Below are 72089 nucleotides of genomic sequence, written 5' to 3'. Positions count from 1 at the left end.
AGCCACGAGGACCAAATTGGATACTTAGAAAAAGTTTATGTTCAGAACGAGGGAGCCGAGGTACTCTAGATTCTTTGGAGAAACCAAAAAAAAAAATGACTTGTCCGGCTTCAACCTGACTGCAACATCATTTGCAGCTGAATATAGGTCAGAGGCGGCAGAGGCTGCGTTATCCTCGTCCAGCTGACGTGCAACCGGGCTTGTGCGCTGGACGATACCAAGAAGTGTTTGACTTGCCAGTCTATTTTTAGATTTTTTCCCCAGAAATTCACTGTGTTCACAAACGTCTGCACAATATACTGCTAATGATCTTGATAGAGACCCCTCGGTCTACACCGCGCTTTACTGATTATGAAACGGCCCTACTTTGCTCTAACTATATTATGTTTTTCTTTTTTCGCGCGAAAGGTTAAGTTGTAAATCAGATATTCTTACACGCCCGGATCACGGGTGATTGGTTCCTGTGAATACATGGCTTTTATTATTGTTTGGTCGGGAAAAGAGAACCCAAACTGGCGGACAGTATTGGTTTCGCTTTGTCGCTTTCTGTTGTTAAAAATGGTTGTAATTTGTAAATTCACAGATATGGTTTCAAAACCGTCGAGCGAAGTGCCGTCGTCAGGAAGGCTTGGATAAACGCGGCTTTGTTGTCCCAGCAGCAGAAACTTACAAACCTCCCAATCAGGTGACTCAACTACAGGCGCCATTTACCCAGAATTCATATGGTGCAGGATGCGTGGAACGCCTATGCATGTGCAGCCAAGCCAGTTTCCTAGGAAACGACTATCACGTGAACTATGGTCGTCAGTTTCATCAACAAACAAGCATTGAGGACTTGAGGCGCAAAGCTCGTTATCACCTTTGGAGTGGACAAAATTAACTTTTCACAATGAAATCTGGGAAAAACCCATTTTTTGTTCCCTGAAAAACACGCGCTTGCATCTACAGAATAATCTTTGATTATTTTACATTCGGCGCTGTCATTTAATTTACCCTTAGAATTGCATGCAAGCGAGTACGAATTTGGCCACACTATTGAGTTTACTTCTGTAATCGGAATCCGAATTCAGGGAGAGATCTCCCGGAGTGTATGGGGGTACTTCGAGGTTGTGATGACGGTGAGGAACGCGACGACCATGCGAATGGGGTCATGATTAAGACGAAAATAATCCCTCGAACTGGAGGCGAAACCGAAAACAAATCTTCGGAAGCAAAATTTATCCCAACAAATTCCATGCTAAATTTTTGAACCGTTAAGCCGGGCCGGGATTGAAGAATGAAAGCAATGTAACACTATGTAACACGGTGTAATATTAAAACAATATTTATTGGTGTACGATAGACTCTCGCAACCTTTTTGTGCGGTTATTAGACTGCGGCGACTGCGGGTAGTCTCTTATTATTATTTTGAGTCACAGTAGATCCTCCCTTTTACCATAAACTTGCATAATTTTTCTTTTTTGCTCGCCGCGCGTTGGTCTGAGGAAGGAAGGCCGACCGCTCTCTGTCTAGTTATTCTTTGTCCAGGGAACCAATTAGCCTCCCCGCAGACGTAGGCTAGGGAACCAATTGGATCGGCTCCACCTGATGACCCCACAATTCGGCACATTTTTCCAAAAATAATACTAATAACAATAATGAACTCATTAAGGAAAAGAATAAATTCTTAACAGGTTTCCAGCTCAAGACGCCTCGTTTTAAAGTTCTTGTCATAGACTATTTACCCATGGGGTGAAACTGCATGGAGAGTTTCTTCTCTTGCGTGCGCAGGTACAAAAAGGGGAGTCGGGGGTGGGGGAAGGGGGGTGAAGAGCAAAAGGGAACAGGGAAAGGGAGAGCCGTCCCTTTCCTTCAATACTCTCCCCAATTCCCTCTCCTTTCCCCCTCTTTTCTCCGTGCCACGAAGGGTAAGGGTTTTCTCGCCTTCCTTAAAAGAAGTGTGTTAAATTGTTCGAGAATGCCCAGTGCATCTGTTAGGATAGATTCTGTTCCTTCTTGGTTATTGCCGAAGTCATGTCGGTTGTTAGTAAGCTCTCTCTTATACTGAGGTGGCTATTAAATATCTCTTCCTCAGTGGTCACCTCAGTTCCCGGAAATTGGAGAACCGCGGTTGTCATCCCGCTATTGAGCACGCCAAGACTTGATCTGGTTTACAACAATCAGCTCAGCAGCTCTCTCTTAAATTGGCTCACTCAATTAGGGAAATCAGCTCGCGCGCACTCCTTCCCCGAAGCCAGTAAAAAGTCCGTGCGCGGTTCCCAGCCAACATCTCGCATTGTGTGGAGCTGGTGCGCTTAAAGAGTGCTTTTCAACCGCTTAGGCAGTTGGCAGAGATGTTCAGAGAGATAGTCTGCTATTACATTCTGTGGCGATGCATTCGCTTAAAGCATATTAGTTTCGTGGAGTTTGTTACAGTCATGACAATCTGTTAAAAGACGCTCTTTCCAATGCTGTTGACGGATTTCCCCTAACTGGTCCATCTCAAAAATGGAAAAAAAGAACAAACAAACAAACAAACAAACCGTGGAAAGGTCTAATAGCAACGGCTTGTCTTCGTCCACTAAAATCCTGCGTCATAGCGTTGCGAAAAACAGTCTTTTCCATTTTAAACACATTTTGGGGGTATGGGGAGTTGATTGGACCATTAAACCCCCTACCCTTTTCCTGAAATTCCCTTCTCTATCTTCTCTCTTCCAAGAAGAATTAACTGTCGCGTCCCTATGGGCTCCTTTCGCGTCCAATTTACGACGCGCCAGTCTGAGACAGGCAATGTGCATGTTTAACCGTCTCTGATAAAGACTCGGGAAACACAAATAACAACTGATTATTCTATTAGCTAATACAGCTTTTGGGTTCCCTTCCTGGCGGGGTACTCGACCAATATTTTGGTATAGGTGAGAGGCTGAAGGTTTGAAACCCTAACCCTGTTTAGGACAAAGAAAATCCTAAAATAATACCCTGTTTAGGACAACACCCACAATTTTATTACCCTGTTTAGGGGAAATGACAAAATGCACGCCGTCTTGTTATTAAGGGTCCCCGGGGTCTTTTAATAGCCGAGGTGCTGCCTTTGAACTGTCATCTGCAGTAAGAGTTTCTAGTCTTCTCGAATAAGGATGAAAAATCCATAGACTCCGTCTCACAGCCCTTGTTCATGTAATATTATGTAGGACGTTAAATAACCCACACACTTTTTGTAAAGGGAAGGGGCAGGTCCCCGGTGAACAGCCCCCAGGGGTAAAGAGTAATGTGGTAGTGTATGACTCAAGATTTAGTCTTTCTGAATACACAACGTAACGCAAACAGAAGCAAAAAATGTAAGGCAGAGACCTACGAAAGCTGGGAAACTGTGAAATTTGCCTGGGCTGTCGTGACCAGCGAGTTTTGCAAATCTTTCTTCCCCAATCACTCTCTATCCTTCCTATCAGCAATTGAGAGAAGTCTGGGCCTAGAAAGGTGCCAAGATGGCGGCTATTTTCTCTTGTTAAAATGTGTGGACGAAAGCATAGTCAGCAGAGATAAGATGGGATTGTTATGTATTTTTGTTGATGACCAGTAGAGTCCTGCAACACATTTCTCAACGCCTGGATCAATAAAAATATTTGAAAAGTGGCTACTTTCTACTCATTTGAGAAGTGGAGATTTTGGTGAGTATTATTATATTTAACTTTTTAGCTCACATGTCAATTCTGAGCATTGATCTCTTGTTCTTTATAGAAGAAATACAGTTGAACATTATGGTGGCTATAATTAATTGATCCCAAATATATAAATGGTGGTGGACCCTCATGGACTACCAGGGCTCTCAACCTCCAACGTATTCAAATATTGAGAATTGATAGGGAAGGGATAGTAGATAACGTCATAATGCATGGCACATGACATCATTTTTGCAGAAAATGCTCCCCAATCGTGACAAATTTGCGATGACAGACGCTCGTAAAAAGAGGTTTTGCCTTGTAACACATCACCTCATATTGGTTTACTTCCCACTCATCATATTACTATAATGGCAAACCTGAGGCGTTTATTAGGAAACGTTCGATGTTAACATTAGTTGAAATTTTAGGGTCAGAAAGTTGAGTCTACTTAAGAAATGGCAAACTTTGGCGATTATCTGGGAGGTTTCGTACTCTAATCTGGAGATAGGGAGATACATTCCCAAATCTGGAAACTCCTGGATTATCCGGGAGACTTGACAGCACTGACTACCCATGTGGGACTATGCCACTGAAGTTAAGTGATTAGGGTTAGGGAACAGAGTGAATCAGGTTCCTTCTAGGGTCCTTGTACTGGGAAAATTGACCTCAAATTTGATTCACTCAGTTTCCTAACCCTGATCACTAAACTTCAGCGGCGTAGTCCATTTTAGGGTAGTCCATATGGCTAGTTCATGGACTGGGGGTCAGTGTTTTATCCAACACCCAAATACATAACATAACATTTTATAAGCATTCCCATATACTATATTTGAAAGCCGTTCAAATCCTACTGATTGACAGATGTCAACCGTTTGGCGCCATTTGTTTTGCTTGAACTGACTGACCCACTAGTCAAGAGACAAATATGGCAGAATATATGGAAAGCAATGTCACTTTAATAAGGAATCTCATTGAAGACAATAAAACATAGTTTAAATATCATGGCCAAGTTTGTCACTGAAACTGTGGCATGCCGAAGTTTTAAAACCCTTTCCTGGTGTTTGACTTTCACATAAGTGTGAGCCATCTTGATGTCTAAGTGGCGTTGGAAGCGTTGTCACTGGTTCAGTGGGCGGCGCGTGATATTTGAACGTGGTTGTCAACAGATGACAGGTGTCAGTTATAAGTAACTTGAAGAGAAAGGCAGGGCTTTTGTACCTTATTCTTTTGTTTTCCCACTAAAATGTTCCACCTTAATCAATAATGCTCCATTTTTCCACTAAAATGTTCGCTTCTCCCCGAAAAAGTCACCAAAAATGCTCACTAATGCTCATTATACAGAGTCTTTTTTATTAATTAAAACGTATTAAGTGGTATATCAACAACGTATATGTTGCAGTTAATGATTTTAATACAACAACCGATAATCCCTTATTATAAACGGTTGTATTAGGGTTGCATTTGAATTTTCTTCTTTTTTAAGTATCGACTTTAAGTGTTCATTTTCTCTTTAAAAGTTTTCATTGTCATTTTCTCTGAAAAAAAAATGATAATAAATTTCTTGGAAAATTCCACTAAAATGCTCCAAAAAATGCTAGCATTATTAATGTAAAAAGGCCTAAGAAGGGAAAATAAAAGCTTTTCAGGCTCACTTTAGTGTAAGTAAGGGGGTCTCAAAAGGATTGTGGCATTTACGGTTAATGGCTTTACTTCGGCTTGATAACCCGCTCAGTTTAGACTTAAAGGAAAAAAAACACTTCTCTGCTGTCTGTCGTAGATTGACGTAGAATCTGATATATATTTTTTTCACAGATTAAAATGGTTCGACTTTTCGTATAGGATTTTTTAAGTCTTCACTCCAGGCTTAAAAATGGGCCGGCTTGCTTAGGTCCTACACATGCATCTAGTTTGAAAGAACCAGTAGCTATTTCATCCATTTGGATGGTAGCCAGTATTTTCGGATCTCTTCAGTTTTTTTTAGTCCAATGATTCCCCATAGTAGACCCTCGTCCACGTACGAAGGTTGTAAAATATGCCAATGATGCATGACGCGATAATTATGATTTACAGTAACAATATCCTAATTCCAAGTCTTCTTTGAATTTCTTGCTTGCCTTCAGCAATTTATGATATTATTACGAGATGGGGTCTTAAAGTGCCCCTAACCCTTCATTGCATTGTGTTGTTTGATTGGAGCTTGCCTTGACCAAATCTTTACCATAAACTGCTGCTACAACCAGTTGCAAGTACTAGAGACACTGTACCGTATTTTGGCTCAAATGGCCAGCACATGATCTTGTGCTTCTGACCCCCCTTCCACCCCTTATCAAAGTTGCTAGCAATACAAGGCCATGCTCAAACCTTGGAGGAACAACTTTGAATGGGAGTGAGGGAGGTCAGTATTATATCCCACGGATCTGTGACTAGCAGTGATTTGAAGCATAAAAGGTTGTTTTTCCGTGAGAGTGTCTCAACATTTTTGCAACTAGTTGTAGCTTATAATCCCTGGGCTAAAACATCTTCTTAAGAGGTTTTATTTAAAACAGGAATAGAAAAGGTGCCTTTGCCTGGGAAACTGCCCACCTACTCCTCCCCTAAGGTAATGTTAACACGTACTTCTCACTTGGGACAAAACGTTAGGTTAGGGGAGGGTTAGGTGGTCAGGTTCCCAGAAACCTAAGTTGTTCCGAAGAAGCTATAGAAGTTTCAATCAAAACATGTTTTGCACTTACTGGATTTAATTAAGCCTCAAAATGTCATAATAAATCAAATTCATGTTAAGACGTTTGGAGGGGGTCTTATATCTGGAGGCTTATAATCAAATGTATTTTTTGTTTACAAGTAGTTGGGCCTGCAACCAGTGGGAGCTTTATAAAACAACACTTTACAGTATATTATTCAATCTCAATCATTCACACTATTTATTAAAAAACATTATCATTCAATGCAAATGTTTCTTCCTTTTGATTGGTCGAGAGTCCACCACGTGACCTGCAATAACTGCCTAATAATAATGATCTGCTCATGCGCAATGTCGTCTACCTGTGTCTGGCTGCAAATAATATCCTGCTCATGTGTAAATGAAACCACACTTTTCTCCCTCTTGGGGATTGCTCTTGCATGAAAATGGCAGATTGCTTTACAAATAATTAAAAAACAAACTCGGTGATCGAATGATAAAACAATTTTTATTATTGATCCTGGTTATCATTTAAAATATTGTGATTTTTTATTATTATTATTTGCTTCAGCCTTTGATCTGCTTGCCACTGACAAATCATGATATTTTGCTAAACCTCATCCAGTAATTGTTAAATATTAAATGGTTCCTGGAAAATGCATCTGTCATGTATTATAAATTAAAGAGGGATTGTTAGTGGTTATTTTGAAGCATTTTTCACAGCTGGTTTCCACCCCAGTTCTAAATCTCTTGTTTGTTGACTCTGAAACTATTTTTAACCAGGATGGTGCCATTAAAATGTTTTGAAAACTTATGAATTATAATATTAATTTTGTTTTATACAGTGGATAAAAGGGACAGTAAATGAGCATTGTTCCAAGTAGAGAAGCTAGACTAGAGGGCAACGGCATTGATCACAAGATGATGGACAGCAGTCTGAAGCTCTTGGTATGGTATGGTATGGTATGGCTCCTGGAATAGGAAAATGACCACAGGCAGGACTGCAGGAGTAGAAGGCATCATCTTTAGCAACAAGTTAATGGAATGCTTCTCCTTTTGTGGTTTGGTATGGCATGGCACTTGGTGAGGTAAACAAAGCATGGAGAGGCTGGACTAAAGGACTGCAGTATAAGCATCAAAGTGATGGATGCAACATCATTCTCCCAGTATAATAGACTGAATGTGGATTGATGGGACCTGATAGCAAAGCACTGTGGCAATGGTAACAAAGGTAATGGATGCAGGCATCTATCAGACCCTTGGAATGGTACTTATAGCATTGAGATACTAAACTAAATAATAATTAATTATTACTTTATGGCAGGTAAAATTAATATAATGATACTTTAGTAACCTGGACAATGGTCATGCTATAGCCTGGTTGTTTAACATGTGTTCCAGACAACCAAGTAACGAAACTTAGTTTTTTATCCCAAAATGAAATGTTCTTATCCTCGCTTCAGCAAAAAAGAGGAGTTTCCAGGAGTCTGAAATAAAATGGATTTCCATTTTCATCCATTCTTTATTTGTGCATTCACTAGTTTTTGTTTTTTTAACATTTGTTTTCTGAGAACACATGTCAAACATTGCGGGATGGCTTTTTCCTTTAAGAAAATAATTCATATCATTATTAAATTAGGTTATGAAGTTATTATTCAGCTATCAATAAGTTTTACAATAGATTTTATCTAGTGTTATTATTATTATTATCATTAATATTATTATTATAATTAGTAGTAGTAGTAGTATTCTTTTCATGAAGCATTTCAAAAATGATTTTCAATCTTTGACCCAGCCCGGGAGGTCTGAATGCGGGGTACAGCTGGCCCGGGGTTTTCCTCCTAGGAGCAAGTGGACGTACGGGGAGGTTTTTCACCCAGCTGTTGTTCCACAACCCCCATTCATTAAGTGTTTGGCTTTTCACTCAATACTTCTTTACACAAGACAGTATTAACTTAATTGACCATTATTTATCACATTGTATTACTACCAATCATTCAATTACCCAGTTGTCACATGACTGAGAAAAAAATCTTTTTTATCTCTAGGGGTTCCTTTAACCCTGTAAGAGATCGTACAAAATCGTTAGGGTGTCTCGGAGAATCTACAGCTGTACAGGGCATTCTGAAGTTTTTTTGGAAGGGTTTCCAAAATCTTTAGTTCTTAGGCACGAGGTCCATGGGGTATTGGAAGAAACTTCTGGGAAAAGTAGAAGATCTTCAGAAATCATGATCATGTTGTTCCTGGAAAATTTTTGGAGATGCTCAGAAGTCTGCCCCTTAGCAATCCTCAGAAATAATATTTGGCTTTAGGTGTTGGAAAACATTTAAGGGGTCCCCAGCCTGAGGTGATCGGGTGAGGTGAAAAATTTTCAGCCTTTGACAACTGGAAGTACAGCATGATTGATTGATTGCTTATAATTAATTTAGAATTAAAATATTCCAGTGTGTGTACCACCATTGTACAAACAAAAGGTCATTGAGGAATGTGAATTAGCATTTACTTAAGCACCAGGAAATAAAAGTCCATAAGAATTTTTAGCTTTTTATTGCCAGATCATTCCCTGATCACATTTGTTTGTACAACCACTACTTAAGATTTAAAATTTTCATTACAAGATTCCATTGAGCAGGGGATTTGTTTACTGTCAAACCAAGTCAAGCGTACCCCCCAAGATTCTATTTATAATGAATTGATTATTTGAAAAATGAATCCGTTAGTCATTCCCGTAACTGGCGTCAAATTCAAAGTGGCATTTCTGTATGCCTAATGAGCAGTGAATGTTTTACGAGAACTTCTCTGTATTTGGTCAGATTGGAAATCTTTGAATGGATTAAGCTTCTTAGAAGACATTTACATCAATTTCAGGAAAATGGAGCTGGTAGAAATTTCATAACTGCCTTGCGTGTGAATGCACGGCTCATTACACATGCAAGAATGTAGAGATCAATCTGAAATCTACAACTAGCAACGGATTCAACTTTTGAATAATAAATTCATTAATGTATTCTTAGGGGGTACGCTTGACCTGGTTTGACTGTAACTTCTGTACAAGCATATTTAACAATGTTAATATACAGCAAGTTACAGTTTTTCTTAAAGGTTTTTCTGAACAGGCACAAATTTATCAAAATCATTATAATCATCATCACTGCTATCATTGTCATAATCATCATTGGTTTCATCATCATCATCATCATCATCATCATCATCATCATCATCATCATCATCATCATCATCAGTATCATCAACATCGTCATCATCAGTATCATCATTATCATCGTCACCATCAGTATCATCATCACCAACATCATTATAATCATCAGTATGGTCATCATCAGTATCATTAAAATCATCTTTAACATCATCATTAACATCATCATCATCAGTATCATCATCATCATCATCATCATCATCATCATCATCATCATCATCATCAGTATCATCAGTATCATCATCATCAACATCATCGTCATCATCACCATCGTTACTATCAGCTGACTACACTGCCTATTAATTAAGACATAAGGAATCAATTATTTAACCAGTTTTAATTTTTTATCATAATCTTTGCCTGTCCATACAGAATTAGCCTGATATTCATCTAATGCTCTTTAAATTTTGGTAATGAAAGTTTGAATGGACTTCCTCTTGAGGTTTTACACATTTTTGGTTTAGCCCATACGTTGTGGTTAGATTTTATCCTTGGTTTAAATTCTATTTTCTTTTGTTTAAAAATCATTATCATACATTACCATACCCAAAAACTACAGAATTACAGAAGCAACAAAAAGTGGCCCTTTCCTGCTGGGTTTTGAAACACAAAGGAAAAACTTTGCATCTTCTAGTTTTGCTACTATACAAACTGGTTACAGTATAGTACAAGTCAAACAATCTTATAATAGTTAGCGAAATTTTAGATTAGTGTCTTCTCAAGTCCCCCTTATTTTTCATTTTCTGTCTTATTGGCATCTTTTAGGCATTCACGGCCCCTTCTAAGGTGAGTGGGTTACCTGGATAAGTGTTATATTACTATTATAAAATAAGGAACAGTTTATGCAGTATTTTGGCCTGGCTACTAATAATTCCCAGTCAGCTGGTTGTGGGAACCACCAACACAAAAAATTAGGCTTTCTCTTTTTTGCTCCTCTTTTACCTTTAAAATTAGGTTCAAATTTATGTGGGTGTTGCAAAAGTTTTGTCAGTTAAGATTTTTTTGGCAATGCTTTGATACATTTCAGCCATCAATGAATTTTTTTACTAGTAATCCCATCAGTAGCTGCTGGCCCAAATAATTGTATAAGTGTTATTTGTTCAAGGAGTCACTCGCTTGGGTAGGCGGCATAGCTGGCAGGATCAGCACATCAGCATTTATCACCATATCACTACATATCGAGGCAGAGTTGTGAATCCATGTAGTTCTTGCAGCTGTGCCACAAAAATCTCACCCACAAGGATGTACAATTCCTCCAGCTACCAAGGCTACCACTTGGGTTTTTTGCTCACTGGTTGCCATGGCAACCTCACTGCTTATCTGAAAGCTAAAGGGCCAGTTTTTTTCTGCACAGTTCCTAAGCCCATCTTTTACTGTTAAGTTTCATAAGTGCAACAGGTGCCCAGGCATAGTTAACCTTTGTAGTTATTATGTTTTTTGAGATATTTTTCCTTATTCGGGGAATATCTAGGGGAGGTTGTAGCTGTAGCCAACATGATGACCACCAACGCTGAACACCACAAGAAATCTCTCTTAAATTTTATTGACCAACACTTTGAAGAAAGACGTACCTAAAATAGTTACAAATTCTCCAAACATTTTCAAGGGCATTCAACATAATTTAGGATGTCAGATCTATTCATAATAATAATAACTACCTTACTTTCATACACAAAGGTTACCATATTTTTCAGCTTATGAGTTATTTTCAAAGAAGGTTTTTCGATTTGCCTTGGTTAACAAGCAATTTTAAGGGATTTTAGTACATCAGTCAGCATTCATTTGAATTGGAGACATATTAAATAAATTCAATTACTGCTGAAGATTGGGTAACCTAGTGTGTTAAACTGCTCAGTGGAATCTTCTTTAACGTTACTCAGAGTAACAAGCTGGGAGCTGATAGGTTCATCATTAATTTTATTTATTTATTTATTAGAATTTATTCTGAAAATATTATGGTACATGAAAATCAACACTTTGCTGCCAAGGTTTTGGAGAACAAGGGGCAAAGACATATGTATGACATGTCCAAGTTAAAGTTTTTCTTCTTGTGGTATGCAGGTCACAAATTAATTCAGAGAGGTTTTTTCAGAAGGTATCTTGATCTTGGTAGCATGGTGTTATTCCTAATTTATAAGGAAAGAAAGTATTTAAAAACTGGAGTGTAGCAAAAATGTTTTAACCTTTTTATGGCCAAAGGTAAAAACGACAAAATAACTGGAGAGGTTTCATTTTAAGGCTTGCACCATATAATTTCATCCAGTTTAGCTCAAAATTTAAAGCTATATTTTTATGCAGTATTATTGAAAGTGGGAGTAAAATGGATGGGAAGAAACCAGCAAACAACAATGTTTGAATTTGAATGCTTTCTTTGCTTATATTTGTCAGACTTGGCCATTTTCACAATGGGTGTCCTTTGACTACAATTGCGTGTACCAGACTTCCTTGGTTTTTCATTTTTTGGGGGGAAAAAAACAAACCCTCTCTGGGGTTACTGCTTAAATAAGGAAGGTATAATAGTACTAGTATTGTAGTCAAGTGAAGCCATCATAGTGAAAAAAGCTTATTACGTTTACATGTACTATGTAGGTAACATAATTATGGCAAGCTCATTAGCAGCAGTAATGCAATTGATTAAGCCTCAACTAGCATAAATTAAGTTCAATTAGCATAATTTATTTATTGCTAGAAACTAGATACTATATGATTGTTGTTGATTTGGCCATTTTTTGAATCAATTCGATTCCAACTTTTTCCGGCTACAGACAAAGGAATACTTCCAGGTTTTGGTTAAAATTTATCTTAACTCATTTTTTTTTTCAGTGCTCTTTTTGCTAGCTAAAATTTCACCATCGAGAGGGAATCCAACAAAAACATAGGAAGTTTTGCTGTAAGGTTAAGGTGTTAAAAATTTTTTTTATTTCATCTCAGTATTATTATTCATGTTAGATTTATCACAGAAATAATTATTAATATTATTAATATTATTACTGTTGAAGGCGATCACTGGTCTGCTTGTTATCGAAAACTTGCATTTTAGTTGAAATCTAGAAAAAAACCTCGTGCTGATTTTTTTTTAATGGAAGACACAAAAAAATTTTCGAATAGTTTTCAACATAATAATTCAAGGTTTTTACAGACAATCGATTACCATCACACAAAGGGAAATTATGCAGTAGGTTTCAACGTAATAATTCAAGGTTTTTTTTGGACCATTGATTACCATCACATTCTGTTTAATTCTCCTCAGATCTAATTATGTATGCCTTTATTTCTTGGTGTTACAAAGTTTCAAAAACATTTTTTGGTGAACTCTAGGTCTTTTTGTTTGCGCCTTGCTAGGTAGCCTAAGAATATGTGCAATGCCACCGTTGGTGTCCCTGTGAAATGTCATCTGAGGAATGAGTGCACAGATTCATACTGATGATGTGTCACCTGCCTGATCTGGATAGTGCTCCTGGTTGGTTGAAGCAAATTTCTCTTGCAGCACGACCAATCAGAATCACTACCAAGATCCGGGTAGTGACATCAATATGGAAGATTTGTGCTTGTTCCTGAGACGTCAGTTCACAGGGGAAACAGAGGGGGTATTGCAAAATATTGGCTTTTTTCTTAGCCAATATGGCTACGACTAGGAAATAAGTTTTCTACTAAATCTGTATTTTTTTTGTCTTCTGGGACTTGTATGTAACACCAAAAAGTACTGGGATATTATTTTTAAGTGCTAGTGAGCTTGCATTAGTTTTGAAATACCTTTTTTAAGTTCTTATTTAATTTCAGACCTCAGGTGGCACACGCGCAAGATTAGGAGCCCATCACTTGGGAAAGGTCATATTTAAATCTAGCCAACCTCGTCCCTGCTGGGCTGTGGAAGCTCTGCCTCTGAGAAGGTGTGAATTCTGATGTCCTCTGAGATATTCCAACTGAGAAATCCTGGAAAACTTTATGTGATCCCGTAATTCATGCTGGGGCAGTTGGACACTTGGAAGATTTGGCCGTTTGTTCCCAAGTGGGGAGGACAGCGTGGAGGAAGGTGAGAGTTTGCTTCTCATGTTCTTAGGGTTTCATTCATTTTGTTATTATACCACACGTTTTTCCAAAAAAAATAATTAAATAACCATTTCGATCAAGAAAGTTGCTTGTCTGCAAACAATATGTCTGGGAATGTTTCACTGTTGAGGATGAAAAACGGGGGTGCAAGAACGTGCTCCCCGGCTCACGTAGTAGGTGTGTCGACGGATGATTCGAGGGCAGAGAACTAAGCACTGAATCGCATTGGTCTGGCTTGGGTGGATTTTCGCAGATGCCATCAAATTGAGCTGATAGTCACTAAGAATCTCTCTAATGGGGTGCAACTGGTTAAGGATTTCTCTTCTAAACCTAAAGCTTTTGATATCTAACAATAAATAGCTTTCCAAAGTATGCACAAAAACAAAAATAGCATATAAACCATTTCCACAATTGCCAAATTTTGTACTGATATTTTTTCACTACCTTAACATTTAACTAAAACCGTAAACACGAAACAACTTTCATAAATAGGTCCAAATTTATTTCATTTCCATCTTTTTCCTACCTGATTAGCTGAAAATTTAACTAAAACCTTAAAAACAAAACAACGATCACAAATAGGTCCAAATTTATTTCATTTCCATCTTTTTCCTACCTGATTAGCTGAAAATTTAACTAAAACCCTAAAAAAAACAGCGATCACAAATAGGTCCAAATTTATTTCATTTTCATCTTTTTCCTACCTCAGATTATAACAAATTTATCAGAACTAAGTTTAGGTGACATCAACATCTTTTTTTTTACCTGTTGTTTTTTGGTCAACTGAAAACAATAGGCAAAAAAACGTAGTTGATGTTAGACTGATAATATCAGCTTTACATACTAAACCATTTTCGACATAAGGAAAGACTTGATTAATCACACAGCTGTGGTAATCTGCTCTATATCCTTATTTTTAAGTAGGATATTGAACAGACTTCCTTGGGCTGTCTGAAAAATCAGGTTAAATTGACCTAAATTTCGGGTAGCCTTTAAATGCAAACAGCTACAATAAACATTTTTGCTAAGTCTTAACTTTTCACGCTGTAAGACAATTTCTTGGTGGTGACTTCAATTGATGCTTCAAATTAGGGAGCTGGATATAAGTCTGGAACCATATTCTAAAGATTATTTTTTTATATTAAAAATTATATATTTGGCTAGTTCCAGTCATTTATCTGGAATCCGGATTTTAAGTATCCATTTTAGTCACGACCGTATTTCCATGCTATTTGGACTTTTGTCACGATCGTCACGCAATGCTGGTGCAGTCGGCTAGCGTGATCATCGTGACTAAAGCTTCAAATCTCGTGGGAACTTAAAGATAGCACAATTTAAATAATTATGCAGAAAAGGAACAGGGTTTAAAGACTTACTATCGAATCCAATTTTTTAGGAACTGAAACGTTAAATTTTAGTAGCTTCACATTTCTTTCGCCCTAATTTCCCTAAGGTAAAAATAAACCTTTATTTCAATGAGAGAATTAATCGAATTTTTTATACGGAGAGCAAAACAAGCCAAAATTTAAATCATCTGCAAGATCGCTTTAATCATTTTGGCGAAATTTGAAAGCAAATCTAGGCGGCACTGATTTAAACGAATTCAACATCATAGTATAAGGGCAGCCAATTCTAAGATATAAAACGAAATATCTGAAGCACAATTTACGCGGTACTATATTAGTACTGCGTAAATTTTGCTTCTTAATGTTTTGCTTTATTATTTTCAGATAATTTCGACTCTTTAGAATAACAGTAGTAATAAACGACGCGTAAACAATCCGCGTAATTTTCACTTCCAAATTTCCTTTAATGTAGGTCTAAACACTAAATACTACACAATAACTAGGACGAGAGAAATCCAGTATCAGTAGCTTCGCAGAGGAGAGATTATTTTTGACTTGTGCTCTTTGGTGGCGTTTGTGGGATGAAGGTCGGTCAGACCGGCGCGATGCTTTGTCCAGTTTTCTGGGCATCGTTGACGGAGACCCACTGAAGACTGAGTTTCACTGTCTTGCGCCCTCTTTTTTCTTGTCCACGACTCTGGATATTTTTCACGATATGTTGACTTTGCAGACACGCACTCTCTAAACAAAATTATAGTTTTCACTACAAACTATTTTGGCTAATTTTAATTCCAAATTAATTTGGTGTGGTATTGTGACAAAGTTGAATGAGACCCTGAGGGCATGAGGAGCAAACTCTCACTTTCCTTCACCCTGCCCTCCCTACTTGGGGACAAACAGCGAAATTTTTTAAGTCTCCAACTGCCCCCAGCTTGAATGTAGGGATCAGATAAAACAGACCAGGATTTTAAAGTTGGAATATCAAATGAGGACAGAAGATTGAACACCGACTCGGAGCAGAGTGGAAGCAGCTCGGCAGGGACGGGGGAGGCTAGATTACTTTTTTTTGTATTTTTTTTATTGTAAATACATGGACAACAGAGACAAGCTTTATTTGCTCAATAAAATACTGTTATCTTCAGTACCTGTGCTGTTTACTTTGTAATTTAACTACTTGAGTGAACCAGAGAAACCGCCTTAAGGCTCAGACACAGTGAAACATTACGCGCAGTAAAGGCTGGTTTTTACTAACGACATGAACCCAAGCGACAGCTTGGTGAAGACATCAACAACAAAAGCATAAGCACAGATATAGGAAACCCGACGTATTTATTATATTCTTCCGCGCTAAGAATTAACACGACATAAGCACAAGCAAGATAAACCAAAACAAAGTTTGTTTTGTTGTGCTCAGCTCGTGTTGTGTTAATCCTTTACGACGAGAAAACGAGAATAAGTTCGTATGTTCACCAATTCTTTGTGCTCATATCTTCAGTTTTGTATTTTAATAAACTTCAGTTGTTGATGACCCCACTAAACTTAAGCCTGTGGTACGCCGCTAGTAAAATCCATCCTTTTAATTAAACTGTGTTTCCAGCCCTAAAAACCTTGTCCGAGATTTTCAAAAGCAAAAATTAATACTCTGTTGTGATTTTACGTTATAATTCTTTATAGGAGTAGAAACACAGTGCAAAGTTACTGCGCGTAATGTTTCACTGTTTGTCCGAGCATTATAATAAGCCAAGTTCTGCTTTACATACTATAAGGCTTTAAGCAATCAACAAAGCGACGGCAGCAAGATCGGCACTTGAAAAAATAATTAGCAGTTATGCGAACATCATTTATTGTTTAAATTTCCTCAGCATTTTAGATTTACCTATTAATTTGAACTTAGTGCGCGCGCGTATGGAATAAGATATTTCATGGCTAAAAATGTTTGTGTTTTTCAAAACCTTGAATTTTTTATTCTTACTTTCCTTGTTTTGCAGTCAAAAGCGAATAAATGTGCAAAAAATGAAAGCCAGCGAGCTAAGAAAGCCTTCTGTTATTCTTTAAATTTCCTCAGAATTTTAGATTTACCTATTAATTTGAACTTTGTACGCGCGCAGTTTGAATTTGATATTTCATAGCTAATTGTTTGTGTTCCGTCTCAAAACCTTGAATTTCTGATTATTACTTTTCTAATTGTTTTGCATACAAAAGCTAATAAATGTCCAAAAAAATGAAAGCGAGCGTGCTGAGAAAGCCTTCTGTTAGGTGCCGTTGTTGTTGCTATCGTCACTGTGATTGCTTGAACTCCAAAAGTTGGAAAAATATAGGGGAATTAAATTCAGACTTTTCAGTAAGCGGTTTGGTTTTCATTAAACGACATCCCATAAAATACATGCACATAGAAAAAAAACCTAGTAAAAAAATTTACTATTCTCTACTCGAATGTCAAACGTGCGTTTGATCTTCTTCGCGGTCGTTACTTGGCTGCACGAATTTGCGTGACGAGCCTAAATAACGGCCGAAAAAAAGACTCCGAGTTTGATACGAGTAACTGTTAATCAGAATTTCACTTTGCACATGTATTTTTATGGATTGCATTGTTATTGCAAAACAAACTACTTATCTGAAGGCCTTTAGGTTACTGTGAACTTTCAGTCCAAAGTTTTAACATGTTATTTTCTTTACTAACTGCTGCGGATTTTCTTTACCATCAGTTTTGAGAATTTGACAGTTGATCAAGACAAAGCCTCCCCACTCATCATAATTATGCTTATTTTCAACACCCTTCCTGCTTGGTAAAATACTCAAAGAAGTAAGGAGAAATAACATGTTGATTACTCTGGAACTGAAAAAGACGAGTGCAAGTTTCAGAATCTTCCCACTTTAATATGCGTCCTCAGATTACTCAACTTTACATGCACATTCTTGTTGAGAACTTGTAACACTGTCAAACGGAGGTAACACTGCAGCAGAAATTTTGGCAACGTTCGTTTTAATTGTGGTTGTTTTTGAGTAATAAGGTTTCCATTTTGCATTGTTTTTCAAAATTAATTTATTTTTCATTGCGATGCTTGTCAGAAATAAAGCCACACCAATTTCATAGAGTCATGGTCAAAGCACTAACTGTTTTGTACTAATGTTTTAGAAGACCAGGGTTCAAATTCGCAGTTCATCAAAATCTACAAAAAAAATCCACTTCAACCAAGCCAAATGCAAGTTTTTATCGACGGAAACTGTTTAACCTGAAGCTTTTCCGTTAAAAAACAAAAAAGGACCTGACAAACACAAACGCCCCAGCTTAAAGTGAAGCTGAAAACTGAAATTGAATTTTAGAATTTTGAATTTTTCCTTACGTTAACTGAAAAATCACTTGCAAGAACAGGAAGGTAAGTTGCTGCAGTGATGAATGTCAGATATACAAGCTCTAAAACAAAACAACAGATTAATTTGCCACGACTGCAGTTTTGCCTAAGAACGAACGCTCCTCTCCCCCCCCCCCCCTTCCATAAAATAAAGTCTAAGGAAGGAGTGATTAATTTCATAGTGAAGATGCTGTACTGCAGAGATCAGGCTGATGATTTGATCCGTCGTATAATTATTATAATGTTTGAAATAATTAACACCCAGCAAGAAGCACTGCGTCATCATTATGAAATGTAATGAGTCATTCCTCAGACATTATTGCATGCTGGGAAATCGCCTTTCAGGGGAGTTGAGGATGAGCAAGAGAGATTGAAAAAAAGCACTCGACAAGCTCACAGAAAACAAATCTATGAGTCAGCACAGATATGCAATCTACCAACTACACCATTTAAAAATCCCAAACAAAAATAATGCAACTGTGAATTGGCCAGACAATAGTCAGTCAGCATATTAAGTGAAAATAAAAACCTAGAGGCAGTCCGTTATTCAGTAAGAAAAATTCTCACTCTACCATTTAACAAGTAAGTTGGCAACAACTTGATTTCTGTAATTGGTTTTAATGTGGGAAATAGGACTTTTGCATTAATTGGTCACGTGATCAACTTTCCCCAAACACAAAAATATTCATTTTAAAAGAACGATTTTGGCACCAACTCAAAGAACGTATAAAAATTATGTAATTTGTATATTTTCAGCTGTGTATCTCAAAATTAGAAGGATTTGTACTCAGTCAGCTGTTGAATGAATCAGTTAGGTAGCTTAACACAGTTTCTCTAGAACTGCTTTATCCATTTACTGATCATGAGAAAATATGCAGCTGATAAGTCTTTTAAGTAAAAAGTACAAGGATAAGTTGAGAAAAATGTTTAAAAGCTGTTTTCGTCAATCGCCTTTGCATGATCTCGGCAAGCGCACAAGTGATGAGCATGCATGTACTTAGAGAGAAATGTAACAGCGTTTCACGTAGCTGATTTAAACACAGGATCTACGAGCTAGTCAAGTATTATATCAGTCAGACACACATCTACTGAACCAATCAAACAATCAATGCATGTAAGTCACTGTCAGTTAGCCCAGTAGTACATCAGTCAGACACTCAGCTTCTGCTGAGGCAATCAGTCAATCAATACATGCAAGTCACCGTCAGTTCGTCCAGTATCACTCCAGTGAGACACTCAGCTACTGCGGACGTAATCAGTCAGTCAACACATGTAAGTCACTGTCAGTTAGTCCAGTATTACATCAGTCAGACACTCAGCTTCTGCTGAGGAAATCAGTCAATCAACACATGTAAGTCACTGTCAGTTAGTCCAGTATTACATCAGTCAGACACTCAGCTTCTGCTGAGGTAATCAGTCAATCAACACATGTAAGTCACTGTCAGTTAGTCCAGTGTTACTCCAGTCAGACCCTCAGCTACTGCTGAGGTAATCAGTCAATCAACACATGTAAGTCACGGTCAGTTAGTCCAGTACTACATCAGTCAGACACTCAGCTTCTGCTGAGGAAATCAGTCAATCAACACATGTAAGTCACTGTCAGTTAGTCCAGTATTACATCAGTCAGACACTCAGCTTCTGCTGAGGTAATCAGTCAATCAACACATGTAAGTCACTGTCAGTTAGTCTTGTGTTACTTCACTGAGACACACAGCTACTGCTGAGGTAATCAGTCAATCAATACATTAAGTTACTGTCAGTTAGTCCAGTGTTTCTTCAATTGGACACTCAGCTACTGCTGAGGTTATCAGTCAAGCAACACATGTAATTCACTGTCAGTTAGTCCAGTATTACATCAGTCAGACACTCAGCTACTGCTGAGGCAATCAGTCAAACAATACATGTAAGTCACTGTCAAATACCCCAGTAATACATTAGTCAGACACTCAGCTCCTGCTGAGGGCATCAGTCAATCAATACATGTAAGTCACTGTCAGTTAGTTCAGTGTTACTCCAGTCAGACACTCAGCTACTGCTGAGGTAATCAGTCAATCAACACATGTAAGTCACTGTCAGTTAGTCCAGTATTACATCAGTCAGACGCTCAGCTACTGCTGAGGCAATCAGTCAATCGATACATGTAAGGCACTGTCAGTTAGTCCAGTATTACATCAGTCAAACACACAGCTACTGCTGAGGTAATCAGTCGATTAATAACTGTAAGTCACTGTCAGTTAGTCCTGTATTACATCAGTCAGACCCTCAGTTACTGCTGAGGTAATCAGTCAATCAATACATGTAAGTCACTGTCCGTTAGTCCAGCATTACATCAGTCAGACACTCAGCTACTGCTGAGGTAATCAGTCAATCAATGCAGTCATGTAAGTCACTGTCAGTTAGTCCAGTATTACATCAGACACTCAGCTACTGCTGAGGTAATCAGTCAATCAATACATGTAAGTCACTGTCCATTAGTCCAGTATTACATCAATCAGACACTCAGCTACTACTGAGGCAATCAGTTAATCAATACATGTACATGTAAGTCACTGTCAGTTAGTCCAGTGTTACTCTAGTCAGACCCTCAGCTACTGCTGAGGTAATCAGTCAATCAATACATGTAAGTCAGTTTCAGTTAGTTGAGTATTACATCAGCCAAACACACAGCTACTGCTGAAAGAGGCAATCATGTAATCAATACATGTAAGTCACTAGCTGCGGCCGCACTTGACAAGTTAACTGGGTTATTTTTTGAAAAACTCGGTAAAAAATTCTTCAGAATGTAACCTTGTTAAATAGTTTAACCAGGTTAATTTTTATCAGTGGCCAGACTCAATTTAGACTTTTCAAAGTCATTCAATGTCGCGTGGTCTTTTGATTTTTTCTTTTTCACTTACTCGGGCTAAACCCACGCCCAAGAGTGACTGACAAAATTTATTATTTATTTATTTACTAGAAATGCCTACCCTTCGAAACTGAAGATTGATGGTGTGGCCCCATATTACTGATAAAAAGAGGTCAACTTCTTAAAAGTTTAACTTGATCGTGTTAAGAAAGAAAAAAGAAAAGCTGAACTTGGAGCGAAAGAAGTAATTTCAAAACTGCTTGTGTGCATGGTAAAGCCAAAAATTGGACCATTCTAGTCATTCTCACATGTAGGCGGACTCGATGATTGACAGATTGATAAGGTTAACCTGTGTTAAACTACCTCGTGATGTGGTTTGAAAAAACCTAACCTGGTTAAGAAAATCTATTGTTCTTGCTTGATCTGCATAACCTGGTTAGAACTCGGTTAAGACTGTAGAAAACCTGGCCGCACTCGCAGTTTTTTTAAAGGAGTTAACTTAAATAAGTTAATTGGAAATAACTCAGTTAAGTCCCCAAGTGCAGCCGCAGCCACTGTCAGTTAGTCCAGTATTACATCAATCAGACACACAGCCACTACTGAGGTAATGAGTCAATCAATACATGTAAGTCACTGTCAGTTTGTCAAGTATTACATCAGTCAGACACAGAGCAACTGAGTAAGTTAGTCAGTCACTGTACACATTTTATAGAGTGGGTTTAGCAATAATGTCAGTCAGATACAGCCAAACATTCGCCAAATCCATTAGTTTAGTCTGACACTGAGCCAATGGGTCTGTCTAACAAAATGTCAGGGAGATTTTTATCACAGTTTTACTGAGTCAGTATTAAATACATGTAGATAGTCACTTGGTCAGATGGTCAGTCAACCACAGTGTTGCTGACGAACACAGAAGCAGCTGCTGATTGTCTTTTAACCATAGAGCCACATAATCAGTCTAACAACAAGGTCAATCACTCTGAAAGTTCCTGAATCACTCAGATAGTCACTAAGTCAGTCGTCAATCAACCAATGAGTCATTAATGATTCCACCAAGTCAGTCAGACAATTAACAGCTTCTGAGGCATTACGCCAGCCATCAAAACCCACAGCCAGTCCATCAAAAATAAATAACCACTGAGCCAAATAATCAGTATAACAATAATGGCCATCAGTTACAAAGTTCCTGAGTCATTCAGACAGTCACTAAGTCAGTTGATGTCAGTCAACAACTGAGTCAATAAAACAAATTTCACATTTCATCAAGTCAGTCAGACATCGAACAGCTTCTGAGGCAGTTACATGTAGCCAGCCATTGAGAAACACAGTCAATCCAGCACCCAAATTCTCTCTTTGAAACGGTCAATTTACAGTAATTTCAATCAGTGAGCACACCACATTATCAATCTACCAATAACATCAACCAGTTTGATAGTTTCTAAGTCATTCAGACAGCTGCTATGTAAGTTGTCAGTCAATCACTGAGTCACTAAAACATTCCACCAAGTCAGTCAGACAATTAGCTGCTTTTGAGACAGTTAGCCAACCACTGAGAAACACTGAATCAGTCCAGTAAACATAATAATTTCCATTTACAATGGTCAATATAATTTCCATCAGTAAGAAGATCAGTTATTAATTGGTCCATCAATTGGGTCCGCTTTTGAAGTTGCTGTGAAATCAGTTATTCCGTCAGACGGTCAATAATTTCTTGATCTCAAAACCAGTAAATCAGTTTTACTAGGTACGGACAAATTTAAAGTGTAGCATGTACTGTAGATTGCATATCAATACTAGTACCAGTTTGGTCCTAATGATTATTTTCAACAGAACTTGGCTTTGATTAAATAAAAAAAAACTGTGACACAGTTGAACAAAGTAGATTAATGCTATCCCAGGAGAAAACTACAGGCAACAACAAAGATTTTTGCATTAGTTGTCGCTTCACCAACAATTGTACATCACCTGGAATTTAGCAATCATGATATAAATGTAAAATAAAGGTGTTGATGGCCAGGTATAAAAGAATTTGAGTTTCTGCAGCTGCTGTCATAACTGTTTTTCCCCTGCAGAAAAAAGGGTGTTAGTGCACTGATAGTGCAATTTCGTGCTTCTGTCTATGAATTCAATTGAAACAGAAAGAAGGATAGAATAAAGTTATTTTGATTAAAGTGCCAAATTAAATCAGAAATCATTTTTAATCATCATAAATGAATTTTGTTGAAATGCTAGTTGCTGGCTGAATTGCTGGTTGAATTGCCAACAGTATAGTGTCCTGACTGTTAAGGAAAACATTCCACGTGATGATCATAATCTTTAAACGTTTTGCTTTGGGAACTTTTGTATAATGATCTCCAACCCTGGGTTCAAATAATTTGAATCACCACAAGTCAAATCAAAATGTGGTACAAAATTAATGTTGAGCAATCATATTATTATTTTGATCTATTGTTTGGCATGGAATTCTCCTTTTTGTACTTCGATTTGCTTGCAAAAAAGGAATTAATTTGCCTGGTTTATTGGAAACAGAAAGATTGATGAACTTCTACATGTAGTTCCAGTTGCTGTGGTACACTTGTTGGTGAAATAATAAAATAAAAAGAAAGAACTAGGTGCAGCTTTCCCTGGATTAGCTTAATGATACTTTGACCAAACACAGGCTACAGTTCAGCTTATCTGGTTCACTCAAGAGCTGGATTACAAAATAGAATGTACAGCACTTACAGTACTGAAGATAAACTGTGACTAAATTTGGGCTGCTCATGCTCATCAAGTCTTGATACATTCTAGGGCATCTGATCTGGAAAGAAAGTTTGAAAATAAAATAAAATTATTATGTTACATGTATGCTCTTTATTTTACTGATTATTAATTTCCAGAACAGACCTAATTCCAGTATTATATAATTTATAAGCAGGCATATTTGAATTTGGCATCTTGCCAGTGACATGATTAATGGGGCACACTCCCATTTAGCCATAAGAGGGAGCTTTACCATAGACAATGGTGACAGCAGCCAAAACATCACTTTTAAAATCAGGGTTCGTAACTGGTTTTTTGGATCCAAAAATCAAGACTTTTTCCAGATTTTTTTCCAAAACAACAGTTTCTTTTTCGAGACTCAAGGTTATCAAAATCGGTGATCGATAGAGACCTTAAAAAAAGCAGGAACAAATGCTTTTTTGAAGATTCAAACTTAGGCACAAAAACAAAAACAAATTTCACTTTATCTCCATTCACCACACTTTTTCCAGGTCTGGAAAATTGCTGGGCAAATTTCAAGAAACTTTGTCAAGAATTGAAGACTCTGTGCTTCAGTGTATTTATTCCTTTTTGACGAAATGTTAAATTTAATATAGGTGAATTTCCCTGGAGTTGATTTCTTGGAATAGCACTCAGAAAGAAAACTTAAAATTGTTGTTGCTTATTAATTTTATTTCCTCCATAACACATGAAATTAGGCATTTTTATGTCACAGTCATGGTGTAGTGACTTATCAAAACAGTGTATTTATCAAAACCTATTGCTTTTTTGACATTCTCAATGCCGTGGTCGTCTTCATTTTAAAAGCTCCCTAATTACTGGAAAATAAATGTCCTCTTCCTTTCTCAAGGGATATCTCAAGCTTGCATACCAGGGAGGTTTGTCCTTAGAAGATGATCAATATAACTGTAACAAAAATCAGAAGCTTAAAATGTACCACACTTACAGTAGTGAAGATAATCTCTATAACTAAATCCAGGATGCTGAAATTTTGACCCAATCTGGGGCATCTGATCTGGAAAAAAAATTTAAATGTACCTCAGCTCATTAATTCACTCATCATTAATTTATTACATGTAAAATAACAACAATTTTCAGAACAGACCAACTTCTTGTATACCATGCTTGCATGAATATTTAATTAGCAGCCACATTTGAATAAACACCTTGGCCTGATTACTATAAAATAATGATGGACAAGTGCCAGGTGCATAATTTATTAAATTCTGGGGGTGTATAAATTATTATAAGATAGCAGGCATTAAAAAGGAAGAGACATTCAATACCAAAACTAACCAGCTCAACAAAACTGATATGCTTTTAATTTTTCCAAAATACCACTTAATATGGTGAGGCCTTCTAGAGAATCGCTCTTTCAAATCTCAACGTCATATTGATGTCAGCATTGAGAGTGTATGACTGTTTCCTGGATAGGGGAACAAGTAATATTTGTTTCCCAGGTAGGGAAACACATATCACTGGTTAATTATCTTTCCTGGGTAAAGGAACACTTATCACTACAGATATGTGTCTCTGGGTTAGGGCTCGAAGTTAACTTTTCAGTGCACTTACAAATTTTTGCTAGTAAGATTTTTTCCACTAGCAAACTGATGAGGCAAATTCTTTCCCTTTGCTTTGGAGACATGGATGATTCTAACTTGCAAATGTTTGCTAGTGGACATTTCTTTCACTTGCAGATTATCAAAATCACTCGCATTTTGTGGGCATTAATTTCGAGCCCTGGGTAGGGGAAACACATCTTAGTAAGGATATGTGTTTCCTGAGTAGGGGACATATCATTAGAATTACATGTACGTGTTCCTGGGTAGGGGAACACTTATCCCTTATCCCAGGAACACATATTTCTAGTGATATGTGCGCCGTACCCGGGATACACATATCCCTAGTGTCAATGTTGTCACTGTTCCCCCTGTTGTCACTGTTATCCCTCAGCTGTTGTTAGCCAATAGGTAAGTCAATCAGCAGGTCATTCGTTCAGGCAGTCAGATAGTCAGCCACTCAGTCATTCAGAATGGCAAACAACTGAGCAAGGTAGTTTTGTGAATCACCTAAATGAACGGCGTTGAAAGTGGATCCCAATTAGGTTTTTCTTTTTGCTACTGACATAATGAAAAACAAACAATTTTTATGAATTCAAGACAATCTTTATGTGCCATATAGATGCTAGGTCTAGGCCTCCTGGATCCCTGCTCAGTGTTGGGCTTGATTAAAGACTACCCTTCAGAGAATTTAGCACAGAATCAAACTATTCAACAGCTGGGATATGTCCGCAGATGAGCAAAAAAAGCTGAAAAATTAATGGATGAGACTGGAAAATTTTGTCAAGACACACTCCAATGAGCTAATAGCAGTTCAGGAGCTTCACGACCTTCGACAAGGTACCCTCTCTCTGGAAGAATTTATTGCAAAACTGAGAATCCTTGTGAAGGAAGCCAACTATTCAGTCAAGAGCAATGATCGATTCGTGAGGGATTTCCTTGTGCTAGGAATGAACTCTGACTGTGTTTGAAAGGACTGGATCAAAGTTGGAAATGCCCCCACCTTCAAGGAAGTTCGTGATATGGCAAAGTCAGAAGAGTCAGCAGACAAACAGCTTCAACTAATGAATACGGAAGTATACTCCATCAATGTTCCTAAAGGATATCAATGCCAAGGAAACCAGCGACCAACCTCTAACACTGCATGGCTCAGGTAAACTGCCAGCCTGCAGGAACTGTGGCTGGGGTACCCACCCTTGAGAGCAATGCCCTGTGAAGAATGTTACCTGTCACTTCTGCCAGAATTAAATGTAGGACACTTGGCAAAGGTACATGTATGTCGCTCAAAGTTAAAGAACAAAAATGTGCATGAAATTAAAGCGACCAGTGCGGGCGCAAGTGAATCAGTACCAGACCCTAGCCAGTCATCCTGTGATCACATGTTTATGGACCCAATTAGTGCAACACCCTTGACTAGCAGTGTCCATGTTGTCTCCTGTAAACAGAAGGCCCTTTTAAAGATGCACCTGGTACTGAGCCCCAATTGAAAACAAACACATGCCTTCTGTCAGATAGACTCGGGTGCAGAAACCAACATCATACCCAACTCCCTGTATAACCAGCTAAAGCCCACTATGAAGTTAACAGCATAATGGTGGGAATGAAATCCCAAACTTGGGATCATGCCAAGTGTGCGTTAAGGGTCCCGACAACCCATACCCCAAATCAGTACAGGCAGAAATTGTTGATGTTGATGACCCTGCTGTAAATAGGCAATATGTCAGCACAAAGTTTGAATCTTCTAAAGCTAAATTAGACAGTTGCTGTTGACAGCAACAGCATACCTGCCACTGCCACTCAGGGCTTGAAACTGTTCCATTGACAAAAGAATATCTCCTGAAAGAGTATCAATTGAAGATGTGTTTACTGGTGACGTGTGCTTCCCAGGTTCTCCCACACCAAGTAGAAACTAACCTGAATGTTTCCACAGTACAATACCCTCCGAGGCAAGTCCCAGTCCAAGGTGCCTACCAAGAAAAGCTGGAACGACTAAGGCAGGCAGATATCCCAGAACAAGTGCACAATGAGTACATGCCATGGGTTAACTCTACTGTAGTTACAAGAAAGCACAAAATAGCACTTATTCGCCTTTGCCTGGACCCCCCACGACCTGAACGAAGCAATTCAATGCACCCCCTACTATAAAAGACTTCCATTTGGACTTACCTACAAGAGCATGATCAGCACATACTCAGCATCCTTGACACAGCATGGGATAATCATGTACCGTTTAACCCAGACAAGTTCCAGTTTAAAGTAGACCAAACATCTTTTTGGGGGCTTACATGAACCCCGGATGGACAGAGAGCTGACAACCTCAAAATTAACGCCATCACCGACACGACTTCCCCACAGAACCTTGCTGAGTTGCAGACTTTTATGGGAATGGTCGACTACCTGATTCTCCCCCATCATAACCCATGCCTCAGAACCCCTACAACAACTGATGAAGAAAGACACACCCTTTGTATGGTAACCAAAGCACCACAGGGCTTTCCAGAATGTTAAACAAATCATCACTAAAACACCAGTGCCAGCCTACTATGACCCAGAAAAGGACAATGTGATCCAGTCCGATGCAAGTCTAAAAGGCATCTGTTGCATACTGATGCAGGACAGCAAGCCAGTGTGCTATGCAAGCAGATCACTCAGTGATACAGAATCCCGACACAGTAACATTGAGAGAGAGCTTCTTGCTGCTAGTTGGTCCCTAGAGAGGTTCAACCACTATGTTTTTGGCAGAAGAGTAGTCATCAAAATGAACCACAAGCCACTAGAAAGCATATGGAAGAAGACCATACAGTGTACCTAGTGCATTGCCAAGGCTCCAGAGACTAGGCTTTTGTCGATTGAGCTAGCATAATTTTTAGCATAATTTGGCAAAACGAGCATAATTCTTAGCTTTTTTTAAAGAAAAGCACTGCTAGCAGCTTTCCTTCTATGTTGTGACAAATTGTTGTAATTTTGTACTGAATATACTTCTACTTACTGAATTGTGTTTCTAGAAAGTTTCTTGAGGTAAGACGACTTGTCATAATTGTCACAAGTTTATCTCTGCATAGACGCTGTGCACTCATCATGAAGTTGTTAGTGTACCACATAATATTAGATCTGGCCAAGAAACGTCTACGCCCTTACATTAGAACCAAAAGAGCAAATGATTTTATTACTTTTAAATTTTTAGATTAGTTTCATTACATTTTACATAATCATATTATAGTATCATTACTGTCAATTTTATCACTTGACAATTCAGTCTTTATTGCAAAGAGTGGAATAAACGATGTTTGTTTGTTTGTTTGGTCATTGTCATGTTTCTTGGTTTCAGGCCCCATTCGTATGACTCAGTAGCAAGCTACCTGGGATCTAAGATCAAAGATAGCATCCTCCTCGTCGAACACTTGTGTTTACACGCTGCTCAGTCTTTATTTTTGTTAAAAACCAAGCGGCATAATTCAAATGCAAGGACAGCATAATTCAGAGAAAAGAGCACAATTCCAGCATAATTTCCAGAAACTTTGAGCACTGCCAGGAGCATAATATGCTCATTTTTCGAGTACAATCGACAAAAGCCTCCTTCTCCTGAAAATGGCTAAATACAAGGTGGAAATGAGATACATCCAAGGCAAAACAAACGTTATTGCTGACGCCCTTTCCAGAGTCTGTTGCATGGAACCTCCTGAAGAAGACCAAGGCGTGACCCTTCTTGAAGTCAATGCGATTACAAACACCCTGCTTCCTTGCCCAGCTAAATTAAATGAAATATGACACCAAATAAGCCAGGACAGCCAGCCATCTGAAAGATGTCATTCCCCAAGGGTGGCCTGAGTATCCAAATGAATGCCCTTCAGACCTAAAAGAATTCTGGAATTTCAGAGAAGACCTTTGTGTCGGAAAAAAGGCCTTATCCTAAAGGGACACCGGCCTCTGACCCTGAGTGACCTGCACACCCAGATGCTACAAATCATCCTCCAAGGCCACCTTGGTGTGGAATAGTGTCAGTTGAAAGCTAGAGACTGTATCTTTTGGCTGCGCATCTCAAAAGATATTATGAACATGACTTCTAACTGCCCCACCTACATACAGTTCTTGAAACTTTAGCAAAAGGAACTCTTGCATCCTCACAATGTACCCAGTTTTCCCTGGCAAAAAGTTGCTACAGATCTGTTCGACTATCAAGGAGGACGGTACTCGCTGATAACAGACTACTACAGAGAGTACCCTATCATAGAAAGCTTAAATCAACCACATCTGCTGATGTCATCGATCATCTCAAGTTGGTATTTGCAGAGAATGGAATACCAGAAACCCTCAGGCTGGTATCTGACAACAGGCCCCAGTATACACACTGTAGCAGCCAAGAATTTGCAGCCTTTTGCAAACAGTCGGGCATTGACCACGTGACAAGTTCACCACTGTATCCTCAGAGTAATGGCTTTATAGACAACAGTCCAGACAGTAATGAATCTTCTAGGAAAAGCAGAAGCCTTGGGGCAAGACCCCTATCTAGCACTGTTGACATACTTTTCCACACCTATAGACAACAGCCTACCATCGCCTGCCCAACTGCCGAACCACAGAGATTACCCCACACAGTTACCAATCAGTGAACGGCTTCAACGTTCTCAAGCCCTTGCTGGCCACAGAGAACAACTGCAGAACCGACAGAACATCGAAAGAAAACAGTACGATAGTATATCGACACTCAAACTTCGAAAACCTATATATCAAGATGAGGAGGTAGTTGCGTTCCAGCCAAGAACCGAGACTTGGGACTCCAGCACAGGTGAGGGAAGAGGCCAGTGACCCACAGTCCTACATTGTTAAGACAGCTGATGGGTCTGCATGAGCTAAGATACAATGGAATACAATTCAAGCTCTTAGAGAAGACAGCAAGCCAGGTTAATAGCAACAAAGAGAGTCTTTCAACACACAGAGTCCTATCAAAACCTTCAGCCTATCCCCAGTTGTCATCACCAGAACTAACCCAAGCAGCCAGCCAGTCACCAGTGCCCTCTGACCAAAGTGATGCTAACTTACCAATGACAACTAGGAGCGACCATGTTGTGAAGAAGACCTCTAGACTAGACTTATGAGCCTCTACCTTTAGAACTCTTCTGGCATATTAACCATACAGAGACACTTGTCTTGTTTACCACTTTATTTATCAGATTTTTTATTGTTTATTAGATACTTTTTTAAAATCTATTAGTGCATGTTGGACAGTTTTGCTTTCCAGCTAGCTCAGCTCATTTTAGGGTGGAGATGTTACATAATCAACCTTGTGCATGCGCAGTGCATGCACTTGAGCACATGTTCCTCTACAACTGAGCTTGTAATTCCTAGAGAGTCGGAAGATTATTGAAAACATGTGTTTTGACCCAAGGCATATCTTTTCAGGAAATGAACATATCAGCCTTTCATTGCTCCCAATGGAAGTTATGTTGCTTTGAAACCTTAATGCAACTCGACATCACAATCAATGACGTCACTGCAACTACCATCCACATGCCTGCCAACCCCCACAGGACAAAAATCTGGAGATGTCTAGAAATGTTTGCATTGTAAGAATGTCCTTTTCTCAATGTCTGAAAACTCTCCGAAAATCACCCGAAGGCCTTCAGAAATGTTCTTGACGTCGATAACAGCGTTCGAAAACCACACCAACTTTCTACCATCTACTGTGCAATTTGATTGGTTGATTTCTGACCAATTATTATACTCATTAAACATTTATCAATTTGACCGCTCTGCATAACATTTTCCATTTGAGTTCAGCTCAAATAACAGCACTAAATTCACTTCTTGTTTTATTTTCCTTTTTGAGCTCTCGAAAATAATGAAATTGATGAAAAAATTTTGAAAAAGGCCAAGGAAGGCATTTCCTGGGAGATTGGTGCTCTGACTGGGAGACCGGGAGATTTGATGAAAAGGTTGGAGACTCCCGGGAAAACCGGAAGAGTTGGCATTTATGTATCCAAAGCCGACTTGGTTTCTGCCTCGCTATGCAATACAGGCACATTAATTTCCCAACTGATAGAAAGGTCGACAACATAATAAACTCTCTCCATGAGGAATCAAAACCCGAAATCTTGAGTTTTAGCTTATTTCAGTTATATATTTCTGTTATTTATCAACAGAGCAATGACCTGTACTTGTGACCTGTGACCTGTGACGTGTATTCTGTACCTGCCAAATTTCACGTTTCACCTTAATTTGTACCGGATCTCCTAGATTTAGTTGATCATCTAAGCCATAAGTTTAATCTTTTAATTACCATCACCAATATTACTTGCTTATGAGACCATCGTTTTCTGCGAAATAGTCTTAAATTTAAGCTTAGGCTTAACTTGAGCTAATTAAACGTCAGCTTACCTTACAAGACCCCTGCAAGATTTTTCACGATACTACCATGCCACGTGCGAGAATTTTTCGATCATGAATAAAGCCAAGTGTTGACGAGTAAGTAAAAGAACTGCTGAAGCTCAAATCCGAGTTCCAGAAGTCTAATTTTGTTATTCTAGATCCAATTTACTACACAAGTGTTCTGTCTGGTCAGTAAACGTCGCCATATTGGTTTCATTTAGAACCCAGTCTCTCGATTTGCGTCTCGCGCACGGGCTTTCGCAGTACTCGTTTCGCGTTTCTCGAGTACTCGCAAAACGCGCTCAAAGGAGTTAGGAAAATAAACATTTACATGCCTATTACTTGCTCATGAACTTTCGCGATTAAGAGTGCGATAAATGGTAAATATTACTTCTAACAGTAACAAGTACTTCAACTGTGTAATGAAACCAGTACATGAGGAATGTGAGTGCTGAAACCCACATGAACTTATGTGAACGCAAAATATGTTTCGCGCGTGCCCAGGAATCGAAGCAAGATCTTAAATGTGAAAGTAATTCACCACCATTGCAACTGCAAGCCTTTAAGTAAAATAGGCAGGCTTTCTCTTATTGACATTGAATTGAACCTATTCTAGGAGCTGGAGTCCGCGGTTCATTGGTCAGACTTGGTCAGACGGCTATACCATGCTGATTGGTTTGTCGCTATGGACTTGCTGATATTTCACATTTTTATGACTCCTAATAAGGACGCCCCTGGGTCGAGACAGCTACCTGCCAACGCCAGGGTGATATGGCTTTGCGCATGCATGCATTAGGTACTTGCCAGGCCGTGGGTTGGTGTAAGCGTGCCAATTGCTGTTAAGTTTGCTTTAATCGGCGTATAGAACGCAACTAGATACCTTCTAACCTTTTCCAGTAATAGAGTGGTTCCATTGAAATAATTGTACCATTGCGTGTGACACCCGCGCGCAATTTTGATGAGGGGGCCGCGCAAAGAATAAACAAACAAAATGGTGTTGGAAATTACCTTCATGGGAGGTGAATAAATTCCATTATCTGTCATTATTTTCAGGAGAACCTTAAACAGCGACGTTTTCAGTGAGCTACGCACGTCAACCGGAAGTGGACTTTTTGCACACTTGAGCCGGTGATTTTGGACAAATTTTGGGGCAAATCGTCTCTTTAAGAGTAAAAAACACGTAGGAATACAAATTTGGTTCTGCCAAGGCATATTAAAAAGGAAAAGGCTTACTTCTGGTTGACGAGCGTCGCTACTTAAATTCCCTATTGACCACACTGATGCATGTTTTGTCTACTTTTTTCGCAGCCGTAAAATGCACCTGTTAACCCTTTTAGGCCAGTTTTAGACCAAAATGACAGATTTTCCTAAACTTTCATGTAATATATCAAACATGAGACGCAGTGTTTCATCACCAGATGAAACACCGAGAAGAGAGTTGAAAATACGACGCGTAGCGGAGTATTTTTGACGAACTTCGAGGTGTTTCATCTGGTGATGAAACACTCTGTTGAATGTTTGATATTCCTTCTCAAACAAAATCACTTTTGAAGGAGAAATTAAGGATGCAAAAATGAGCAGTTTTTCATCCGATATCCAAACACTCATTAAACATTAATTTCCTTTGAATTTTCTTTATGAATTATTAATGAGTTTGAGAAATACTTTTAAACTAGAGCAGTCCGTTGCCCTACCCTTTCGTTTACCAGAAGTATATATGAAAACAGTGAAAACGGTACCCCTTATAGTCCATTATATCCTCGGGAGGTGTCGACAGATTTTGCTGAGTGATCCCAGTTTTCAAAACATGAAGAAACCGAGGCGAGGATCTATTATATCACTGAGGAAGGGATGGGGTACCGTGCGAGAAGAGTTTCTGTATTGCCTGGCCTTTAGCGTTTACAAAGTCGTTCGCGTACACATAACACAAAAATTCGTCTGACAATATATTGACTTTCAATCCCTCTTCTGAAATTTTTCCAAGAAACTGGATTATGTTATCCATCGCTGTTCTCATTTTTTTAACAGAGTATTTTCAACTTCACAGTCGAAGAGAAAATGATATGTACAACAAATTTTCAAATACAACTGATCTTTTAATGCTTGTCTTATATGAGGTAAAGTTGTTTTCATGAAGAGCACATTCAAATATATGAAAAAATAAGCAAAGATATCTTTTTTTTGTAAATTAAGACGACCATAAAACCTATTACTTTAACCAATAACATATTTTAAATGGAAACTCATGCATGTAACTAGGAAGATAAGCAAGTACGTAAGAAATTAGGTAAGCAAGCAATTAAGCAAGAGAGAAAAAAAGTAAACACGTGTAAGGCCTGTTTCAAACGTCGTGCTATTGCCGTTCTAATCTGGGTCCAGCCTAGTCCCCAGGCGTTTTCGGCTCGGTCATTCCTGGACTCTACCCTGAGCTGTGACGTCACCGAGAGATACTCTCTCGCCCGCTCTCTCCCAGACTTCGAGCGGACAACGGATCAAGAGAGAACGCCTAGGGACTAGGCTGAGCTGGCTCGACTTCAGCACGACTGTAGTACGACTTGTTTTTAGAAGTCGAATTTAACTCAGTCGAATAAGATAGTTGTTGCGGAAAACAAAACTTTAAAATAAAAATCGGTTTAGTGAACTTTTAAATGTATTCTAATGTATTTATAATTTATGAATTAAGCTTACCGTGCTACACGGGAGTAGCACGACTTGGTTTCAAACGTCGCCAAAGTCGAATTTATTTCGATCAATTTAGTTCGGCACGGTAGTAGCACGACGTTTGAAACGGGCCTGAGTAAGTAAGTAAGTAAGTAAGTAAGTAAGTAAGTAAGTAAGTAAGTAAGTAAGTAACTAAGTAATATATTGGTGAGTGAGTAAGTAAGTAAGTAAGTAAGTAAGTAATTATTAAGTAACTAACTAACTAAGTAATATAATGGTGAGTGAGTAAGTAAGTAAGTAAGTCAAGTAAGAAAAATAAGTTGGTGAGTGAGTAAGTAAGTTAGTAAGTGAGTAAGTAAGTATTCTAAGTTAGTAACTCAGTTTCATAAGTAGTACCTAACTAACTAGCTACCTCCATATGGAGCCTTATCAAAAGAAAATTAAGTGGAGATAATAAATAAACTAATAAATACCTATTTAGTAGCATTGAATCCACATTGAGACAATTCTGGATCAAACTGAAATTATAAATGTTTGCTCTTGAGGCAGTGAATCCTGCATGGAGTACCCGGAGAAAAACCTTTACGGACCAAAGGCAAGAACAGGAAACTGAACAAACTCATCCCACACGCGGGATTTAAGCACTGGGCCACATCGGTAAGAGAAGCGTGTTCGTTTCGCTGCAATAAACCCTTATTCCCATCTGGTTAGCAGATAGGTAGAGGTGGTATGATGGTAAAATTCCCTTGGAGCTCCAATGAAACAATGGTACACCCTTTGAAATTGTGATATATAGCAGCGACTGCGGGCTATATAGTAGAAATCTCACCACTTATTAAGTAGTAAACAGGTATGAATAGGTTATAATGCAATGATTGGCCTATTATTTTATTTTCAAAAAATTAATTTTTGATAGCGCCCGTGTTGAGTTTGTCGTTGTTTTATGATGTCCAAACACAAGGCAAAAAGGCTTGTTTTGATATAAACCAATCAATGGTTTAGTATACCATTGATCAACTATATACAGCGTATATATCCTGAACTCGTCGAGGATTTCAGTGCGTATGTAGTTTAATTTTTTTTTGGCTGTTACGTTCTCTTTCTTTTCTAAGTACCCTCCGTTTCACGAATTCTTTTTATGTTACTTGAATGTGCTTAGCAAAGCAAATATAATTCCAATAAATAAGATCATAAACTTGATTCCTACATTAATGACCAAAAGCTAACGAGTTTTAGTTAAACCTCTTAAAGCCTGTGTTCTAGCACATCTCCTAGTTTTCGCTCGGCTTTTTTTTTTTCGTGTCACAATTGCAACAAAATAAAAGCCATTAAGAAAACGTGTATCCTTTGTAAGAATGATTAAGTCGTATGCTAATGACGTCACCAAGAATTCGCCTATATGTGTACAAAAGTTGTGAGATCTTAACGATATGTCTATTAACAGCAATGTCACGTGACACTTAAATTAGGAAGTATGAACAATGCTTAGCAGTCTTGCTAAAATATGTCTGTATTGCAATTAGTCCTAAATGATAAATAGTGTCGGTATTTTCTCCAAGCTACAATGCTATAAATAAGATCGACCTATATATGGAATGTAGTTAGGTTTACGTGGCATAGTTTGCATAGAGGCTTTTTATACTATAGTCAGATTCGAAAATATTGCAACGATTACGACGTCTGACATCTAACAGATACTTTATATGAAAGTTAGAATATTAAAGTTTTGAAGAGTTTCATTTGCTTGGGAGAGTTTGGTATTGCTTTGGCTCCAACAACGTTCTTATACAAATTCCTTAAATTTGCAAAACTTTCAACAATCAAAATTCGTCATCTTTAAGCATCAATCTTGGTATAAATCTAAAATAAAGCCCCCTTCTCTAATAAGCCCCACCCCCTTTTCAGGGGAAGAGAGTTAATAAGCCCCCCCCCCCCCCCCCCCATTATTCTTCACTAATAAATGTCAGACTGTATTAATCAATTGCGACTATAAAACCTCGCGTGGACTGATCCGGGATGGTTTATTCACCAACTGGAAGTTCGTATTTGTTTTTTATCCTTGGCTGCATGACCTCCAACAACTTGTACTTGAGCTTTTCCACATTTTTTTCTGGTTCTTTATGGAGAAATGGCTTAATAGAGGATTTACGGTACTATATATAGTTGAGATTACTAGATTGCAACTGCAATATGCTTCCGTATTAAACAAGCATTCGATGCAAACGACTAGTCCCGGCTAGTGCATGTCTACACTTCGATTATGCTACGTACTAATGTACTGCTGAATTAAAGTACTGCTCATACTGGTTATACATACAGACTTTCTATGCACTTTCAAATCTTCCTTGTCTTCAGGCACCCTTTGGCATCGTTTCTCCGCAATACTCACGATAGTTTTGTCGAATACAATGGGAATTTCCAAGACTTCATCACGCGCTAGAGGCGCATGGGGCTGAGTCGTGCTGAATTTCACCTTGTATGGCAACTGTTAAAAATAATTGCTCCTAACCCATATGCATGTGACTTCTACCTTGGGGAATGTTTCTGGGCAAACCCATCTTCTAGTGACCAACATTTCTACTGGTTATCGGTTCTCTTGGAGTTAGCTGCTAAACACATTTCTACAGCTAACAAAATTCATTTCTGAAGTATTGTCTCATTCGTCTGCAGGACTTGGTATACAACAGGAAGTATGTTTTTTGCAGGTTTTGTTATTATTTTCTTGCAGGACTTGGACACAGTCGTCTCGTTTCATTTCCTTTAAAATTCTGACGAGAACATCGACAGTCGAACCATCTTGTTGACTCCACTCGCTCAAAAGAGATTGCGTCGCTTCCTCGGGCTCCAGTTCGAAGTTTTTGACATGGTTGTTTGTGAATCCCAGGCGTCCTGCAAGTTTTGCCCAGTTGTTATACGACCTGGGATTTAAGAGTCTTCCTAATTCGATGATCACATTTCCAGGTAGGTCCCGAACAAGCATCTTGTCTGCAACGAAATGATACCTTATTGTTATTTAATTTCGGGGGTCTTTAGCATTTTGCTTGTTCCAGTTTATGTCGATATTTTAAAAACTTCAGACGTTTGAAAAATAAAATAAATTTGAGAACACTTGAATCGCGAAATTTAATGCCCTTTTTCATACTTGCCTACTGAATTCGCGAATTAACGTACGTTATTTCACAACAGAAGATACAAAATGAAACTTACCAGTTAAGGTGTATTTGTCGATATATTTCCTGTATATATCGTTGTTGGTACATGTTTATCTTTTTTTTCCCCTGTGATTTGAATTTTCCATATGGGAATTAAATTTCGCGATTTTTTAACAATTTCGAAAAACACGAAATAAAGTTCCAATAAGGTATTACTCTACTTACTCTTGCTAGTTTCGCACTGCGAGTAACGAGCTAGTATCGGTGTCCCTGACACCGGTGTCATTGGAATTGAAAGATGGTACTTCCTGATTCCTTTTTCTTCTGCAAATTACGACAATGAAAAATCCTTGTAAAACGTATTGCCAGTGCTAAGAATAAATACCATTACAAGACGGTAAACCCATGGTTTTGCAGGCACGAGTCTATGCTCCAGACCGTGAGGCAGAGGAGGGGAGAGGGAGCACTGATCAGTAGCTTGTGATAAGAGGGTAGTGCTCCGGAAATTTTTTCTCTGTCCTGAAGGCCTCGGTTTTGATCTTACAATAAAACACAGCCGCGCCCCTCTTCCCCCCCTCCCTCCCACACACATGACCCTCTTCTCGTTCCCCAGCTGGTACGAATGTGATTACAAGCCAATCATGCAACGTTTGTAGGAGACATTGTTGCACCAGGGCTTGATAAATGGGGCCAGACCACAATATTTTCAAAGGTTTGGATATTTTCGCTCATCATTTTATGTGCTTTTAAGGAGCTTTTTTTTAAGAAATTAGGGACCAGTAATGCAGTTCCCGTCGCAAGTTCGTTTCAAAATAAAGTGATAAAGATCATGTTAATTTATGTTGAACATCTATTGACCATCCAATATCTCCATAAAGGGGCCAATTGCCGGTAACCGAGGGTGGCCGCTCAATGGGGGTTTAACTGTAATACCCTTGGGGTAGATTTTCCGTGGGGAAGAGAAACACAAACATTTGGTTTTTCACTGACTGTAATGGCAGCAGGGCCTGCGTTGCAGCTGGCCCACGGGTCGTCTTGACCACTTTTTATTCTTTTTTACATTTTTCAAGGGCTATGCATTGCCAGAAATTAGGGACAAGATGGTGGTTGCGCGTGCGCACCAAGGCCACAATGGCTGCGAATTCGTATAAGAAAATGTATGGAGAAAAGGAAACTTTTTCAAATATATCGATTATGAGCTCACCGGTGTTCGGTGCACGACTCGAAACATGTTAAGTGCTGTGCAACCTTCGCATCTGGGTTAAAAATAGCTAATTAGAAGTAGGTTTACTTACTTCCCGAAGAAGCCACTTTTATCTCTCGTTGTACGCTCCATTTCTCCATACATTGTCTTAAAATCTTGCCGAAGTCATGCGAAATACTCGTCGATTAGAGGATAAACCCTTCACTGAAGTAAATTTGCACGACTCGATATCACTTCTGCGATGGAAGATGTTTCCAAAACAGTCGTTAAAAGGACGATTTTTGCACTGGAAAATACTTCCAAAGGCGCATTATTTCCCTCAGTTTTCCATCTGTAGTCCAGTAATGGACGCCATAGTTGTGAATGGCACATTTCGGTCGGACAAAGCTTCACAACTCCAAACCTCACCGAATCGCCATTTTGTTTGTTGCTACAACTCTAGAGATGCTTCACGGGATATAAACTAGGTTCCAGGCATTCAAAAATCCTCGATTAGCCTACCAGGCTTGGTTTTAAAACAAAATTGTCACGAAAATGTCACGAAAGGCACAGCCGCGTACTGTTTTGTTGCTATCAGCCGCTCGGCCGAGTATAAACCTAACATTTTCTTGCAAGATGTTTCATTCCAGCTTTTTTCTTCGTAAAACAGATCCACAGAGCTCAAATTATTTTAACAATCGCAGGGGATACGCTTTTCCTGACTACGATCGTTTTTGTCCGCCATTTTGGAAATGAGATTCCGCTGACAATTAATCACGGGCGCGAAATGTCCACTATTTCTGGCAATGGGATATTTAACAATTATTCCTCGAGCCCGAATGGGCTATTGATTTAGAGGCCATGAGGGCGAGAGGAATAATTGTTTTAGTAAAATCTAACTAGTTGGTCAAAAATATCGCGACAAAACAACTTTAGCTAGCAAAACGCGATTTTGCCGCCATTGTTTTGGTTTTCAAAGCCAGCGCTTTTCCGGCCATTAGTGGGCTATATAACATACAGCCCAGTAGTAGCTCAACCAATCAGAACGCAGCATTGATAATAGACCGCTAGTTAGATTTTACTAAAATTAGTTATCTGTAATAACGTCAAAGACTATTTCTCATGTGAGCCCGAGAAAATAAATGTCAAAATTCACAAGAGTTGTGAAAAGAAAGGTCAGAAAATTACCTTGTAAAATTCTGAAAAATTCATTTGTAAGATGTCATTATGTGAAATTTGACATTTATTTCCTCGCGCTCTCATAACAAATTTTCTTTTTCTGTGTTAATTATATCTATAGCCCTTGAAAAATTTATAAAAGAATGGGATACTTTAAATTATTCTGGTACAAGGTTTTCGTCCACTGAAAATTAAAATTACAATATTTCGTGATGGATTCCGCCTTAATCTGTTACGATGGCCACGTTAATTATTAACCTTAGCTGATCGATAAAACGAAATTTCGAGACTTTTACTGTTCTTTACCTGGAGGGTAATTTGCGTTTTTGCCACATTCACGCCTTCGTTTCATTGCGAAGAACAACGCAACACTAATAATGGCAGCTGGAATAAGGCCAACAAAGGTGATGCCAAGAATTAAATAAACACTTTGCGGGGACGTTTCTCTGTTTGTTCTTTTTACGGCTCCTTGAGGTTCTTGAGGTTCTTGAGGTTCTTGAGGTTCTTGAGGTTCTTCTTCTTTACTGGGCGGAGTGGTCTTTGAACTGTCTGAAAGAGGAATTCATCATCAGAACGAGATAACGGTTTGGATATAATACAAACTCATATATAACAGCTTAGCTATTTGAGAGGTTCCTGTGGTACTACTCCCATATACGGTAGATTTCAAGAAAAAGGGATGTTGGTCGGAAATTTAGAATCAGGGGACTACTGTACACAGGCTAAGTTTAATTTTATCCCTATGGGATGCTATTCTTGAGCAGCGCCATTACTCATACAATATACCCCATCTTGTTTAGAAGATCAAAGGCTTTCCACTGACAAAATAATGCAGCATATCAAAAACTCTGGGGAAGGGTTCCATCATGCATCAACCCCCCCCCCCCCCCCCCCCCATCCCGTCGTACCACGGTGAGGGTATGACTTTGCGTGTACGTTCAAGAGTTAAAGGAACCGACAAGGTAAGACACAGGTTACCTACTCACCTGGTGTGGTCGTGACAGTAGGTTGACTTGTCATTCTCTCGCGGCAGATGGTGTCTCTGAACGCATTGCAGTTTTCTTTTAAAACTTCGTTTCGAGATGCCCTGCATTTGGAACATTTCTTACATCTTTGCTCGAAACTTTTTTCGTCAGAAAATGTGCCCTAAATAAAAAAAGTAAATTTAACATTTTTATCGCTATATTAAAGCCCGGGGTACTCTCAACAATGGCCTTTACATGATTGGCAAACCTTAGAGTTAATCATGAAAACATATAAAGATGGTGACAAAGTCAAATTCCCATAAAACAACAAGTTGACTTCAATATTTTTCTACCTTTTCTCGTGCTAACGATGGTTTCATGAATTTCCAGCTTCAAATGTTTCCGACGGCTCCGCCTCGGGAAACACTGAGATTCTTGGGAGGCAAAATCAACTCAAGTTCCCGAGGGACCAGTCTTTAAGTGTTTAATATAATACATACCTTTGGGCACGGCTGACATTTCGTGTCATTTGTTGGTGTGCACGCTGTCACCACTCCCTCTCCCACGGGACATTTTGAGCATCTACTACAGAAGAGGAGTTCCGCATAGAAGAATTTACCGGGCGGGCAACCACATTCTCTGTTCTGAGTCGAGTTACACTCAACAATTGCAACTTTTGGAAAACTACATTCTAAGCAGGGCAGGCATTTAGTACTGTTATTCTCTTTGTCCATATATGTAGAAGGCTGTTTAAGCAGAAATGAAACAAATACAGTAAAAACCAAAGACATGCGAGGACATCTTTAGCTAGGTTTTAACATAGTAGCGTTAGGAAATTGGCCATGAAATCCGCGGGCAAACATCAAAGATGAAAACTAAAGGAGCTGCAGTTTATTTAGGGTTTGCAACTAGGGTAAATAAAATTTAGTCCAAGGACAAAATTGAACCACACCTTTAATTTCCGTTGAGAAAAGCCAAAGCATACAGAACGCGTGACCAAACAATGAGCGTCTCCTCTCCCGACTGCAGGCTTTAGGGGGTCTTAGGAAGAGTTGAGGGTTTGCTTCTTTTTTTCGAGAGCTCAAAGGTTCTTTTTTCGTGGCATGGAAAACATTTCGTCGTAATAATTAAGTAAAAAAAGTAAATTTGTTAGAAGATTTCCGAGTTCCAAAACGAGGCTAAGTGCAATCTTGTTGTGAAAATGAGTTTTATTTGTATGAGGACAGTTGCGACCTTCACTGACATTCCCCATCGTGCAATTTGTTTTTCCCACAAATATTGTTGTAAATTTCTCTTGCGACTAATCATCCCTTGGTGAACTGAAAACAAAACTTATGCAAAATAATGTGGGGAAGACAAATTGCGTCACGGGAACATGAAATTGGCAGATAAAAAAAACATTTTGTATCAATGGCTTCGCATTTAGCATCGCTTTGAAACAGAGACTTGAGGCAACTCGGAAATTGCCTATTAAAGAATACCTAGCATATTCTTTACCGGACAAGGTTCGCAGACGTGACAGTCCTTGCTTTCATTGTAGACGCGAAAATGGCCTTTTTTACAGCTTTCGGAACACGTTCCCTCACTAAACGCACATAACAAACATAGGCCTGCTGCAATGACGAATGAAATCTACGTAAAAAAGAAAAAAATATAGTTATTAAAAAAAAAACAGTCCAAAAACTAAAAAGTATCATAAAAATAAGTAAATAAATAAATCGTAAAATATAAAACGACAAAATAAAAATAAAAGTTGAAAACATTAACCCCATTTGAATAAACGAGTTAAAATTTGTTTTTGTTTTTTTACTGCTGCTCTGGCGTGTTAAAACTACCGTCCTTTTTTCAGTATATCCTTATCTCCATGTATCAATCAATTTCAAATTTACAAAATTTAAATGATTCAAAAATCTATTTATCATTAATTTATCATGTTTTATTATCAATCATAATAACGAGCGGTTGCTTGAGCCTGGGATACCACTGATACTAAAGCCTGGTTCTCATCGGCCGCCGATGTATCTGCGAAATAGCCGCCGGTACCGCCTGGGCTACCTCTCGGACGAATGAGAACACGCGCTGCAGACAACTAGAGCCATCGCAAAGCTTTACCGCCGGCATGCCAGCGAAGTTGAACTCGAGTCAACTTCGCAGGCAAGCCGGTGGTAAAGACTGGGATGACCAATGTTGTCGGCCACTTCTATAGTCATATCGGAACAGTATCCCAGGCAGTACCGGCGGCCATGTCGAAGGTGCAACGGCGGCATATGAGACTTAACGGCGGCATAGGAGGCTTAAGCGATCGATTTCTCCATATGCTTTTTCGGTCGGTTGGATTTCAGATCGTTCACTTTTTGCACTTTTACAAGATGCAAGAGCCATAATGGGAACACATACATTACAAAATATTACAAGAACAGAAAAGAAAAAGAAAGAACAACAACAAATCACGCAGATAATGAAATGTAAAAATTCTAAATTGTGTGTAGTGACCAAAGTAGCATTATCGACTTTTGAGTTAGTCACGGGTCACGTGCAATCAACTGGCGTATACATTTACATAAAATTACAAAAATTGAGAAAGAAAAAAGAGTGTAAAGTCCCACTTACATTTTCATATAAAGCAATAGAAAGTGATAGATAATAGCATTAATAATTATTAAAGGTAAGCACTGGCAGATATGAAATATTTATTACCCCTTGGGGTACAAAAGTTTATAAGATACAGCTTGTATTGCTTGCAAAAGTGGTTCTGAGTATTTTTTTTTTTTAATTCAAGGGAATAGTACATACAAGTTTTAAAATAATACATTTGCCATGAAAAAGAAGCCGAGAAGCGCCCAGTGATCTCTACGGACACGGTTCATGAAGCTAGAGGGTTATTCGGCCTAAAGAATTTAACACTGAAGTTCGAGGTACAAGGTACGTACTCTGTTTGCTATAGCTGGTGATGACAGACGCATTTTTGACTCACTGATGTCGAATGGGAAGATACTGCAGCTTAAACTGTACCTTTTCAAAGACTAAAATTAGATCACTGTTCAGCTGACGGTTCTCGTGAATGATTTAATTTGTTTAAAGTTAATGCTAGGAAAAAACACTGTTAGATTAATTTACCCACATCATCAATAAAAGAAGCTACGTCGCATGTTTCCCGTTTTAAGAACTTTCTTAGATTTCATTTAAGCCATTACTTGTTTCTTATTAATAATATATAGATTTAGCCAGGGCTAAAAGCGAAGCTCTTGTTAATAAAGCTTGTAAACAAAAAAATTAAATCGTCTAATGCTAAACGTGGAGGCCAATGGAAACGGCATCAATAGATCTAATTAGCAAAAAAACAAATTGCACGTGCAGCACGCTTTTTTTCTAATTAGCAGAACAACAAAATTTGCACGTGCAGCACGCTTTTCGTCCTTCTTTGCCGTTGTTTTGCACAACTACAACGCTGTTTTGTAGGACCAAACGTCAAACTTCCTAGTTGCACATTATTTTTATGGAGGAATTCTTACCCAATATTTTGTCTCCTATGTTGATGTTCGCTTTTATTTTTCAGTGCCCCTCAGTTTCACCTTGCTGGCCACTAGCATTTCTCATTGTCTCACAGCCGCTTTGAATTTTCATGTTTTTCTTCCTACAAAATTCTTCTCTTTTGTTCTCAGAAACTAGCTCTAGCTCAGTTTCTCTGTTATCCACGTGAGTGCAAACATAAAAAATAACGTTGAAAAAGACACGACTTTGTTGTTGTTTTTTCTTTCTAAAAGTCCGGGCGGCCATGCGATTTCTTTCCAAATAAAACCTTGAGTTGCATTTGGGTTGCCATACCTGTTAATTGAATTATTTTACATTGGTATGTCTGTGGTGAGGACGGACGGTCGGGCGGGCGGTCGGTGTACGGTCACGTGATTACCAAATTTTCTCGGATGGGTAGTTTACCACATTTTTTTACCCTTGGTGCTCCGCTGCGCGCTTCGCGCGCAAGAGCTCCGCTATAATTTTACCTAACTTCGATAGCTGTCTTATTTTTCTTGATCTTAAGCAAATTATGATGATATGTAATTTCCCTTTTAGGCACTTTTGAAATCTTTGTACATAATTTTAAAGTAATTTTTAAATTAAACGCCACATCAAAAGGGCAAAACGACAGGTCACCGTGCTGCAGTTAAACAGAGAAGACCAGACGTGTCTTCTACTAGCCCTAATCCCTTTCTAAAACGTTGTTGTTTTTAAATGGAGGGTTGATTTAGTTACCTATCATTTTATAACGAGCTGAATTTGCCTAAAATTGTATTTCCTGATAGACCCTTTTTTCAATTCTTTTTTTCGGAACAACTAGCCATGATCTGAAATTCAGAATTCCTCTAGTATTGCTGTTTTCATCATTTCTAAACTAAAGTCATTTTTCTTGGTATAGGCACACCTTACCTTTGTGAATTTTGCTTACATATTTAATTTAAATGGCAAAATGATAATAAAATAAATAAATCTTCAAAATAATAAATAAATCTTCATCTTCGAAGATTGTAATAAATTTTGATCATTTTGGAAGTCATCAAAAGCCCTCTTGGTTTTGATGGTTGCAGTTAAGCTGGAACATAAAGATGTAAACAAATTCTTACTTGTGGAGCACTCGTGCACTAGTTTAAGTACTCGTGATATATGTTTTGATAATTTTCAAATTTCATTTACTATAAAGGTTGATGCTATTAATCCCGAAATAAACACAATATATACGAACGTTGCGCTCAACAGTTGTCATTTAGTACCTAAAACGACAAAAAAGTATTAAACTGAGCTTGTAGAAGGAAATTACTTAATTATGCTTATACTGTGAAAACACGTTTTTTCACATAAACACCAGTGTGGAAACAGGTTTTGTCTGGTAAAGGCCTTTTCCTGGGGACACTCGCTAGCTGCGAGAAGGCACGGAATCTCTTACGCCTGCTGAACACCCTTGAGACAATGATTACAACAGAACTTGGCTCCAATGTAGAGGTTTAATCCAAGACCATATCACGGGTAGAGTCAAAACATAACCAACCAAAATACAACCAAGACTAGATGTAACGAGGATGTAACCAGGATGTAACCGAAGAAGTTCCTACAAAGCACTCGTATTTAAGCCTAACCTAGCGAAGCGATACAGATTACATCACAACTCAACGAGTCTAATTACAGAGCACAACAATCATTTCTACAAGACTATTGGTGGAAACCTAAGCTTGTTTTGAAACATTAATTACCTTCAAAAGCTACGCAGGTGGATAACGGCTTTTTACAGGTTGATCACAGCTTGCAGACTAAATACAATTATGACTTGACAAATAAGTTTACGCTCAATAAATCAACAGGTTGTCTACGGCTAAAAGTAGTTAAGACTAAAGAATAAATGATTTCTACATTGGCTTTTCATATTTTACAAGCGAAAGCAAATAACTGAATAACAAATCCTCTCTTCACATTCCTCCCACCTTAAGTTTCAGCTGTCCTCAGCTGATTAGAGGAAAAGGAAAACAATAAAAAAATATACGAAAAAAAATTCGGAAAATGCACGGCGAATTAAGGTGGCTCCGTAATTAATACAGGAGCATTTAGCTGTGGCAAATTTTCCGTCATAACTTTTTCGATTTTAACGCGATGGCTGCGAAACTTTGCAAAAAACAACAGATGTCATTTGGCAATAATACGAAATATTCTGATTTCATTGATGGTACATATTTCTTGAGAAATTAGCGCTTAAAAGGACCCTACTGTTCAAAGAAAATCGCCTCTAGTAAAAGATTTTGCTGATATTTTTTACTGAAATTTCTGGTATCGGCTTTAATTGATATAATAAATGTGGCAGGGGAATTTCAGAAAAATCGTTGGAGCAGAAGTCCGTAACTAAAAGTCGCTCAAAATTCAGCTGTGAAATTGTTTTGGAATTTCAAAAATAAATTACTATCAGGAAGAAGGAGACACCAGTTTCAATTTTCGGGACAAGTAAATTCAGTGTTTCCTAATTCTGAAAACAGAAGCTGATTACCTATCGTGCTATTCCTTAAAAGGTACTTTTCAGTTTTAAAAGCACTATAAATTGCTCCAAACTTTGCTCTGACGTCGAATGACTTGTTCCTCGACATTTTTAAAATATCCCTTGGCAGTTTTGGTTCAAACTCCTGCTGCATACATTTTGATGTATTGCAATGCATCCTCAACGGCTTTCCTGCTGTAGGTTGTTTCCAATTCAGGAAAAAAGTATTGGGATTGTAAGCTACCTTGTAACGAAGCTCAGATAGAACTGTCCAGCACCTTTGCTTATGACCAGAAAATGAGCACGAGCGGCAGCTCCGCGAGGAATTCGCACCTCAGCCAGGGGGGACAAATGGCAATGATGCCCATGTCTGTGAACCGAACTGTATAAACATGTATTGCAGAGCAAAACATAATAATCAAGAAAAAAAATACCCATTCATTGAAGGAAGGAGTGACAAAAATTTCAGAGTTGTAAATTTATTTACGCGCAGTATTTTTGCGATAATTTTATTTTGCACTGTGATGTTATTCGGTTCGCAGGCATGGTCATCATTGTCGTTCGTCCCCCCTGGGTGCGAATTCCTCGCAGAACTGCCGCTCGTGCTCATTTTGTAGTCATAAACAAAGGTGCTGGACAGTTCTTTCTGAGCTCTGATACGACGTAACATCTAATCTCAATACTTTTTTCCTGAGTTGGAAGCAACGAACAGCAGTAAAAGTCGTTGAAAATGCATTGCAATACATCAAAATGTATGCAGCAGGAGTTTGACACAAAACTTCCAAGGGATACTTTAAAACTGTCGAAGAACATGTCATTCTACTTCAGAGCAAGGTTTGGAGCAATTTATAGTGGTTCTAAAACTAAAAAGTACCTTTTAAAGAATAGCACGATAGGCAATCGGCTTTTGTTTTAAGAATAAGCAAACTTTGAATTTACTTGTCCCGAAAATTCAAACTGGTGACTCCTTCTACCTGATAGTAATTTATTTTTGGAATTCCTAAACAATTTCACAGCTGAATTTTGAGCGACTTTTAGTTACGGACTTCTGCTCCAACGATTTTTCTGAAATTCCTCTGGCATATTTATTATATCAATTAAAGCCGATACCAGAAATTTCAGTAAAAAATATCAGGAAATTTTTTTACTAGACGCGAGTTTCTTTGAACAGTAGGGTTCTTTTAAGCGCTAATTTCTCAAGAAATATTTACCATCAATGAAATCGGAATATTTCGTATTATTGCCGAATGATATTCGTTGTTCTTTGCAAAGTTTCGCAGCCATCGCGTTAAAAACCAAAAAGTTAAGACGGAAAATTTGTCACAGCTAAATGCTCTTGTATTAATTACGGAGCCCCCTTAAACTTTCTAAAACTTACGTTTGATATTAATGTTGAAATTTTATATTTGATTTTCTGGGTTTTGGGAAATTTTGTATTTGTTTTTTGTGCCTGAACCGCGGCATAAACCGAACCAACCGAAACATACTGGCCTCGGGGGTTCAAATGAAAATAAAAGCTGATTTATATAAAGATTAACGTACCTCAAAATATGCGCTTTTTGAGGGCAATTACTTACATGCATTCTTACTCAGCGAAGCTACTAAAAGGTTATTATATACGTTTCAAACGCTCGTTTCTTAGCTTAAAACTCTCACACTTAAGGTTACCTGATACTCTCATGTAGTGTTTCTCAATTCTCGATTCTTCGAATTCTGTCTGTTAACTTCTTATTAATATGTTTCTTCTTATTCGAGCCTTCTCTCTGGCTTGAACGGACTGATCTTAATTGGTTCAGTATTACTCAACGGTGTATTCGTTATTCTGTCTCATATCTCTTGGACTCTTAGAAATTACAAGCTATTTCCTGTTCTTAAAGTCGTTCTCTCTGTTAGTGGATGGCCATTGTCATTTACTGGTGAGACTGTCCGTAGTAAGGCGTCGGGAGGGTCATCATTCAGCAGCGGAAAATTGTACTTGAACTTTGTGGAAGACACTGGTTGATGCCAATTATGTGTATGAGTTTCGGTTGTCAATCTGCCATTATTTTTAGGAAACGGAAACAATTCTTTGTCTACAGACTGGCGGTAGTCGTGCATGTTGTGGAGCTTTTCAGTTGTTGGTTGCACTTGAAGTAAATTATGAGCTGGTGAAGCAAAACACAAGTGAATGACCTCTAGTAGCATGAACCAGGAAATAAACTTCTCGAACATAAGTGGAATCTTGAGCTGCAATGTTGCTGATTTGCCTGTCTTCTGAGGCTTCACCGCGTTTTTGCTAATAGTGGGCGTCTTGCTGGACTGCGATGCTTGGGAAGTCGGTGAACGTAGATTTCTCCTAAACCTGAGAGCGTATGTAGGGATAATACATTCATCAGTCGCTTTTGACATTTCCTTGAAGTGCAACGAAGTATCTTCTAATTTCAGATGTTTGTTCTTGAAATCTATCACTGCACCGTATACTTGCAAAAAATCTTGACCAGGTATGGCTTCGTGACAAAGACCCTGTATCACTTGAAAACAGCTGGGATAAAGAACACCATTGAGTTTGACAGGAATTTCGACTTTTCCCAACCACGGTACTTTTTGTCCTGTGATCGTCTCAACAAACTGAACCGATCCATTTGTCACTATTGTTGCTCCTTGATCATAAATCTTGTTTAGTAGCTTCTCGTCAATAAAGGAGGCACAAGCACCGGTATCCAAACGAAAATTAACGGTCTGACCTGCTATATCGCCGGTTATCATCATGTTGCTGTCCTTAAGTTCTTCACTGTCAGTGTCTGTTGAAATCTTTGTCTTGGTCGACTTTTGAGGCGGATACTTTTCTGTACAACTTGTTACGACTTGTTGGTTGCAGTTTCTTTCACCAGGCGTTTGACGAGAGGAAATGAGGGTATTCTGCTGGTACTTAGGGTTCTCTTGTTCCTGGGAATTTAAAAGATTTCTGCAGTCGGGTGGCACATTGGGTATCTGGAAACTTGTTTGCTTGAAGCTGTTTGCTGCAACTGAGTTTAGGCGGCCCAATTTAAGTACTTCCTTTGGTTGGTACAGGATAACTCCCACTTTTGTCGAGTTGTGGTTGACGTCAGATGGTTCCTCTCCTGAATCTTGGCAACGAGGTTTGTCTCTGGCTGTGTATGCCGGCTTAAACGTAGTGGTTTGATGCGGGATTCGCTCAGGCTCATGACGTACATTATAATTATAGGACCCTTGTTGGCAACTACGATGAGGGCAGTTGATCTGAATGTGGCCAACCATTCCACAATAAAAGCAAGTCCTTTTCCATGGTTGTACCTTACTGTGTCTTAAGTTTCCTCCCAAGCGTCGTTCCAAAATTGTAATCTTGTTCAACAGATTTCCTTCCATATCCTTTATAACTTCAGTAAGCTCGTCCTTAAGTTCGTGCTGGTAATCTTTATGAAGCTGAGAATGAGTTGCTCTTCTGGTTTTCGGTTCTGTTGAAACTATCTGCGCTCGTAGGGAGTGGTTAGTACCAGGTTGTCTAGTATCACGATTTGACTGTCCAATCTCAGGGCAAAGGAAACTTGATTGGTCACTCGGTATTGCTTTGAGAGCTACAAGGTAGTTCTGCTCTAGCTTGGTAGTTCTGTCTGTTTCCTGGTTGGTTAAGGGTTTCACTTGTTTACTGACCTGAGTCGTGACCATTTCTCCGAAATTTTGAACCGAAACTGTCTTCTCCCCAGAATGTACAACGGTTGGGTTTTCTGTGGGAAGGTCTTCATAGCGAGATCGGCTGGAATCTCCTGTAATGTGGTTATCAGCGCTCATGGTACTATAAGCAGTGGCTGTTGACGTCTGCTTTACCTCTTTGGTCTGTGGTGGCTGAGCCATCCTAAGAGCTACTTTATTGTAACCTGCTAACTCTGGTTTAGGAGAGTTAGTTCCAAAATACTGAGTAGGATCTACTCCAACGTCATCTGGATATGGGGTGGCAAGATATCAACCAACTGGTGCTGGCGGATAGGTCATGGCTGGTTCTGCCTTTGGCTCATGATCAGCTGGAGGATAGTGCCCAAGAATTCTGGTGTCAGCAGTCTTACTACGTATGGCTGTTGCAGTCGGCACCGGATTAGTGGCCGGGACGGGTGGATAAAATTCAGTTCTGCTAACTGGCCTACTTTGTCAGTAAATGGGGGCAAGCTACTCATACCTGCGTATAATTGAGGTGTGGCACTCAGTATTGGTCCTTGTTGAGGCTGTTCGGGATTCTTCCCAAAGTTGGCAAGCGGCAACTCAGTCACCGGGTTAGGCACAGCCCATGTTTCTTCAAGTAACAAACCAGCCGCTTTGGGTGTCTACGAAGAAGGACAGGGATCTTCAAACGGAAAAGGGGGCAACAACAGCTGGTCAGCGGTTACTGTACTGTGTAAACTCTCGACCAAGGTAGAGACACTTGTTGGCTGTGTTTCTTCATATACTCCATCTAACTCGTCTACATTTTTGCTCGCCTCGGTTTCTGGTTCATAATCGTAATAATAATCCCAATCTCCATCGAAGTCTACATCGTTAAAGTCTTGATCGTTGTGGCTTCCGGTAGGACATCATCATAATAATAGGCCCAATCAACGGAGTCATATTTGGGAGAGTCGTATATAGGCAACTCCGGATGACTGGAAGAGGTTGGAGTACTGTCCTGAAAGGCAGCGATTCGTTTCTGATGCGGCGGCGGTGGTAAGGCACGCTGTCGTGCTTGAGGGCCACTTGAATATTGTGTGTAGTTATCAGGAGCAGGCAGCGCGTACCTGGGCACCGGCAGTCGGTCACCTTCAGGGTTGTTCCGTCGTGGACAACTGTTTTGATAATGGCTAGGCAAACCACATACATAACAACAAGGTTGGCCATCTCTTGATCGCTCCCTAGTGTTACGAGTCTCTCGCTGACGTTGTGCGAGGCCAGTGATGCGTGCGTTCATCCTCTTATCCAAACTGGCAATTTGATCCTGAAAGTTACCTTCCATGCGTTTCACAAGTTTAGTATTAAAGTTCCTCAATCTTACTTTGACAACCTACTTGTGGCTCTGAATAAGCGGCAACTTTATCTGACTTGGTAACTGTATGTGTAAGTTCACTTTGCTTCTGTGTTAATGTTTCTATTTGTGCTTGAAGTGACTGTTGTTGTGAAGTATTAAGTGAAGCGTTAGTACCTGTTGCTTGAGCGGGTACCTGTTGACTGCGGGTAAATGCTTCAATTAGGCGTTCAATTTGGCTGCTTTCTTTGGTGCTGGTTTCTTGCGGTGATATTGAGTCGACTGTTCTAGCCACTTCTTCTGCTTGCAAGAGTGTTTCCGGCATTCGCTCTAGGACTTTGGTCTTTAAGGGTTGCAGTAATCCTTCTGTGAAATGTCACCTTGTCCACTTCGGCCATATTAAGTCCGCTGAACAGTTCATGCATATCATTGATATAATCTGATAGTAACTCATTCGGGCCTTGACGGCGAGCAACTAAACGACGTCGTTTAACCCATGCGCGGTCCTTGGTAGAGTAACGTTTCAACAGGGCTTGTTTTGAAGCGTTATAGTTTCCGCGCTCGTCTGGTAGCAATTCAAACATAAAAGTTTCCGCTGGTCCAGCAAGATTGTAAATAAGCTGTGTTCTTGCGGGGGGACATCTAACCTGATTCCTTTAGAGTCCAGAACTAGTTCTAATTTCTCAAACCAGCGATTTATGTCCTCATTTTCATATCCATGGAATTTGTTTATGTTTACGTCTTTATTTAAGAGCTTTTGAGTAAGTTCAGTTAGCGCGCGAATGTATTCTCCATCCATACTGGTTGAACTTCAATCGTCGGTAGGATCAGAGTCTGAGAAGGGTTCACTATGTCTAGCGGCAGTAACTCCTAATCCTCCTTTACAACTTTTACGTGAGAAATGTTTATAAATATCAGCAGGTGAATTGATAGTCGGTAACTGTTGTCCACCAGCAGTATAATTGATAACAATTGGTGTAGTATTTATCACCTCTGGTTGTTCTATAAATGTAGGATCTAGCAGTGCGGTCGTGGAGGGTAATGTACTACCAGGAGGTGATATATTACCAGTAACAGGTGACGTACTCGCGGGTACCTGTTGACTACCTGTTGTAAAAAGGTTATCCGTACAGTTCTCTTTTTCTTTTTCTCTCTCGTTTTCTGAATAAAGTTCTTCCTCAGATTCTACGAGAGCTCTGAGGCGCCGTGGGTCCAAAGCACTAAGACTGTCGTCGCTATCGAAATCTACACCAATATCAACAGGTTACAAGTTGGTCTTGTTAAACCCTACAGAGTTTTTGTGAGAAGGTTCTAACAGTTCCGAGCTAGTTCTTTCTTTAGTAACTGGCCCACGCCTCAATTCTGGAGATATTTTTGATTCGTCGAAAGGGAAATCGCACTCAACGCAGGCGTCTACTTTCGACTTCGGAGAGCTTTGGTTCTTACTCCGGCTCCTTAGGTTGTAATAAAGGTTCTTTTCTTTTTGTGAAAAAATTGCGGCATTAAGTTTAATTGACTTACTTGGGTGTACTCCCTTGCTCCAAGGGGTTACATCCTGTTCTGTGAAGTTTCTTTGCCTCTGGTATTCCTTGCGTAATTGCCGGGAATCTCCACCAGTGTGAAAACACGTTTTTTCACATAAACACCAGTGTGGAAACAGGTTTTGCCTTCACAAAAGGTAAACTGACGGACGTGGAAGAACTCTAAAACTATCTGGGAAAGGCCTTTTCCTGGGGACACTCGCTGGCTGCGAGAAGGCACGGAATCTCTTACGCCTGCTGAACACCCTTGAGACAATGATTACAACAGAACTTGGCTCCATTGTAGAGGTTTAATCCAAGACCATATCACGGGTAGAGTCAAAACATAACCAACCAAAATACAACCAAGACTAGATGTAACAAGAATGTAACCAGGACGTAACCGAAGAAGTTCCTACAAAGCACTCGTATTTAAGCCTAACCTAGCGAAGCGATACAGATTACATCACAACTCAACGAGTGTAATTACAGAGCACAACAATCATTTCTACAAGACTATTGGTGGAAACCTAAGCTTGTTTTGAAACATCAATTACTGCCAAAAGCTACACAGGTGGATAACGGCTTTTTACAGGTTGATCACAGCTTGCAGACTAAATACAATTATGACTTGACAAATAAGTTTACGCTCAATAAATCAACAGGTTGTCTACGGCTAAAAGTAGTTAAGACTAAAGAATAAATGATTTCTACATTGGCTTTTCATATTTTTACCAGCGAAAGCAAAATAACTGAATAACAATAAATCCTCTCTTCACAATACCAACCCCACACAAAAAGTTGTTGAATTCACTTAATCGATTTTCTTATTTTTTTCTCGGCAATTTCAATGGCCACAAAACTTTTCGCCATTGCACTTCGCCTTTGCTGACCTTAATCCGTCTTACAGGCATTGGTGCTTAAAGAGAAACTCGGTTTATATTTTTGCAATATAACAGGGTCGTAACATGGTATATAGGCTCAGGGCTCAAAGCCAAAAATATGACTGGGATCAGGGCTAAGAGGAAAAGGCTCAGGGCTCAGAAGAATGGGATCAGGGATCACAAAGCTTTTAAGCCCGAATCAGGGATCAGATTTATTACACGGTCTAAAAATCTCTTATCACAATATTTTTCTGCATAATAAGGTTTCTGTCCATAGAATTTCCTGGCAGAGGTACATCACCTATTCTTGCTTCGGCTGGCGGTAGTTCCTGTCATACGAAGTCTAGCCTCCCACGCAAACGTTCTTAGGGGTTCGTCACGCGCTCCTACCCCACGAAGGAAAGATTGCGTGACGAACCCGTAAGAACGTCTGCGTGGGAGGCTATACGAAGTCCTGGTTGTTTGACGCAAACATGGTATCATATTCTGTTATATTTATTAATTGTTGAGAGCACTGTAATGTGAATCTCAAGTCACTTTTCTCGCTTTGTAACGCAACTCCTCAACGCGCCGTCAATGCCAGAAGGCGGAGAAAGCGATTTATACATATCTTTTTTTGCGAGAAATGGGGAAGACGAAAAAGGACAAAAAGAAATCCTGTGACGGACGTAAGTAGTTCCTTGACTGATTTACTCCTGGCAAGGGTCCAAGCATAAAGTTTTTTGGCCGATCAAACATAACCATACAGGACAATAGACAAACCGATTCATTGAAAGCGGAATTTACTGCATAGGTGCCTCATCGCCTCAAGCAAATCACAAGGCGACTATAAATCGAGGTTCGTATTTTTTGACTAGTAACTTAACCCTTTAAAGCACTTAAATAATTAGAATGGATGTCAAAAGTAGAATGCATTAAGTACAATGAATTTGCGCGCTTTGTTGCAGAATAAATGCTTTCTCGCAATTTAATAAATCTGCTCTAATTGCATGGAGTTTTAGGGTTACCTCGAACTCTGATGAGAAACCGAGATCGGTTTACCTACCAGTACTAGTATTGTCCGGGTAGTATTGGGCCCGGAAAGTAAAGGACACATTCTATTAATGTATAACTGATAAATGCTTGTATGACAAATAATCTGAAATTACGGTGTAGAATTAGTTTTCTGATTAGTGAAAATAAGTGGAACACCAAAGACTTACCTCGGTGAAATAGAAGTAACAAAGCCTTTATGGTTTATTTTCTTTAGTTTTTTTTATATAAAATAAACGGTTGAATTGGTGAAAGGAATGTTGCATGCTAGGTACAAGTAGCAGAGCCTGCAGGAATTTAATATATTATAGCACTCAGCATGAAGGGCCACCAGTAAAAGGAATGTTGCATACTAGGTACAAGTAGCAGAGTCTGCAGGAATTTAATATATTATTGTACTCAGCATGAAGGGCCACCAGTAAGGGGCCCACTATTTGATTTTTGAGCCGGGGATGGGTTATTTGTTTTCATGCAAGATTTTTTCAGACCTCATTCCTGCAGTGGCTATTTTGTTTTGCACAAAATTTCCAGACTTAAGTGACAATATTGATCTACAACAATTTTTTCGGCCCTTTGGGCTATTCGGCCTCGGCTTATGTAATGGTTGGCCCCGAAAGGTATCACCACCTTAGATCTGGGGCCTGAATTTTTTAGTGGAGTAAGAACACCCGCTCTGAACGACTACGCATCGCCGCGGCCCAGCTGCCTTGTAGAATCAATAGAGAGGCTCTACCAGTCCTCGTTTATCTTTTGTACCGGTCCTCAAAGCCATTACACACAGAGAAAGCTGGGTCCAAAGGCACCTAATGTCTTCGAAAGTCGCACGGCAAGAGAAGACCTTAAGGAGGATATGGACGAGGAAACGAGGGCGGAGGGAAAGGAGCGACAAAGGAAGACATTGCAGAGCTTTGCGAAAGAATTTGGACGGGGTGTACGACAGCAACGAACGAGAGGGAAGACCAAAGAAAGAGCTGGTACACTTCCACTTGCTCTGAGTATGTTCAGAAGGAATGCGTCGGCACATGGCCGGAGAAGTCGATCTGCTGAAAGAGGTTCAAGGGAGTGAAGGACAAACTACACTTCAAGGCGCAGCCGAAGAATATGAGATTATCTATTCAAAAGGCGACGTAGTGGCTCTCAAGCACAATTACAAGAGGTATATCATTCCTTTATTCCTTGCAGTTCTTTTAAAAGATCTCCACCTTAAAGGTGACGCATTCCAGGAAGATCACATGAGTTTGAGATGGCTGGAACAGTCAGAAGAAGATCCCCTTGTGTACCAGACTGAGCATCATTTAATTTTTCTTGCTATTGGTAATTGATCGTGATCGTCATTGTAACACACACAGAGTGAAAGAGGAAATTAGCATAAGACTACACAACATCAACAGGGATAGCAGAATGGAAAGTCCAGTAGCTTAGTTGCCCTTAATCAAGAAACACAGCAATAGGAGGTCCGCACGACAGCGGACCAGTGAAGCAAAAGCTCATACAAACAACGGAGTAAGAAATGCACCAATCTCAGCGGCTAATAATCGACCAACCAGAACCAGAGCTTGGAGTCATATAAGTTGACGTGTGACCAGTCGACGAAGACTAGCAAGGCAAGGTCTCTAAGTATTGCTTTTTCTAATGAACACTTGAAATACGTAGTTGAAACGTCGCGATCTACGTCATAAAGTGACTGAATCGTGAGACAAACGATTACACTTTATTAACATTAATATTTTAGACCAGTAACACGGCCGACGTGAAATTTTTGGTTGCAAGAGTCTCTTTGAAAATAAAGCATCTGTGATCCACACAGATCGGACATTAATTAACTGGACAAGTTATCCGGGCAAGCAGATGTTCGCACGGGACAGGAATTGGAAAGCTAGAGAAAGACCTTAGTTAATTTCAGAAGTACCTTACAGTGCCGTTAATTCATCCGGGACCAACCAGCGCTAGCTGTGTTTGCTGATTGACTAAAAATGTATTTATTCGAATTTTGAATCCAATGCTTTCTTGTGATTGGCTTATAAACCTCCGGGTGGCCTTGCTCGTCTGAGCAACACTGAAAATAAACCTACGGATACTCCTGATGAACGCTACACCTGAAAAAACCAAGTTTCCGCCGCAAGATCTTTCAAGATGTACGATACTTAAAAGGAACTGGACTACTTCTTTTAATGTATAAATTAACAATAACTTCCATTCTGTATCTTACTAACGTTCCCGTTCAAGAAAATCAGGTTTTATCATTTGTCTAGTATCGCCAAACATTATATTTAAAGTGTTCTAAATAGAATAATGCACAAAAAGAGGTTGACTAATATTGATCTTTAAAGCTCTGATAAAACCTACAACTTGCACTAAAAAATGAAGTTAATGTTTTTCTCTTCAGCCCATTTGAGTATGTTCTATATTCTATATTTGGAGATAAACAAAGTTGTCTAAGTTAAAATTTTGTGTAAAAACATGGATGGGATCAATTTTTTTATCAGGGCTCAGGGATCAAAATTTTGGGGAAAATGGGGCTTAGGGATCAAAATAACGGCAAGAAAATAGGGATCAATGGGTCCCGGATATACCATGTTACGACCCTGATATAACAGTCACCCTTCGAACTCATAACTATAATCATTATAAATAAAATTAGCCGTTAAGAAATTAAGCGAAATACATATCCAATACTCAAGTTAAATCAACGATCTGTTAAGATTTATGATCATTATAATTTGAATATGTTTTTCGCACTATTTTACAAAAAAAAATTGTGAACACGTATTCATTAGTTGGAATGATGTGATATCAAAGTTCACACGTGTGCGTGACTGCGACATCATGATTCACGTTCCTTTAGCAGTTGCGAACTTTAATTCTGACAATTTTTTTTCCTTTTCACCAAATGAAATTTCTATACCGGCCACTATCACCGAAAAATTAATTCGAAACAATTTTTTTGTCAAAAATGGACAAAAGTAGCCTCCATTGGAGAGTTAGGTAAATTCCTTTGCACCGAAGCTACAATAGCCAGTGAACGCAAACGTAATTCCGGTTGTCGATTGTTTCGTGAAAACCGGAAATGCGACTGCGTTCGCAACTTTGCCGTACAAATAGTCATAGTTTTGATAAATTTTGCAAAAAGCTTTCTAATACACCTGTTTTGTTTGTTTGTTTGTTTGTTTGTTTTTCAGTTCTTTTGAAAAATTATTTTTGGTGAGTTCATTCGGTTCACTGAATTAATCAGAGAAAGACAGCTCGATTTTTACACATGAAAAAGCTCTTACCTGATTCAGGGACTTTCCCCTGAAATCACGCCGAAAGGTTTTTTGCTAAAGGTGAAAAAAAGGATTGCAAGGAGCACATTAGTCATAATAGAAATCACCTTAAAAAATAACATTAATTGACTGCTGTCAGATGCCCACGCTGAGCTAGATTGATTTGTACAAAAAATCTCTCAATAAAAAGAATTAATAAATTTTGGACGACAGTTTTGGGTCAGCACGATTGATTTTTTTTAGCTGAATGAGTTTCCTGAACTTGTTTATTTGAAATATACAGTACAAATACATAAAATAAAATAGAACTGTAAACCTGGTTATAATCTGTCTTTGTTGATATTTGGTTAGCTAGCCCGTAAACTGTAAACAGAAAGCGACTTAGAATTAATGTTCACTTACTATTTGAAGTGGTTTATGGTGCCTTCCACCCATTGAAAGTTTGTCCTCGTTACCAAGAATTGTGCTTTCTGTTTCCAAGTGACAGCTCAATAAAATACTTTGAGAGGTGACTGAATTTTTAAAAGCAACTCAACTAGGACGAAAGTCACGTTGACTGATATCATGATGGAATCAGAAGTTTTGCACGCACCGACTTGGTTGTTGACCACGCCTGGGGTCAAGGCAACCAAGTTCCGATAGTCAGTCTTGGGGGAAGGATGCTGCTGTGTTAAGTGGGTTAGTCAGAAAAAGGAGGAGAAATCAAAAGGTGACGGTCTGAAAAAGTGTCCTTTAGTCAACTAGTCAACTAAACGGTGTAGGAAATATACTCGTGGATGACTTGATTCTGTGACACGTTTAACAAGGTTGCAAAATTGGCCGATTTGGGACACCACATAAAAATATACAGAGACTAGCTTTCAATTCCGGGCTCATTTACTATCGAACAATCATTCAGTAGAACAGGTCCGGAGCTAGGGGCGCTTCGCATCCTGCAAACCCACACTTGAGTACACAATAGTAACGCAATTCGCTTCGAAATGACTTCGATAGTGCCCGACAAAAAGCCTCGGGTTGTAAGGCATAGATATATTACCCCATATATATATATATATACTTTGTACAAAGGAGAATGGACTACATATGTTGATTTTAATCCTTTATTGACCCATATATATAGGCATATATATATATATATATATATATATATATATATATATATTTATATATATATATATATATATGCATCACACTTGAAACAATAAATTAAAAACCAAGTACTGATGCATTATCTGGACCATTAACCTTTCATTATCTTGACATGAGTTCAATTCAACTCGATCTCAGTTTAGAAGGGTACGTGTCATTCATTGGCTCCATTAATTTGTAAAGAAGCAAGCTTTAAATATAAATATATAAATATATAAATATATTTATTTATAAATATAAATTTCCCTTTGTAATAATGATCAAAAAATCATGGTCCAAAGATCGTCCCTTCCAGTGTAACTTCGTATCTGGCTTCATAGTAAAAAACAAGAGAGGATAAAGGGGACTGAGAAGGCATTCCCCATACACACCCTATTCCATAGGTAATTCGTCTCGAGTTAATTTTAACACCACAGATCTCAAGGGGGATTAGACAACAGCCAATCACATAGTGCGAATGTGTTCCGCGTGGATGACCCACGCTCAGAGGCACGCGTCTTTCACGAATTGACGCAGAACAAAGTGGCGGAAGGCGCGGAGAGCGATATTGCTATTCGTTTTGTCGACGAAAACCACCACAGAGAGGTTTCTGCTAAAGCTGTGTCAGCGAAACGGAAATTAAAAAAGAATCGCCCTTCCTCTCTTGTATAAGAGCTAACAGTTTAGCAGGGAAATTCTTAACACACCTGAATATTCTCTCAGGATCATTTATAATTTACAGTTTGAAGAGTGCAATTTCTGGTTTGATTTTTATTCTTTTATTAGTCTTTTATTATTCAACAACAATAACACTTGGCGTCCTACTTGCTTTATTGTACAAACGACCGGTTTCAATAGACCGGCGAAATTTCTCATTTTATTAAAGCACTGAGGTTACGACAACTTCGAGTTAAAGTGATTTCACGGGTTGTCAAAGAGTCCAGCGATTCCCTTTTCCCAGGTGAGCGCCGATTAATTTCGCTTCAATATTCAGGAATGCTCTCGATCTCTTTACGCTTTCATTGCCTTTCGCCCGACATGTTTTGCACGGCGTTTAGTCATGCGAAACCTCCACGAAACATCCGCGCAGCGCGCGAGGTAACTTTATCCCGATTCTAAAAATAACTCGAGACGAATTACCTATGGAATAGGGTGTGTATGGGCGGTGCCTTCTCTGTCCCCTTTATCCTCTCTTGTAACAAAATAATCGTTGACTTCAAATCTTTGTCCCAAAGAGCCCTGATGTTCAAGATGGTTACATTAGTTCGTGAAAAAATATCTTTGACCCGGCTGGCGATCATTTTATCAGAATTTCCTCGACGTACAAAGTCTACCTCTCAACTGATTTTCTTCACGTGTTTTCCTCTTAGCAGTATAACTACTGCCTAATAAGGACGGGGTGCATTAAAATTAGAAAACCCTTTTAAATTAAGAGTTCCAGCAGTCCTCCTGATGTGACCTGCAGGGGCCCGTTTCTCGAAAGGCCCGGAAACTTTTCATACCCGAAGGCAAATTTAAAAGTCAAAAAAGTTCCTAGCAGTTCACAAACCGGTCAATTTTGCTTCGTTAACTGATAGTTTTATTGTATCATTTTCAAAATTATTGGAACCTTGATCTTGAATGCAAACATGACAAACACGAAACAGCTATGCGGGGCCGAAAAGCTATCGAGACGTTTGAGAAACCAGACCTGTAAGTTTGTCAATACACTGTCATACATTTTGTTTTACCCTAAAATTGTGCACAAGAATCGCAATCGCATATTTCATTTGATACCAGGATCAGAAAAAGTGAACTGGGAAATATCTCAAAGGTGAGAAACTTGAAACAGTGCTCCATGTTTTTGTAGGGTTAGTTTATTGCGAAATTATTTATATCAGGTGCGTTCGAGAATGTCACACTCGAAGCCAAAGCAGTCGTTCGACACATTAGTTATAGGACATTTATATTGTTAGTTGCAAATATACAATAAAAGATGGCTTTGTTGTTTAACACGCGTTCTATTACATTTGCATTGTTGGTTGAACTCATCATGAGATGTATAAAAAACAATTGTCCATCCTAAGCATGACATGTATGAGGATTTTCATTAACCAGGAAACAAAGTGTAATAATTCAGAAAAGCCAATTACACTCAGAAACTCTAATACGAAAACTGCATTTCAAAGGTTCATGGTAAATACATGGACAACACACAAAGGTCGGGGGCAGATTTAGTGACAACTATGACTAGTAATTAAAGGTAGTGGAAAAGAAAAGCTTGCTATTTACAACAGTTGTCATAAAACATACCCGGGGAGTTGTTCTTGAGTTTCTTGGAGTGAGGGCCACTCTGACGCTCACGTGGCGCGTGTCTATCACTTAAGTTATTGTCTCAATAGAACTGAATTGAACTATTCTAGTTTTTGTAAGCTGAAAAGCAGAAGCAAAGTTCGGAGTAAGTACTTTCTAACAATGTATTCTTGAGGAACAACGAATAGAAAGTTAGCTTAAATAAAAAAGTCAGTCAAGTCTGACGGTCGTCCAGTGGTTAAACTGCGACACATGTTGCCCATAAATTCATTTATTGACGGTAATCAGAATACTTCAGTAATTTAACGAGTTTCTATTTAAACTTAGGTTTTCCGCCCTAGAGGAGCACAAAAGAATTGCTTTAACTGGAGCAATTCAAAACAGCCTGCCTAACTGTGATTATTTCCGTGCAAGTTGTAACTGTGGAGCGACAACCTGGGCTCCTTCTTAGAAATCTTCAAGTTAGTAGTATTTCGGTGCCCGAAGTCATATTTTTATAAAACTGAAATCAAAGTCTAGATAATCCCAATCGGGTTTAGCACAAACTAGCCCAATTTATTTTGTAAACTTGGTGGCACCGTTTTGGTCACATCCCTCGCCCTCAGTGGAGAGCATGTCCACAAGCTTACAAGATTTTTTGAATTGGAATCTCAGCTGCCGGCAATGTCTAGAAACGGTCGTTAAATTCTGCTGTTTAATGTTAGCAAGCTGCAATTTGTAAGTTAATTTCATTTGCAGTCTAGGCTAAACAGAAGGTTTATTTCTTAACATAGATTTTTTTTTATATTATTGATAAAAACAAGTTTATTGTCACGAGCTGGGAAGAAAAAAAAGCTACATGAGTCTCGGAGGAAATTCAAACACACGAGCCGTTTTTATTAAGATTGGAGGAAGGGCTTTGCCATTCAACACAAAGTAAAATAGAATATGATACCGTACTCACTGATTTTTCTGTAGCATTGAGCTCAGATAGGTGGTTGTGGTGAGTGGCTGCTACTCGCACTGAGTGCTTACGGTCTAAAGGCCGTCCATCAAGCTTCCACGTGCGATCGGATCGTGTGAAAGTGAGCTCATGTGAAGCACTGAAATCCGATTTGAATTTAAGGAGCTCTGTTGGAAGAGGAAGTCTCATTCATTTGAATTGTCTCAATCGATGCATAAAACCACCTCCCATCTTTCTAAGTTTTCCTTTAGGTAGGCCGTATGAAAACAAGGCTGTAAAGAGTGTAACAATAAGGAGACCTTTTTGAAAATCGAGAATGTATGCATTATGTCTTGATTTCACGTACTTACGTGGAAATTGGCGATGAACTTGAACTGATCGTAGGCAAATAGTGATCATAGTGTGAGAGGCAGGATTTTCCTTCAATACTTTAAGTTTAGGACCGAGCTAACTTATTATTTCTATAGGTGGAACCGAAACAGAACTCACAGCGTACTCTCGTGCGGAGAGGTTCGAGGACGTGGAATAATCCAATGTACAAACATTAAACTTAGTAGAGAATTTAATTGGAAGTTACCGCTTACTTTTGCCCTCGACTGAAAACAACTTAAGGACCTTCAGTTCGTCTGTTCTTCTTGCAGTTTGGACTTTCTCTTACTGATCTTTTCTTACTTCTCACTTTAACACTGTTAAACTCTTATTTTACTTGCTTACTTATGGATAATGTTTTATTCTTAATTATATCATGCGTACGGTTCCAATTACTTGTTTATTAAAACATGTTTAACTCAAAATACTCTGTTGCAAAGGTTTGTCACTAGTTCTCATGAGAACAGGTTAACAACTACCAGAGTAAAGTTCAGTGAAAACAAGGACATTTTTGCCACTGCATGTTACTTTATCAGTAACTTATATAAGTGGTATAAGCCACGTTAACTGTAAACAAAGGACAACTGCCATGTCCAAAGGTGTAGAAACAAGATAAGGGTACAAGGTTTACTACTCTCAATTAATATGTTCCTAAAAACGGAAAGCTCTATACATGTAAATCAACACACTAAAATATTTACAGGAATGGCGAACAAGAGTATTTCAATGCATGCATGCTAATCACACCCCCCCTTTCTTACAATCGACTAAAGCTATTCCCATGATCTTTTCAAACACGTTTTAAAAGAGAATGAAACGAATATTAGGTAAAACTGCGTTTCAAAAGTGCTTCGTTTTCTAAAGCTAACGGCCGAACATCAAGATGTCTTTAAACGAATTTCTAACCATAAAAACTTCATCCCAACATATCTCGATAACGTTCTTATAGATTTCGCTCAAACTGCACGATTTTTTTTTTCCAAAAAAAAAAAAAACCCAGTGCCGAGGAATACGGCTGCAATTGAAATAGGTCATGACGTCATTTCGTTGCTATGACAGCTCCCATGTCATTTTAACACCGATCATAACGAATTTTCGTCTTTAACTAATACAGCTGTGGTTGTCAGTTTTCCAAATATTTGTTAATGGCGACGTAGTAAATGCACAAACTTGCGAAGTAAAGACCCTGAAAACCCCCATTAAGCCACCTTAAGTCGGCACCTGGTCCGGGCGGAACCTTTCCTAATATAGTAACGTTACCCTCGTAAAATTTTCTAGAAGACATAGTTTGAGACAAGAGAAGATTTGTTTCACAGTTCTGCGCTTTTTTCTTACCTTTTAAAAGTCAACCGTAACGGAATAAAAGAAATTAACCGCTGGTAACCGTAAGAGCCCCGCATCCCAATTCATACCCTCTTCAGCTGGGCTGATTTGCTTCACGTTGCTTCATTCATTTAGCGTTGAAAAACCCCCAAAAACGTGACAAATTAATGGTATAGAGCGTTTCCACTCATATGACCAGCATGTATAAAAATTTCAATTGCAACAAAAGAAAGCGTTTGTATAAGAAAAAAGTTCAACTCCTACAGGATTGGTTTGGAACACCAACATGGCCTCCGTTTTATTTTGGACACCAATATGGCCGCCGTGACGTCATACGAAAACGTTCAATAGTCACTCCTTCGAACACCAAAGAGACAAAATAAGCAACCAGGTGTCCCCTACCTCCGCATTACAGAGGAGTCTGTATTATGGTACTAAGGACTGTCTTGAGTTTGGAATCCGGTTTCAGGAGCGAAAGAAGTGACCTAAATAGAGAGGTTTCCGTATTTGGAGTCATGTGAAAGGGGCGATGTTGACCGTGTTGCGTTACAATAGACAGATTTTCAATTTGAAATCCTTCTTTACCTAAGGGCATAAACTCAGATGAAAAAATGATTTTGCCGCCTATTTTCAGCAACTGCGAATTGGTGAAAGAGACGTCTCTTACTATGAAAATCATCGAAACCAAACAAATATGGATCATTCTCAAGCATTATACTTAAGTCCTAACTTGATAGAAATATTTTGGAGACAAACTTGACAAAAAGCAGGCCGCTTTTTTTCAAGTGCACTTGGACGGAATCCGTTTTAATCTTCTTCAGCCTTTCTGTCCATCCCTGATCCGTTTTGAATAGCTTTCCTGAAGTTCTTTTAATCTTCCTAGGACGGATCATGATTTGTTACTACTAACTTTTATATCTGGCATCTATGGACAAAATCATGTGATGTTTCCACTCAATTAAGACCTCTTTGGACTTAAGATTAAGACCTCTGTGATTATGAGTGAAGGATTTACAGTCAACCTTAATCCCGTTAATCAGTTTATTTTTCCTGATTTTACTTGAAGCCTGTGCTTGGAGTTTTTATCTCACAAGAATGTCTTGGCAGAAATCCACCTCACTACTTACAAGTCGTGAAATTAAAGTGATGTCTCTAGTGGTTTATCTCGTGCGCATGGTATCAGTTTCAAAATATTATTTACTAGTTCTGGTTGCGATTGGGTAAATTAAGTGGTGATCAATATGTGATCGCAATAAAATAAAGAAAATCTTCCACTGCAATCGTCGAAGGTTTGATTCATACGAGTCATTTAAAAGGCAGAGATTGGTGATCGAAATATGAATAAACTCAGGGGCTTATTTAATTTCACGACTCTTGCAAATTTCGGCGGCGAACATCCGATGCTTGCTAGGCCATTAAGCCACGATTCTACAAATTACGCGCTGAAACATAGAGACAATGTAGAAATGCGTGGACGAGAAAAAATTTAAACATGCTACGTGTAAAACTTGCGATGCAGTTTTTGCCATAAAGCTAAAAAATGCGCTTAAACTTACAGGTAGTGTAGTAATGCGTTGTGCGTAAGAACGATTCCATTCTATCAACTTGTTTCGCGTAAAAAATTTCATAGGTGAGCTGCTACGCTCTGTTAGCTTAGTTTCTATAATAAAAGTGCTACAACGTGTGCAAAAAATTGTAGTGAGTAAGCAATAAGAACATGTTTCGATGTTTCCAACTCCTCTATTAATGCTAAGATGAGAAGCATGACATATCCCTGGTTCTTAATAAACGTGCTACGCCATAAAAAACGCGCTAAAGCTTGTAAAAAGGCTTGTAAGTATTTAAAACATTTCGATAAATACGCTTAGCGTTCTATAAGCATGCTAGTCGACACGCTTTCGGTTCGTGCTAGCACCATTACCGTCCATTAGGCTACAATTTGCACGCTGAAACATGCAAGCAGTCCGGATTTTTATAGCGCGCCATTAAGCCATTAGTTGTTTCATATTAATATAATTTTACCTAACTTCGATAGCTGTCTTATTTTTCTTGATCTTAAACAAATTATGATGATATGTAATTTGCCTATAGGCACTTTTTAAAATCCTTGTACATAATTTTAAAGTAATTTTTAATTTTTAAATTTTCAGTATCATGTAGTCATAATTTACGCAGTGCCCCTTTTGATACCAACCAATGACTGATAGGGCTACCCTGCCTAAATAAAGTTGACTTGACTTGACTTTATATTCATCGCAGTTAGTAGCTCTGAACTGCCTTAAGCTGAAATGAACGAAAAAGATGTCTTTTTTCAGCAAAGTCGCTTACATGTAAGAAATGAAATTTAGCAAAAATTAAGCCTAAAATGAATCTAGCTTTGCATACACGGAGATCAGTACTTGATAAAACTAACGCTGAGCTATGGTTGTTCAAGTTTGCCCGAATACTCGAAATATCCCTTCCTTTAATGTTTCGTCTCCCATGCATTGATGCATGGGTTTCCTTACTCTATCTACTTTGCTACTGTACTCTTGGTTTTTCCAGGAGTGTATCCTGGTTTTTCTTGTTATAGATTGTAATAAATTTTGATCAATTAGGAAGTCATCAAAAGCCCTCTTGGTTTTGACGGTTCCAGTTTTAAGCTTTATTTTATCCAGTTAAAGCGGAGCATAAAGATGTAAATAATTCAAGGGAATAGTACATACAAGTGTTAAAATAATACATTTGCCATGAAAAAGAGGTCGAGAAGCGCCCAGTGATCTCTACGAACACGGTTCGTGAAGCTAGAGGGTTATTCAGCCTAAAGAATTTAGCACTGAAGTTCGAGGTACAAGGTATGTACTCTGTCTGCTATAGCTAGTGATGACAGACGCATTTTTGACTCAATGTCGAATGGGAAGATACTGCAGCTTAAACTATAACCTTTTATAAGACCAAAATTAGATCACTGTTCAGCTGACGGTTCTCGTGAATGATTTAATTTGTTTAAGGTTAATGCTAGGAAAAAACACTTTTAGATTTTCAGGTGCGGTTCTTTTTAATAATTTACCCACATCAATAAAAGAAGCTACGTCGCCTTCCCGTTTTAAGAACTTTCTTAGATTTCATTTAAGCCATTAGTTGTTTCTTATTAATATAATTTTACCTAACTTCAATAGCTGTCTTTTTTTTTTGATCTTAAACAAATTATGATGATATGTAATTTGCCTGTAGGCACTTTTTAAAATCCTTGTACATAATTTTAAGGTAATTTTTAATTTTTAAATTTTCAGTATTATGTAGTCATAATTTACGCAGGGCCCCTTTGATACTGTTACGGCCCATCGTCGTACTCGTACTCGGGTCATTAAAAGCCCCGTGAGACTGGACCTGTGAGAGTAGAATAAATTATGTAGATAACACGTCACGTGACTTCCTTGCTAGTCGCTCGTAGATTTGTTGTAAGTCGGGTTCCCGGGCAGTACATCAACCTGTTGTAAATCGGTGTATTGTAAATCGAGCGGATTAAAGTTGTGTTCAAGCGTTCAAGTTTGTATTCCATCGCTTCCTTAACATGATCCTTCACAGCCGGCCAGGTGACATTTGAACAGTAAATTTGTAATTCTTCGCAAGGTCATCACCACGTGGGCGATAAGATGGCTGCCAGTCCAAAGACCGAAAATGATGATTTATCGCAACTTACAGTCGATCAGCTGCGAAAGCTGCTTCAAGAAAAAGGATTACCAACTACTGGAAAAATTGATTGAAAGGTTGGTATACGATTCAAAGTCAAATGTTGTCAAACCAGAGTCGAAGGAAGAAATGAATCTTGCTGAGTCAGCTGAGTTTTCGAGTGAAGTAGAAATTCAAGAGATTAACTCCATCAGACGCAAAGCCAAAGCCTTGCAAATAGATATGGAAGGGTTGATTCGGGAAATTTCGGAGCTTAGTCAAAGTACAAGTAAGAAAGTGAAAGTAAAGCTGAGAATTGAAAGACTTATCGTGCATAGAGAGAAATATCTTCAGCTGAGAAATGAAATAGTGGCGCTGATCGCGGAGGATATGATAGAAGGAGAACTTCGCAGATGGGGAGATCTCTTACGTGTGGTGGATAGAGCTATTGATGTTGCTCATGAATACCTCCAAAAGGATTGCAAAGTGGAAGATCATCAGTCTTCAAAAGAAAATACACATACTGACAGTCGTCAATCTTCAAGTCTTAAATTGCCCAGGATTGAACTACCAAAGTTTAATGGGGATGTGTTGAAATTCCAAACTTCTGGGACCAGTTTGAAGCTGCAGTTCATAACAATGATGACTTACCCAAGGTACAGAAGTTTACTTACCTACGCTCAGTGCTTACTGGTAATGCTCTGCAAACAATAGAAGGATTTGAAGTAACTGGAGCAAATTATCAAGCAGCGGTCCATTACCTCCAACACAGGTATGGAAGAAAACGTATGATAATCTCATCCCTTGTGAAATCTGTCATCCAGATGGATGCTAAGTCGGCGGTCAGCGCATCCGCCCTTAGAGATCTTTATGACACATTTATGAATAGAACCAGAGCCTTAGAAGCGCTTGGTGAAGATCCAACGAGTCATGGTTGTATTTTGTTACCCATCTTTGAGACCAAGTTGCCACCTCAGTTACTAGAAAAATGGGAGTTAGAGCTTGCAGACACTCAAGAGAATAAAATAGATATTGAGTTGTTTTTCAAATTTCTGAACCGCCAAGTTGTATCCAAAGAAGCGGGGGAGAGAGGTTGTAATGTGAACAATACCCAGAGCAATCGCAGTTCTGATAAGGGTAGAGATAACAGGAGAAAGCCTTCATTTCCTCGAATGGGTGGTGAGGATGGAGCGTATACAGCCTCTGCATTACTTGGTGAGGCACTCGAGCTAACTGGCCCAAGCTGCAATTTCTGTAAGGCAGGTCACGAGTCGCCAAATTGCCCAGTTTTCAATGACAAGTCACTAGATGACAGGTGGAAGCTAGTTCAAGAGAATAAACTGTGTTTCAATCGTTTAAAGCCCAGCAACCACAAGCACTTTTCCAAGATTTGTCGCCAGCCTAAGTGTTCTGTGGCAAACTGTGGCCGCCGTCATCACAAATTGTTACATGGTCAGCAGTTAGTGGCTATACCCCAACAGCCTTCCAACATCAGTTTAAGTGGGTTAGCTTCAGCTAAACCTGCATTGCCCTTGAAGGAAACACTGCTACAGACAGCGTTGGCGAGGTTAACTGTCAATGGTCAAGAAATGACAGTCCGTGTTTTGCTAGACTCTGGGAGTCAACGTTCATATGTGCGCAAGAACATTGCAGAGTCCCTTGGCTTGCAAGGTCCCTCAGAGTTATTAAGTGTTACAATGCTCGGTGGAACAACTAGTGAAACCAAGAGATTGCAGAGAGTTAAATTTGCACTTTCGCCAATGAAAGGAGATTCCAAGGTGGAGATGGAGGCCCTTGCTTTTTCCAAGATTTGTAACCCCCTCGGGCCAGTGCAGTTAGACTTTCGTAAGAACTCTCATCTTCAAGGTCTAACTCTCGCAGATTCCTACCCTCGCGATTCCGTCCAAGTAGACGTCCTTATTGGTGCAGACTTTTACTACTCGTTCGTAACTGGGTTGTACAAGAAAGGTAGTTCATCTGAGTCACTTGTTGCTGTTGAATCTCATCTCGGGTGGATTCTTACCGGACAGGTAAACCTCTACTCAAGGTATACCACATCCATGCTTACCGTTGTAAAAAACAGTGGACTCACTAAAAGCTTGAAAAGATTCTGCGAACTGGAATCTACTGGCATCGCTGAGACTGAAAACACTGTTATTTCCTGGGAGGAGGAAGTTGCTGTTGCTGACTTCCATAGAGGATTGAAATTTGACGGAAAGAACTACGAAGTACGACTACCGTGGAAACGTGACCCTCCTAAACTGGAAAGTAACTACATGCAAGCTGTTAGACGTCTGGAAAGCATCGAAAGAAGGTTAAGACATGACCCTGTGAAAGCTAAAGCTTACAATTATGCAATCAATGAATATGTAGAGAAAGGATTTGCAGAGGTAGTGCCTAACGAGAATGATGAAGATGGAACTGTACGCTACTTGCCGCATCATGCTGTGTTCCGTGATGACAAAACGACGACTAGGTACAGAATCGTGTTTGATGCTTCCGCGCGAGAAGGAGATGGTGTTTCTCTCAACGATTGTGTCCTTCCCGGTCCTGCTTTACAGCCCAACCTTGCATCTGTACTCACTCGATTTCGAGCAAACAGAATTGGTCTCATAGCAGATATTGAAAAGATGTTTCTTCAGGTCAAGCTAGCGCCAGAGGATCGAGACGTTCACCGGTACCTGTGGAGAGACTTACAGTTTGACGAAACACCCAAAGTTTATAGAATGCAAAGACTGACATTTGGTGTGAACTCAAGTCCGTTCCTTGCTATTTCGACGGTCCATGCTCATGCAAAAAAATGCGCAGAACTGTTCCCAAATGCAGTCCAAGAAATTCTACAAAACATGTATGTGGATGACGTCCTAACAGGAGCCGATACGGTGGACTCGACTGTGAAACTTCAACGAGACATGTCAGAGATCATGTCGAAAGCGGCTTTTAACTTGACAAAGTGGACGAGTAACTCACAGCTCGTAATGGATACTATTGCCCCAGCCAAAAGAGCCTCATCGTCACTGGGGGAGTTTGAGTCGAGTGAACCCCTTAAAGCGCTTGGAGTCCCATGGGATTTGACCTCTAATCACTTCCGATTTCTTGCACCGGGTGGAATTGTCTTATCTCCGGATCCAATGACAAAGAGAAGCCTGCTTAGTCTAGCATCGAAAATGTTTGACCCCTTAGGGTTGATATCTCCTTTCACTGTCAGAGCCAAAATCCTCTTCCAAGAACTGTGGTTGAAAGGATTATTGTGGGATGACCCTTTGGACAGTGAAATTAAAGCAAAGTGACTACACTGGAAGTCAGAGTTGTTGCAACTAAAAGGTGTGGCCATACCCCGATGCTTCGGAAATGGCATCACGCAAGAGTCTAAGATAGAGCTACATGGTTTTGGAGATGCCTCTCCTAAAGCGTACGGAGCAGCAGTGTACATCAGAATAGCAGACAAGCAAGGTCATATATCCTCGCAGCTGGTAATATCAAAGTCCCGAGTTGCACCTATCAAGAAAGTGTCACTGCCCAGACTGGAACTTTTAGCAGCAGTTGTAAATGCCAGGTTGTTGAAGTTTGTTGTAGACACTTTGCCTATGGAAGTGAGTAGTGTTGTGTGTTGGACTGATAGTATGGTGGCACTGCATTGGGTAAAAGGTCAGAGTTCTCGTTGGAAACCATTCGTGGCGAATCGAGTGGCAGAAATACAGTCTACGTTGGATCCTGAGTGTTGGAG

General features: G+C 39.0%; 3 protein-coding genes across 3 annotated transcripts in view; 2 read left to right on the top strand and 1 right to left on the bottom strand.

The window, feature by feature from the left end:
• LOC140950758 (homeobox protein unc-4 homolog) overlaps positions 1-1245 on the top strand; it is a 6078-nt gene extending 4833 nt beyond the window's left edge. Inside the window, exon 3 of the mRNA XM_073399992.1 lies at positions 584-1245. Within this exon, the coding sequence (XP_073256093.1) occupies positions 584-880 (297 nt within the window). The 3' untranslated portion in view covers positions 881-1245. The remainder of the gene's footprint in view (positions 1-583) is intronic.
• A 35187-nt stretch (positions 1246-36432) lies between these two features.
• LOC140949710 (tumor necrosis factor receptor superfamily member 16-like) lies at positions 36433-59148 on the bottom strand. The gene is made up of 7 exons (XM_073398849.1): positions 59059-59148; positions 42455-42589; positions 41458-41703; positions 40979-41138; positions 40299-40541; positions 37856-37954; positions 36433-37463 (listed from the first exon to the last, which is right to left on the bottom strand). Exons 1-7 carry the CDS (start codon positions 59089-59091, stop codon positions 37135-37137), a joined length of 1245 nt encoding a protein of 414 aa, XP_073254950.1. The 5' UTR covers positions 59092-59148; the 3' UTR covers positions 36433-37134.
• Positions 59149-68371: 9223 nt separating this feature from the next.
• Positions 68372-72089, top strand: part of LOC140949709 (uncharacterized) — a 3803-nt gene continuing 85 nt past the window's right edge. Inside the window, exons 1-3 of the mRNA XM_073398848.1 lie at positions 68372-69018; positions 69135-71632; positions 71687-72089. The exon at positions 71687-72089 is cut by the window's right edge and continues 85 nt beyond it. Coding sequence (XP_073254949.1) covers positions 68372-69018; positions 69135-71632; positions 71687-72089 — 3548 coding nt within the window. The remainder of the gene's footprint in view (positions 69019-69134; positions 71633-71686) is intronic.

The sequence above is a fragment of the Porites lutea genome, chromosome 10 (genome assembly GCF_958299795.1).
Source record: "Porites lutea chromosome 10, jaPorLute2.1, whole genome shotgun sequence".
Taxonomy (NCBI): Eukaryota; Metazoa; Cnidaria; class Anthozoa; order Scleractinia; family Poritidae; genus Porites; species Porites lutea.
Note: the sequence above shows the minus strand (reverse complement) of the source record. Positions and strands in the feature narration are given on the sequence as shown.

Excerpts from the sequence above, each read along its gene's own strand:
- LOC140949710 (XM_073398849.1), bottom strand. The coding sequence starts at position 59,091 with ATGGGTGGAAGGCACCATAAACCACTTCAAATA. Across the intron at positions 41,139-41,457 it reads AATGTCAGCCGTGCCCAAAG|GGCACATTTTCTGACGAAAA; the intron begins GTATGTATTATA and ends TTTTTTATTTAG. Across the intron at positions 37,955-40,298 it reads AAACGCAAATTACCCTCCAG|AAGAAAAAGGAATCAGGAAG; the intron begins GTAAAGAACAGT and ends CGTAATTTGCAG.